This window comes from Thunnus albacares, chromosome 19, assembly GCF_914725855.1.
Source record: "Thunnus albacares chromosome 19, fThuAlb1.1, whole genome shotgun sequence".
Taxonomy (NCBI): Eukaryota; Metazoa; Chordata; class Actinopteri; order Scombriformes; family Scombridae; genus Thunnus; species Thunnus albacares.
The window spans coordinates 12,086,002-12,143,608 of record NC_058124.1 but is presented as its reverse complement, the minus strand read 5'-3'; the positions used below and the strand labels follow the sequence as shown (position 1 = coordinate 12,143,608).

At 39.9% G+C, this 57,607-nt stretch overlaps 3 protein-coding genes across 4 annotated transcripts; all 3 read left to right on the top strand.

Annotated features, from left to right (window-relative positions):
- Positions 1-1,056: 1,056 nt before the first annotated feature.
- Positions 1,057-52,578, top strand: rapgef5a (Rap guanine nucleotide exchange factor (GEF) 5a). 2 transcript variants are annotated; one of them, XM_044335717.1, is made up of 26 exons: positions 1,057-1,444; positions 11,390-11,440; positions 15,459-15,565; positions 16,115-16,236; positions 17,335-17,512; positions 22,317-22,398; positions 22,481-22,529; positions 22,661-22,734; positions 25,676-25,858; positions 32,631-32,776; positions 33,896-33,996; positions 38,097-38,175; positions 38,276-38,420; positions 40,183-40,274; positions 40,392-40,422; positions 40,786-40,864; positions 41,195-41,344; positions 41,508-41,605; positions 45,887-46,009; positions 46,478-46,656; positions 46,765-46,855; positions 46,943-46,993; positions 47,158-47,245; positions 47,368-47,432; positions 48,609-48,663; positions 48,979-52,578. In XM_044335717.1, the coding sequence occupies exons 1-26, from the start codon at positions 1,301-1,303 to the stop codon at positions 49,095-49,097; spliced, it is 2,682 nt and encodes an 893-aa protein (XP_044191652.1). In that variant the 5' UTR covers positions 1,057-1,300; the 3' UTR covers positions 49,098-52,578. The 2 variants fall into 2 exon arrangements, with proteins under 2 accessions (XP_044191652.1, XP_044191653.1); XM_044335718.1 differs by lacking the exon at positions 25,676-25,858.
- Positions 52,579-52,637: 59 nt separating this feature from the next.
- On the top strand, positions 52,638-53,553 carry LOC122969752 (echinoidin-like). The gene has a single exon (XM_044335719.1). The coding sequence runs from the start codon at positions 52,828-52,830 to the stop codon at positions 53,314-53,316; it is 489 nt and encodes a 162-aa protein (XP_044191654.1). The 5' UTR covers positions 52,638-52,827; the 3' UTR covers positions 53,317-53,553.
- A 2,523-nt stretch (positions 53,554-56,076) lies between these two features.
- LOC122970305 (lactose-binding lectin l-2-like) lies at positions 56,077-56,623 on the top strand. Its single transcript, XM_044336435.1, has one exon. It carries the CDS (start codon positions 56,135-56,137, stop codon positions 56,621-56,623), a length of 489 nt encoding a protein of 162 aa, XP_044192370.1. The 5' UTR covers positions 56,077-56,134.
- The last annotated feature ends 984 nt before the right edge of the window (positions 56,624-57,607 follow it).

Here is a 57,607-nt window from a genome sequence, read left to right as displayed (position 1 = left end):
ACAAGATATGTAGCTGCATAATGATTCAGATTCAGATTGTCCAGTAAATTTACATAAAATGGAAATTCGTCTTTGGCACTGGCACATAAGACAATGCACATCATACACAGCAATGCACAATAATTATACATTAAAGGTGGGATAAAATCTTAAAGTGACTACATGGCAAGTGGCAATAATAAACGTGATTATAGAAATCAATAGTGTGACACATAATTACAACTAAAGATGAACTTTTCAGTGGTCTCTACTGGACAAATGATGTAACTGTGCCGTTTAAATGTTTAAACCGTCTCAAACATATCTTTGCCATTTTAGTGCTGTAAAGTCTTGTTCCTTATCTGCTGAGCTATAAAATACACTGATAACCTACTTATCAAGTATTAAGACTCCAGTTAATACATGAAAGGCACACACTTTCACCAGCATGTTATGCGTATACTGACTCTAACAAAGAGGAAAGAGTTTAAAAGTACTGTCTGATGATTACTATTATAGCATTATGAAATGGATTATGAAAATTTATAGAATGAGGAACCACTGTCGGTGTCTCATCTCCAACAACCCACAGCCAGAGCCCTGCAGGGTCTCATGTTTCAGCTCACCTGTCTTCTTTTCAGGTTAAACTGGAATGTAAGGCTCCAAGCTCCAAAGTATTCACATGCTATCAGGACAAAATACAGCTCGAAAACCTGAAAAATTGCCTCCTGAAAGTACCCCACTCACCCACACCTACTCATAAATAGGATCTGTGGCTGCTCTTTGTTTACCTATGGAAATTTGAGCCAGGTAATGTGATGACGTATCCCCACCTCACCTCCCCCAAAGACTTCTGTTGTTCTTCCTATTAAACTTACAACTTGTGAGACACCTAATTATACATCACAGTGACGCGGACACGTCAAATGCGCCAGTAATGGTGAAAATGTGATGTTTTCTAAATGTACCTCGCGCTTTTCCTTTTCCTTTTGTCAGCCTGGTCAGAGAATGATAGGTGGAAGTGATGCAATGTTTCTATGCACCTGTGACACCCCCCCTCCAAACACACACACACACACACACATCCACATCAACCTGATAATACAGAGTAGGACGCGCGAGCCATTGGGTGGAGCAGCAGCGTCGCGTGCTGCGGAATACATTCTAACATTCAGCAGGTCGTTAACGTTGCGCGCGCGGCTAGGTTGCAGATGCAGGTGGGGGGAAATGGCGAACGGGCGCGGGCGGCGGTGGTGCGCCTTGTGAGGATACAGTAGTGGCAGGCGGCAGCTCGAGGACAGACGGGAGAAGGAGAGGAACCATGGAGGACTCGGAGCCCGCAGAGGACGGCTTGCTCGCGGGCTTGCGGTGGAACCGGAGCGCACGGGACCAGGCTCAGCTCAAGCACAAAATCCGGGATCTGCCGGGGCTACTGAAGCACGGGCTGCACCTGCGGAAGAAGAGCGTGAGTATTTCAAACCGACCGCTGGCTGACTGTCCGTCCTTCCGTGTTTGATGTTTGGTGAACGTTAGCAACGGCTGGCGCAGGTTTTTTTTTTTTTTTAATCTTTTCAACCAGCCGTTTTCTCGACACCGTTTTAGTATGAGGCTGTTTCGTAACACTGTCACGACTCAGGTGTTTTCATTTTTGTTACAAGCATTACTGTCGCAGAGGCACCGTGTGTGTGTGTGGGTGTGAGTGCGTTACATCCATAATAACCAGAATTGCTGTTGGACACCATACCTTCACACTCCAGTAGTCAAGGCAACACCACCACCACCACCACACACACACACACACACACACACACACATTGACACACACAAACACACACCTCACATAGCCTATATACACAATATTCTTATAAACTGCAGTGTGCAGCTGCACACAGATTAATTTAGCAGGTCTGCAACTATCAATTATTTTTTGATTATTGGTTAATGTTTCAGATTTTTCTAGATTAAATGATTATTCACCATACAATGTTAAAAAAAATGTGAAAAATGCCCATCACAAGTTGTGACAGCCCCACTGTAATGTATTCAAATGACTTGTCCAACCAACCATCCACAACTCAGACATGCAGTTTAAAATGATATAAAAACCGAGAAAAGCAGCAAATCCTCAAATTGGAGAAGCTGCAATTATGAAATGAACAGATAATCGATTATCAGAATCATTGCATATTGCTTCTCAGTTGATCAACTAATTGATTAATCAACTGATTGTTTTAGCTCTGATCTTTAGTAAATAAACTAATATTTCTATATCTTATTATTATATCAGTTTTCCATATTTTAATGGGGCAAATTTGTAGGCCTATATCAACCATCGGCAAGAGAAGAGAGAACTCCTGCACACTGTCCTTTTACGTGCAATAAACTTAATTAGAGATACAACGTTTCGGTCCTTAGACCTTCATTAGGTAAAGCTGAGGAACAACATATAGCCATCACGTCTTCAGGTGAGACCAGTTAGGGATGATGAGCTGTCAGACAATCAGTCCCAAAATCTGTATGCAGCCATCAGAAATCTATCTCATGGGTACTCTGTCTCTTCAACTAAGCAGTAAATGTGTGTGACTCCGGGTGCCCTGTTGTGGAAGGAGCACACCTGACAAGTCAAATAGCTGCTCCAAGTGTCAGCTCCGCTCATCTTCATCATCGGTAGCAGCCAGAAGAAAATGTGTCCCTGTTTCCCTCTTTGGGAATCAGAGACAGAGCGGCAGGACTTCCAGTCCCACTGGCGCCAAAATGTGCTAAAAATACACAACATTTGTAGTGTAACGGCTCCTTAGACCAAGGAGATGAACAGTTTGTCATGTTGTATCTTGTTATTTTTAAGTGATGTTTAAATGACCTACAGTTTGAAGACACTTTGTGTTCCTGCCACCTGTCTGATTAATATGATTCAATTCTCGGGTAACAAATCAACTCCAGCAAATCCTATAATAAATATCCGAACAGAATATGCAAAAACCTAAATAATAAACATGATTATAATGAAACCAGAGAGCATGGGTGAATGAAGGGATTACTTGCCTATTGAAAATTACAGATGTGTCAAAATGATGTAGCACCGATCACATCAGCAGCTGGATTAAACAGACAGTGTTTCAATCATTTAACTGTAGTATGTACTGCATCATCTCTGTGTTTTTGTTCATTGAAGGGAAGGAAACAAGGGAAGACTGAGTAGATGAAGAAATATGTTGATTTCCCCCCCTACCCTCCACCCCACCCCCCCCTCCTCCCATCTCATCTCTTCATCTAGCTCAGTGCCTGTGTGCTTGTGTGCATGTGTGGGTGAGTGTGATGAGGCGTAGGTAAGTAGTGTAAAGGTATGGCTGTTCTGGCAGACTGGTTCTCTCTAGACACTGGCAGTTTCCTACGCTTCACCTGGCACACACACTAACACAGACACACACACTTGTATATTAATATAAAAATACTCCAAAAAGAGGTTAGCGAGGAGCTGCCATGGATTGTTTTCGCATTACTTTGCAAAATAGCACTAAAATATTACACAACTCTTTTCTTTTTTGTTGATCCATGGAGCATCTTGAACAATTGTTTGTTTTTGTTCTAATATTTGTTGCCCTACAAAGAAAAAAAAAACTCCTGACTTAAGCAGTTTCTCACATTACCTCATGTGCGTCTTTGATGTTTGCAGACAGCTTATGAAATGAATTGAAACTATTGTATTGCAAAGAGCCATCTGTCGCCTTTGGTTTCAGCCTGCAGCAACCTCACCTTGGAGAATCCCGTCTTAAATTAATCTCTGTTGTGACTTGCTCCAGTATTCAATTATTAGTCTTTTTATTGGCTACAATATGACAGGAGCAGAAAGATTTGCTCTAAGGAACACTTTACCTAGTTTTTAACTTTCACTACACTCGCCAGGGTGAAGCTGAGATTACTAAACCCATCAGGGAAAGTCTGGCTAGTTTCCCTCCTTCTCCCCAAGAGAGTCGACTTCAGCTCAGTCATATGTCAGATTTGAGATCTACCAATCAGCCAGCCAAAATTGTGCAGATACTATTATGAATTACTTCATATTTTATGACATGTTGTCAAAGTAAAACATACTTGTTTGGTGGGGAAATGTAGGGCAAGATAGATTCCCCTGGAGCCAACTGGTAGACCTGATTGATAGTGTTTTGTGCTGTTGCCCAACAATTCCCACAGGATCCCACTAACTCCTCTGAAACTGGTTTCACTTTTGAGTTTTGGTTGGATTCTAATGCTAACGCCAACAGAGGGAGACCAATGTGTGTATCACAATGTGGCACATGAAACATTGTTTAGTGATAAATGAGAGACAACTTCCAATGAGAACCAAGATAAATTCACTAAGACTTTTTGTAACCTATTTCTGTTTGTCAATGGCCAGCAGTGTCTTAATATATACTTTGTAAATTGCTACGATTCAGGTTCAAATGCGATATTTGCTTTTGCACATGAATACAAGGACAAGGAGTTTCTTCAGGCTAGAGCAGCAATGATTAGTTGATTAATCGATAAGTTGATGGACAGGAAATTAATCGCCAAGTATTTTTATGATCAAATAATATGTTTTATGCATCTTTTAAAAACAAATATGCCATAAATTTGCTGGTTTTTGCTTCTCAAATGTGATTATTTAATGATTTTCTCTGTCACACATGATAGTATCTGAATATCTTTGTGTTTTGGACAAAATAAGTCATTCAAAGAAGCAGCCATTGACTCTGGGAAATTATAGTGTGTATTGATGAAGATAATCATTAGTTGCAGCTCTGCTTAAGTCAATCAATAAACACAAACCAATAAAAGAGAAACAAAGAACATGAAAAACACAAGGAACATCTAAGGAGGTGGATGAAGTTAACATGCTGGCAGCAATGGCATATTTTTGAAAGAGAACCTACACAGTTGTGCATTTACAGTTTAATCATATTATATGGGGTCACAGTTTCTGCTTCTTCCTTCTACTTTGTATTGATATCTGGCAGACTGCTTATTTCACTATTGCCATTAGGACATTTGAATGTGTATAATGAAAATGTTGCCACAGTTGTGACCAAATCCACCAAAATGTAAAACCCTTATTATGGGTAAAAACTTCAACACAAACCCAGACCTACTTACAGAACATATGTTACCCATTAATACTGTATATCGATGTAGAATATGCTGCTCTATATCATTTAGACTGTGAAATGAGGTTAAGAAGCATGACACACTAATAATGTAAGCTATCAGACTTTACAATCACTGTGTCAGAGGAAAGTTTATGATATTCCTCAGAAGATGGTGTAATATCTGTATTATACATGCATCAGCTTGTGATGTGTTTTTATGTCTGCCAGCTATATTTCACACCCATAACTGCATTATACATTAATATAGGAATGATGAAAGGGTATGTGAGGGGTGGAGAGAGACTCAAACACACTTTACACTTGTATACTTTATAGACACACACACACTTTATCACGAGAAACCCCGTACTTTACAATAACAACTTACATATTCATATGATTACTTAGAATATAATTGCTTCGCCAAAGAAAAATGTGCACACTAATAAAAGCGTATACTGTATGCAGAATGAACAATGCCTAATAAAACATGCAGACAGCAAAAGAAAAAACAAGTACCAGGAAAATGAGCAGTCATATAAATGTCATTATTCTTAAGACCACCATTATGTTAGCTTGGTATCTAATATAAGGCCATTTGTTGTTTTTCAAAATAGTAAATGTTGAGACATTGTCTTTAAAAGTTTGAATGTTGTGTTTTCAGATATTTAGGGATTTAGGCTAAATCAATTCACGAAATCAATTCACAAACAAAATCAACGAGAATCTGATACTTTTTCACTGAATATGGCATTTACCATGCATAAATGATGATTATTAGACTTTTACACCGATTGTCTAAGAGGTACCTTAACTGTAAGACTTCAAATATTGGGACACATCGATTTTCAAAGACAACATAATCATAAACTCAGGTCACATAAAGTCCAAAAATATTCTTGTTCAGGGCTGTGACTATCATTTTCAGATAGATGTATAGATACAGATTAGTATTTCCTGAAGCCCAACAGTCCAAACTCCAAGATATTTATCATAGAAGACCAAAACCCAGCAAATACATTTGAGAAATTTGGTCCAGAGAATTTTTAGCATTGTGAGTCTCACTAGTAGCATGGCTCTAGGGACGGCAATTTCAGTGAATCTACCACTTGTGTACAGACTATATTTCAACATCTATTGGATGGATTGCCATGAAATTTTGTACCGACATTCATGGTCCCCAGAGGACGAAGCATACTGACTGATGACCCCCTTGCCTCTAATGCCACTATGCATTTTGACAATTTGGTTTGTCTTGACAACTATTGGCTGACATAAAGATGTTGCAGGTCCCCATAGGATAAATTTGAAAGACTGGTGCCATCATCAGATGAATTTATTCAACACTTTTGCTTATGACAAATACCTGCAAGATTACGCAGATGACGTTCCCATCAGCCTCAGCTGTACTTTGTGTTTAGCACTGATTAGCAACAGTTAGCATACTAACAGGCTAAAGTAAGATGGTGCCTGCTAAACATCAGCATGTTAGAAGTGTCACTGTGAGCACTTTAGCATGCTGATGTTAGCATTTAGCTCAAAGCCTCACTGTGCTTAAGTGCAATCTCACACTAAAGCTAGCATGGTTGCAAACTGTTAGTCTAGCTTTAAAAAATACTTAAACTGCTGATCAAATCGTTGACTAATTGTTTCAGCTCTGTTTGTCGTTTTGAACAAATAGGCCTATAGCCAAAGGTCACGTGTGGCAGCAGATAGTCATGGGCTGGCAGGTGGGTTTGTTCACAGCTGTACTTGGTGTGCGCGCATGTGTGAGTGCATTTGTGTATGTCCATTGAGCTGTAGCTGCTTTGATGTCTCCATTTTGACTTCCTTGTATGACGAATCTGTCGAGGAGTCGACAGGAGCTTAGTGTGAATGTGTGTGTGTGAGGGGGCTTGCCAAGCTTACCGTGCTACAGCTCTTCACTGTGCTCAGCAATCTAATCTGAGAGTAATCCATTTCTTGCAGATAATGACCCGCTCTCTCCTGCTCGCTCGCTCTCTCTCTCTCTCTGTATACACACTTTGAAGTCATCACACAGATAAGCGTGTCAGCATGTGCTCTCTCTTTATAGCCCTCATTCCTCTTCTCTTCTCTTCTCTTCTCTTCTCTTCTCTTCTCTTCTCTTCTCTTCTCTTCTCTTCTCTTCTCTTCTCTTCTCTTCTCTTCTCTTCTCTTCTCTTCTCTTGTGTCACTCTTGTTTGGCCTTCGGTGTACCGACAGCAGTGAACTGTACACCGTGTGATGGAGGAGTGCAAAGAAGAAGAAACCGAAGCACAGACAAAGACACTCACAGGAACACGGCCAGCAGACATTTCTCTCGTCGTGTGATACAGTATGAATGAAACCCCTCTAGCGCTGGTGCGTCTGAGTGTGTTTGTGAGAAGAGATGATGGCGGAGAAACAGAGACCTTTCGAGAGATCTGTGTTCACCAGACAGGGAGACAAAGAGATGGAGAGATAAGATACAGCATCCGAGACAAAAGGGAGAAAGAAAGAGCAAGACAGAGCTCTGTCTCTCTTTTGTCGAGAGTCAGAAACAATTTATTTAGTCTATGTGCTTGGCTGGCTGGTGTGCTCTACTTAACCCTCAGTCCAAACACTGCATGTCTTCACACTTAAATACAGAAAAAAAGCTCTCATCTTTACTGATATCTAGCAGGATGTCAACACTTTTTTGAAAACATTTTCCAGTGTGGATAAATCTGAAACATTTCATTATAAAGGGGAAAATTATGCTTTTGTACTGTTTGTCACCTCTAACTTTCTCTATGATCACTGGTTTTAAATGTCAATACGTCTACAACTAACGATTCTTTTGGATTCATCTGTCAATTATTTTCTCTTTAAATGTTTTGGTCTTAAGAATGTCAAAAGATTGTAAAGAAATTCCAGAAAAACAAAAAAAAAAACCCAAGAAAAGCAGGAAAATCTCAGAATTGAGAAAGCTGTGAGCTGTACACCGTGTAGTGGAGGAGTGTGTGTTTGTGCATAGAAAAGGAAACGTTAAATCCATTAAGAAAGTGGTTTCTGTTGATCGACTGATTCATTGACTGATGGTCTCAGCTATACCGTTGCTGATCACACAGCACAGATGTATTTATGTGTAATTTGTCCAACAACGTTGATCATAAAATGGTGATTTGATGTATGTCTCAATGCAGCAGAGTAAGAATTACTGTTCGCCTGGTTGTCATATAGCTTTTAGGAGCTGTGATCAATCACTATTTTTGGTTGTTCAGTTGTCTGACAACAGAAAGAGAGAAATATGTAAATGGAAACAGCTAAATTGTGAGTTCAGTTGTATTAAACCACAGTATAAATGATCACAGACAGCAGGAAGGGAGAATTTAACCATCTGATATCAGTAACCACTCTGTCTTAACAATTCCTGAGCAGATGTTTGCTGTGATACATAGTTTTGCTGTTTGCTGACTGAAGTAGAAGTAAGAAGAAGAGTTTCAGCATTTAACTTATTAATTATGCGTTTCCGTATGGACAGATATCTCAAGGAAAACAACCTGAAAATGCTAATGTGGAGGCACATCGTTTTCACTCAAGGTGTTTTTCAGATTTAGCCAACTTAAGGCTGGAACTGCATGTGTGCAAACTTGCACAGAGGTTACACGTGTTTCTTATGTAATTGTTTGGATTTTGAGGATTGTTTACAGTTCCCAGTAACACCCCTCTTTATGTAGACCTGCAGAGACATTTAGGTGTATCTTCAGAGAACTACAATTCAAGCCTTAGTGTGAGCACAGTCTTAATCGAGATTAAGTCAGCTGTAGTACAGTCACTGGCTTTGGATAAGGTGTGTATTTAATTGTGTATGCTCGCTCACTTGCTTGTGTGTATGCATGTGTGTGTGTGTGCGACATCCCCGACAGTATCATCGCTCTAATGAGGATCACACACACTGCTTCACATCTCTCTAATCATCCCTCTATTTCATTTTCCCGCAACTCAAAGCCACAGCAGTACATTTCTCTCCGTCTCTGTCTTTATCTCGCGCACTCTCTTTTTCACAATCACAATTAAAATGATCTCTGCGTCTCTCACGTCTCATCCCTCTCCTTCTCCATCTGTCATGCTCATATCCCCCCCCGTCATATATTCATAGACTGTTGTGAATTGTTCAGTTTCCTTTTTCTCCTCTTTTCATTCAAACTCATTTGTATTTGTTCATCTACATTCATCCTCTACAGTTGCTGAGGTGCTTTTCGTTTGTTCCCTCATTTGATCTCTCTATTCGTCTTCACCTGGTGGTTTGTTATCGTCAGCCAGTGAGAGGCGAAGAGCAGCGGCACCGGCTCAGTTTTCTCTGAAGGTTTCCAGTGGGAATCAAACCTACAACTCTTACAGTGATCCTGCTTTACAGACTGAGCTCACAGACCAGTTGCACTCCTATTGCAGAAGGTTCTCATGTGTCTGTTTTTAATGAACACTGGCAACATGATCGTCATCCTAATACAACTGTACAGTTTGTATTTTACTCTGGTGTTTTCACAGCAGTTAACAGTATCTGATATTTACTCACCCATATCCGCTGATAATGATGCTGGATTGCTCCCAGTCCAAATCAGATGAAAAACTGTTGCAAAAGATATTCACTCACTTGGACTTTTTCATGTTAGAACATTCTAACAAAAAACAAACATTTAAGACATTTTGAAATGTCACAGTAGGAGAAGCACAGGTGTAAATAATACAACTAATGATGTCTTAGTTACATTTACAGTAGCTGCTTCATTTTCAAGTTTTCTGCTATTGTGCGTCCCGGCTCACTGTCACACTGTCATAGCTTACTGAAGTACTTTAATACAACAAAGCCATCGTTAATGTTATTAGTGACACCTGTGCTTTTATTATAAGTCAAATTAGACCAATCAGCTGTTAGACCATCTGGTGCATTTGACCTAAAATCACTTGTCACACCTTGATTACACACAGGTGATCTCCATTGAGCTTCTAATGCAACTTCTAAAAACAATTGGCCTACTAGTCATAATTTAGGTGTGTCAGTGTAAAGGGGTAAGTTATTCTGTGCTCTATATTTGTACTTTCATTAAGATTAATTTTTCACTTCAAGATCAAAGAGTCTTTGATCGGCATCAAAAATTAATGTTTAAACCACAGTGACTCTGTTATAAAAAAAAAAAAAAAAAACACTGAATACTTTTATAGGCACTGTAAAGGTTTCCTTGTGTGAGTTGGAAAAGAACAGATACATCTTAATCTGATCTTAAAGTAAGGTAATTAAGTGTTTTTTCAAGATGAATGTTGGAATATTGAATACTAGACATACATTTTTTTTCAAAGCTGGTATGACATAGTTACTATACAATAATGCAATGTGTGATTCAGTACTCAATATTAGGCCCTAATACAGGACAAATAGTTGCAAACAAATATGCAAATAGTCAAAAAAAAATTAACACAGTGTTGTCATTCCTCATTATGTTTACATTTGAGTTGATATTTTATTGCTTGTGTTTAAAAAAACACACCTGTTATGAATTATTATCTTCAAAAATTGTTGCTGGAGTTTGAAAATGCGGCTTCGAAATATTTGGAGCAAGCTTATAAGTCAGCAGCAGAGCAATCGAGATGAGTCGTTACTAAATGACATCGGAATGTATTACACTGCAGTGAAATACAAAAACATTTCTGCTGTTACTATCATTTCTTATCTGTTTTATGATGAGTGTGTCACCACAGTGTCAACATGGTGTCAACTAGCTCCTCTGGCACCATAATAAACCATAAAGATTAAGTGTTGATTTCGTGATAGGGGAAGAAGAGGTACAGATTTGCCCAGGGGAAAGGCTCTAACATGGCATGATGGTACTGTAGAAACCATGAAGAGATTTACTACGGCGTCGCTGTAATATTATGATATGATATTTCTTGTATTGGCTTAGTAGTAACACGTGCCTGAGTGAATATGTGTCAGGTTTCACTGATAAACCAGTTAGGCCAGATAATCCTTATAAAAACCTTATAAAGTATACACTTTATGTGTAAAATAAATGGCCACATTCTTTGAGTTTGATAAAAGAATGTTGCATTTATAGGTGTCACTTTACAATAAACCACTAATTATCACCTGAAAGTGTGTATTAGCAATAGTTGTTACTGCTGTTGGTTTAAACAGAACCTCACTAATGTTTTTGGAATGGAAAAACTGGTCTTTCTCATCTCAGAGGCTTGTTTGTTCAGTGTATTTACTATGTGCATGTGTCATTGTGTGTTGGCTCTGATGGCTTGTGTGTATTTTGTTTCAACAGCAATCACCAGACACTATCCCTGGCCCGAGCACTGGACCTACAGTACACAAGGTAAGGAAACACGCACACGCACACACACACACACACACACACACAGATGATGTCCTCTCTTAAGTTTTGCTACGAGGTAAAAATTTGTTTGCTAAGTCCCAATATAGGTGACATCAGTGGTGATATTACCTTGGGATTTTTCCAAGCTAGTTTCACCAACTGCACGCACACACGCATGCACGCACGCATGCATGGGTAACACTTTCTATGGCGCCCATGTCTATGATGCATTATAAACATACTTATAATGCATTATAATCTGCTTATAGCACTGTATAATTATAGTAAGCGGCACTCATAAATATTCATAATGATTTATAAAAATAATCAAAACACATTATGAAGCATTCTATAATGACTTCAACTTCAATTTTATAATGACTTTTAAGGTTGCACACACGCATGCACACACACACACTCAGAGAGAGTCTTAATTTGTCATGCATCACTATAATGCTGTTTGGTAAAGTCTGTACTGTGGAAAAGGCCTTAGGGTTTAAATATCTCACCAGTACAGTTTCTTTCAACATTGAAAACATCAGCTAAAAAAATAACAAGGTTAAAAAATGAGGGAAATCAACATCTAAAGCTCAGATTCTGCTTACATGTGCACCTGTGCCAAAAAATGTATCTGCTTGGTAGTTTGTCCCTCAGAATTATTATATTTCACTAGATTTTCTTCTATACCTTGCCTCAGTGGAAATGCAGTACTGTATGACGCTCGTAAAAACTAAAGTCTTTGCTCACAGGCACTTAAGAAAACGCTTGCAAAAATGGGGGCTTAAACGTGATCTTTGCTAAGCCAGTCTAAATCCCCCAGCCTCAGTTTTGCTACAAGACTCTAGTCTTGAAAATATTCACTGAGTATTATTGATTTAACCTGGATGCTGATGCTGGACCAATCAATAAACTATGGAGATTAGTTTGGATGATCGTGACAACGAGTAGTTCTTCGTTTTGAATTTTAAGTCAGAACTGGCTGGCCACCATTCGACTCTTGAACTTTGTGATCAATTACTTCAACATTACATATGATTCTTCAACAGCTGATATGTCACCTCATATTTATTCAAAAACCAATTCAGGCAACTGAAGCAACTTTGTAGGATATCTTGAAAATCTGAACGAAAACATGTTTCAGCAAAGGTGTTGTAAATTATTTGTCATTGTTTTTCACACCTTGATACAATTGCCTGTCAAGTAATTTTGTTATATTAGCAACACCCATAACTGAAGAACATGGCTATCAAGGATCAGCAGACCACAGTGTGTGAAGTGAAATTCAAGGGCTGGCTGTGTGAGCCTGATTAAATCCAGCCTCTTTGTTTGAAGGGCATTGATGACATCACCTTGCTGCCCCTAATATAATGATCAGTGATTCTGCTTTGCAGCCAGAAACCTTTGGGCCCTTTTGTACAAAGTTGAAATCAAAATTGGGTGTCGGTCACATATTGAAGTGCATAATGACTGTGTTCACATAGACTGCAAGGTTTTGATTAGAACAATAACTAACGAGTACCTTAATCTACCTTTAAGGTTTTTCATGTAGTGTTGATCTCTAGAACAAACTTTCTTTGGGGCCTAACAAATGTGTTTAATGCTTCTCTTTCATCATAACACATTTGCAAAGAGTTTTTGAATATTTTTACATGTTTACTTTAATGTTTCTATTGACTAGCTGTCTTCCTACCTGCCTTTTACTGACACATAGCTGTTTTTTGTTGCATTATGCTACCAACTGCTGAAAAATGGAAAAGTGGAAAACCGTCAGCAAGAATGTGTATTTCTCCCATGTGCATGTGCATCTTTGTGTATGTGCACAAATTACAAACAAAACAGGGACCCACTTTTGGAAACATTGCTTCATAGCACCACTGTAATGGTCAAAAAATCCACAGGATACCTTTTTAACAGGAGACGCACAATGCACAGGCAAGCAACCTGGAAAGACGCAGGAGGAGCCAGCCACCCCACAGTGCCCAGAACCTCCAAGTGCTGCAAAAGACTAACCTCAGCATCAAGTCCGAGAGGAAGAGGATCAAATGGCCAGCAGCTAACAAGGCATCTCTGTGGAACCAGCTAGATAATGATGTAGATCAGATTCTGGAGGTGATTGCAGGGGGAGATGTTGACAGGAAACTTCAAGCTATGACAGCAAGCTGTGAACCTCGCCTCGGAAGGATTTGGGGAAGAGCAAGGGAAAGGTGTCAGAGGACATTATTCAAAGAATCAAAGGATGGCAAAGATTCACAACATCAGACAGGAGCTGAAGACCCTAAGGCGCTAGCATAAGCAAGCAGGGGAAGAGGAACGCACAGGCCTAGCTCGGCTGATATGCGTCCTGATCATGGTGCTATGTTGATTGGAGAGGCATCGGAGATGCCGTTGTGAAAGAGCCTGTAAGTGGGCTGTGTTCATAGCCAACCCTTACAAATTCACCAAACAGCTTTTAGGATGAAAATGCAGTGGCATGCTGGTATGCTTGCAGGAGGACATAGACCAAAGCTGGAATTCAGGTCAGGACTGGGAGGAAGTGGAGAGCAGAGGAAGCTGTTTTGCAGGCAAAGTTGCAGCTCTGTCACAAGAGGCTGGTGGGAGTGGTGGACTGCGATCTTTTCCAACCCCCCACATTGACATTACCAAAGGGAAGGAAATTGACACCTAGTCCAGGAGGAGGTGAGAGTAGCGGTGGAGGAGGAAAGGACCTGCAGTAGCGATAAGCCAACAAGGAGCATGGACCAGATAGGACAATGCCATGGAGTGGAAAGTGACCTGGGCTGAGCTGTGGCAGGCTGAGCACAACCGGATCAAGTTCCTTGTCCAGGCGGTCTATGATGTGCATCCCAAACTGTCAAACCTCCTCAATCACTTTCTAAGCTGCTGCACAAAGGCACTGGGAGAGGGGCAGTACATATGGAGGCATGACCAGGTCTTGAAGACCATTGCAGAATCCATCAGCGCTGGCTCACCCCTCAAAACAAGCCATTGCCTTTTTCAGAGCTGGGGAGTAGCCAGGACCTTCTGTGAGAACAACCTGGAAGAGGCATTTGAAAGGAAGATCACCAAGTATAACAGTCTGGTCAGAGAATGTCTGCAAGGTGGCTGGAGAGCAAGATGCTTGCCAATAAAGGTTGGGTGCAGGTGCTTTGCAGCCCAATGTCTATCCAGAGCCCTTAGCTTGCTGGGCGTTGAGGGAGAGAGTAGGAGAAGAGCTATCCATAGTACCACCGATGCGGCAGAGAGACCCTCAAGGTGGCTATGATCAAGAGAGGACAGCCAATTGGGGCAGAGTAGTTAGTTTGCCATCTGGGCACAAGCTGGGGTCTGATCAGCCTAGGCTGGGTCGCCTGGAGGAAGTTGTATGATGTTGAAAGACCTGAAACACCCCATGATTCCAGGAACATGATGATGTGTCCAGAAGTGTCAGTAGATATATATTTGCACTTAATGTTGCAACACAAGGGAGAGTTTAACTAACACATGCTCTGCCTTTCTACTATAAAAGTCAAAGTGACTTAAGTCTTTTGCTAAATTTGCACTCATAGCAGAGACAGGATAAAACTTGAGTTTGAATTGACACTGGAGGAAGTCTCCCAAGTCGTAACATAATGCGAATGGAGCCTCATCAGTCATTAAGTGGGCTCTGCTTTGAAGCATGTAAAAGGGAATATGAATGGAACAGCACAAGCAATACATATAAACAGCTTAACTGAAATACTGTCTTATTTACAATGGTGTCAATAGCAGGATTATTGCAGAGCATGTAGACACAGTCAATGTTTCATTCCTGAGGGGGAAAGAAATTGAGCTGTCCTTGTGAGCCGGTCAATGACAGAGTAGCCAGACCAGCTCTCTGTAGTCTAATGTTCATGTCCAAAACTATTTTTTAGATAAGACTTTTGTCATTTATGAATTGTTTAGCATTCATATTTTAGAAAAACAGTGCAAATGTTTAAAGAATTCATAGTAATTTATTTGTTTTTGTGTATGTGTGTGTGTCTGTCTGTGTATGTATCAGTCTTGCTCCCAGAGTTTTCCATGTGCTGGCCGGGCTGTGAGGAATGCCTTCCTCTCTCATGGACCATACCCAGCTAAAGACAAGATACACCTGGCCAGAATCATACGGTACACTTATCTTTGTGTGTGTGTGTGTGTGTGTGTGTGTGTGTGTGTGTGTGTTTGTGTGTGTGTGTCCGTGAGTATGAGTGTGTGTATCTGTCTGTAGGGCTGAATCGATGTGTCCGGTGAAGCATGTACACTGGCTCACCAACCACAGTTGAGGTCTTTTCTGGTTGGACATTTTATAGCAGACTACAAGATGGTACGGGAATACATGCAGTCCTGTGCAATATATTGTATATTTAGAACATACAGATGCATGCAAAAAACATGTGAACATCTGGACGCAAATATAAATAGATACTCTTAATCATCCTTGCGCACACACACGTACACCAGGAGTTTATCTGGGGGGGGGAGCAGATGGAAAGTATTCAGTGTTTCAGAGGAAAAGGCTTACAGAGAACTAATGAATAATCAATAGATATTGATTAAATAAAAAAAGACAAGCTTTGTGCCGGGGGAAGAGGAGTGTGTATGTGCATCATAACACTATGCGGCTTTGTTTGTGTGCTGAAAATGTATGTGTGTGTGCGTGTGTGTGTCTTTTAACAGACGCAGCTATGTGGGCGTGGAGCTGGTGCAGTGGCTGTGTGAGCAGTGTGTGTACGTGCGCTGTCGGACTACTGCTGTGCGTGTCTGGCAGGTGCTGCTGGAGCTGGGAGTCCTGCTGTCTGGTAAAAACACAATCGCACATACACACACTCATGCTCACACTAACATGCCCGGAGGTCGGAGGCGCTTCGAATTTATAGTCACCTTCCAGCAACATCAGCAACAATCTACACATCTCTAAAGTGACAAATGATGACCCGGTTCACCAGGTGATTTCCAACAAAACAGAGAGATTAATTCACTGCCTCATTCACCTGCTAAGCACATGAACCTGCTTTTAATTGAGATCTTGTCTAGCACAGATAGTGACATTACCTTTCTGAGATTAACTTTTCATAAAGGACAATGCCACTGAAACTGGGCTTCAGTACACTGTGTATCTAAGCCCCCCTCTAATAATCTCAGTAATTATTCTGCCTTAAACATATTCCCTCATGAATCACCAGAGACAATTTACCAGAGACCAGAGGCTAACATTTTACCACACACTAAATCTTATGAGAAATTAGTAATTTTAATATCACCACACTGATAGTTCCTGGGTGTGATACATATTTCTGTATTCAATGGAGCAGACATAAGGAAAATAAAATGGAAATGCCATCATGTTATTCATATTCCTTTTTAACCCATGTTGTGTTGAAACCACACTCAGTATGCTACGAATGACTCATGTTTGTGAAGACAGTATAATATTAAAAGACGATTAATGTTTCTTTAAAGAATAAACAACCATGATCCTCTTGAGGCGGCCTGCTTTTGGACATTTGCTCAGTTCAGTGGTCTGACTAATCCGCCATAACTGACACAAAGAGTTTATATAGGTTTTATTGTGGGCACCATGTCTTTACTCTTTCTTTAGGAGGAAGAAGTGTTTGCAATAAACAAAAAATAATTATTTTACGTAATTTCTTTTGATCAATGTTTTTTTCCATCAATGTTTATATTATAGCGGTATAATAATTATAATACTCAAAGAATAAAATGAAACGCATTTAAATACAGCTATTAAACAATAATGTGGTTGCTGTTTTACAGTCCTAAAGCTGTGAAGTCAAATGATGTGGAGAAAGTAAATGATGTGTGATGGAGGAGAGGAAGCTGCCATTCACATTTCTTTTTGGTGTGTTTCTGCATTTGTGTGTCTGTCCTTTCCCCAGTGGACCAGCGGGTGGTGTTTTCGGACTCAAATTCTTACTACCAGTTCAGCTTTGAGGAGTGTGACTCCGCCTCCTGTGAGTTTCGCTCCAATGAGGGGGAGTGGCCAGAAGCTGTCAGACTTCTCTTACAACTTGCCCCATATGTCCAGTTCCGCTCAGGAGGTGGAGCCAACAGCCCGTAAGTGTCCACTAAAATCTGACCGCACAAGTTACACTGCAATGGATGGATATATGGATATGGATAGATAGTAGTCGCTGTCAGTTTTTCACAAAAATCAAGTTTGAACAAATGAGAAGTAACACATAATTAGTTTTAATTAAGTTGAATGCAACCCATGTAGCCTAATCCTAAACTATGTTGTAAAATTGTCACAGTACGGTTCATTTGCAGAGCATATGCTGCCTCACCTGATTTACTAGCTAACGGGTAATATCAGGTTTGTTGTCAGGCCATTTTATATTTGAAAGGCAGCAAACTTCCTCACCTTGATGTTGAATCCGAAATACTTCCACACATTACATCTCAGATGGTTTGGTGACATAATTAGGACTGAAACATGTCTCTCCATGCTGCATATAGGCGAACATGCCTAGGGGGTAGATCGGAAAGTTGCATGGCTGTTTCTTTAATGTTTCTTTTATACTTGTATGTACAACTTGTTTAACATATACAACTTGTATAACTTGTACAACATATTTTTTACAATGCCCTGCACTAGACTACAAAGCTCTTGTGTTTAGACACTGTGAATTTTGAATCCAGTAACATCAAATAGAGATTTAAATTTTAATATTTTGCCAATTTCAAATGTCAGTTCAAATTTCAAATTAATGTGTCAGCCCTATTGGCTGGATGTGAATGGATAATATTTGTCACATTTATCTGTTGTGATGGCAAGTCAGTTGTTTCCATTGTTGTCACAGGATCTCTGTCGTTATCACAAACATGTGAAACTGTTAAAGAATGAAGATCATAGTTGATGGTGAATGTGAGCTAGTTGTGATGTGCTGGATAATCTCCATTGACCTGAAGTGGAAGCTCATTGCTCTGGTAAAATATCGAAATTTGAAGTGACAGTGTTCCCTTTTAGACTCATGATTGAGGTCATTTGTCTGTCTGGTGATTTACCGCAAAAAGTGACAAGTGACTTTGTTTGATGTGGTGGATGTGTTGTGTACTCATGCAAGTGCATCATTTGTCTTGCAGCATAATATACACTTACACATACACACACTCTCCTATATCTTCCTCAAATCCCAAGGAGAAACCTAATCTCCATTCAGTGTTTTAAATCCTCAATCTGCTTATGTGAGACACAGGCACACACACACCTCCACATCCATAGAAGAAATGCACTGATACACAAAAACCTACACATGATGTGATCACACACACACACACACACACACACGCATACACATACACACGCACAGTGGTGTCAGCCAGAGTTCCCTGCTTTTCTGCTCCTGTGTGTGGAATTCCTGCTGAGGCTGCTACTGAACTCAATCTGTCACTCAGAGAAAGAAAGAGAGTGAGATGGGTGGGAGAGGGAGGGGGGTAATAAAAAAGTATATATGGAGAGCAAAGGAACAAGAGCACACAACTTATTCATCTGTGTGTCAACTTCAAAGGGTGTATTTACAGACACCAGGGAGAGAGCAGACAGCGAGGGGAATTGAATGTCATACTTACTAATATGAATCTCATGTATCATACTGTACTTATTTCTGCGTTCTCCATCAGATACCTTATATAGATTATAGTGGGTGACATGCGCACTTAGTAGCACTCAACCAAAGTGTTTCCAGAGGTTGGCGATGTGCTTCAGCAGAGCAATGGGTGTCGGGTCGGTGGGGATGGTGGATTATGGACATTTTAGTATGTTTAAAATTGATTTTAATGAGGATTTTTTTTCTCCCGGTTGTACCAACAGTTGAGTGATGCTAAAGTATTCAGCTCTGAAAAGACCAGAATTTACATGACAAATAGGTCTGCATATATTTATCATCCAGTGTTTTTCATGTATTCTCACTTATACAGCATGAATGGATGTAAATATACCTGTTATCATAACTGTTCGTATAGTTGTAGGTTATACGTATAAAACTTTATTAGGCCAAATATGGCCTAATAGTTTTATTTTCTTGAAACTACACTCGGAAAAGTGCAGTTCATTTTTGCGGATTTGACATAGATAAGATTATGCATTCAACATTTTAACTCTGTCTGTCACTTTGACCCCGCTGCTGTCTGTGAATGTCGCACTGTTTCTCTGCTCTCTCTCGCCATCTCACTCCCTCCCTTCCTCTTTGTCTCTCTCCCTGTCTCTCTCTTGTAGCTGTGAAAAAAAAATAGTTGAAGCTGTGAACGAAAGCACCTGGATGTAACTGCTTCTGAGACTTGATAATGCGTTGGGTGATACACTAATCCTCTGATTAATGTTGATTCTCTTTGGAATTGTAAAAAGGAGCTAGAATTACCAGCAGGCTAATAAAATGCAGTAATTTAAACAAAATCCTGGCAGAGTGCACAGTCTGAGGGCATGAGCCTGCCTTAGCATATAAATGTGTGTTAAACCACCTGTGAAAGCCCTTTTCAGTGATGCTCAAGGGTTCTCAATTGCCTTGGGTCAGTGGACTAACTTTCGAATTGCGTCTAGTTCTCTTTGAAATTGCAAAAAGGACATAGAATTTCCAGTAGGCTACTAAAATGCAATAATTTAAATTATATTAAATGATTCAACCATTGTGTACTAAATTGTTCTTATCTGTTGTCGTTAAAACGTTTCTAATTGGAGAAATAAAGCGTTCTTGAAGGTGCTGCAGCAAGATTATAAATGCAACCAAGTGTAATTGATGCTTATGCTCCTCAGAAATGTTGGCGCCCTATCGCTTCCTGCAGTTTAATCTAATGAGGCAAGCATTACATTGATACTGATAACTTGCTACTTGATAAAGCAAAATTAGCTGATTGTTATACTCCCTTCTAGGGATATCTACTTTAGTGAAGACAAAGAACAACATACCAATAAATAAATAGGTTATAGTGGGTAGACTAAATTATATAGGCTGATATATAGTTCACAAAAACTGGTGAGCTTTTGATTAGGATCTGTTTGTGTATGCATCACTTGGTAAATTACAAAATATCACAGAACATATCTACTTCCTGCGGCATTCACCTTTTAGGCGTTGCAAGCACCAGTCATGTTGATCCTCTATCAATACTACTCTGTGTTGCTTAATGATTGGTGACACACCTCCCACTGTTCCTTTTTTCCAGCTTCGGTACATTCAGGCTCATGGTGAGTCACCAAATTACCAAATAAACACTGACTAAAAAGACTTAATGACCCTGATGGGAATAAATTTAGCATGATGGCTTAGAATAGGTTTTGTACATCTTGTCGTCAACTAATGGAACTCAGTATTTGTTGAGAAACAAAAAAAAAGGAAAACTCTCAGATTAAGTCACTGTGACAATAATTTTCCCTTGTTTTTCCAGCTCTGCCAGAGGTTTGAGTATCAGTTATCTTTTTTTTTTAAGTGACAAGTCATTTTGATCATAAACACTGAAAGGAAAGCAAATCTAGTGATTGTTTTTATTGCTATAGTTAAGAGACTGACAGAAAAAATATGGTATTTTCACAATCCTTTAAGGCATCCGTTGGTTTACCTGCCTGTCTCTCTGTCTGTGTCAGAGCCAATAGCTGAAGTGTCAAGCTGAGGGCTACATGTTATCACCATCTTTCCCGCTTGTGCATTTATCATTCCCTTATCAGATTACAGTACACACACACACACACACACACATGCGCGGTCTCATCCTTTTTCCTCCACAACTATTACTAGTGCCACTGGGATCTGTTGATAAAATCCAAATTGTATGCAAATTGGTCTGGGTATGTGCGTTGTGTAAGGGGGTGAGTCAGTGTGTGGTAGACCAGTCCAAACAGTGGTTTTCTAAGAGAACATATTAGGTGAGGGGGTGCAGGCTGCCACTGTTGAAGACAAACTCTACAACCTTGCATTATTGCTGTGGGAATAATGCAGAGTTTACCCCAAAACAACCACCTGTTTATACAGCACACACACATGCGTGTGGATGCACACAAAAGAAGTCATACACAAACATAGTCACAGATGCACTCAGACTTGGAAAAAAAAACCCTTGACAAGAATAACACATTTATATACATTTTGAACACATGTACACACAGCCGCCGCATTGCTGCACACACGCACTCTCTCTCTCACACACACACACACACGCACACACACAGCCTCGCTAACATCAATAGGAGGGTGTGTCTGGAAGCTATTTTAAATGAAACCACATGAAAGAGAGAAGGGGGGGTAGAGAGAGAGATGCTCCATACAAAGACGTGTAAGCAGTGAAGAACTAGAAAGACGGATGGGAGGGAAAATAAAACAGGCACATACTGTACTGTACCACTCTGCTGGATATAAAATATTCACAAGAAAATATATTTGTCTGCTGTATGTTTACTATGTTTACTATGTTTAGGGCTGATTATTTTTTTCAATTAAACAGTCAACCCTGTAGATGCCCATCACAACTTCCCAAAACCCTTTCAAATTGCTTGTTTTGTCTGATCAACATTCCAAAACCCCCCAAAAATATTTAAAATGGTTTAATCAGAAAAAACTGGCCCATCCTCACATTTGAGGATCTAGCTAGAGTGTATTTCATTTAGTAAAGGGTTAAAAATTGAAAATAGTCTATCCACTTATATCATTCCAAGTATCATTTTATCTTTAAAAAATAAAGGTTCATGGGTTTCAACCTCCAGCTAAGAAGTAAATGCATTTGTAAGCTGTAGTTCCTCTCTCAGTATACCAGGGGGCAGTGTAGAGGACCACAGCTCTGCAGAGAACTTTTTTCTCTGGTGAGTGATCAGAATAATGCACTTATCACTTGAAAGTAAAGCTTTGTTTGTTTATGTGTGTGTGCCCTGAAGGTCAGAGGAGGACTCTGAAGGCAACAGGGACATTTGCAGTGAGATTCTCCAGATGAAAGCTCTCGAGAGGCTCACTTCTACGGTCAGTGTGCGCATATATGTCTGCTTGTTGAGTATCATCTTATGAGATGTTTTTTGTGACACATTTCACTTTCCTCCAACAGGTACAAAGTGAGTTGGCAGCTGCTCTCGCCCGAAAGACTCGCAAAGCTTGTAAGTATTTATTTAGTCCGACTGTGTTTGTTTTCCTGAGACGTTTTTGTTAATATTTTTCCATCTGCATTATGAGAACATGGAGTGACAAAGACTATGTTATGTGATGAGTCTTTTGTGATCGGTTGCAGTATCAGAGCAGGACTCTGAGACGACGGAGACGAGCCACCAGGAGCCTCGCACACCCAGCGAGGAGAGCAGCCCGGTAATACCCACATAGACAGACACACTCATACTCATACTAAATAATATGCCAAAGAACAAGGGGAGAGAAAGACAGGAATGACATGCCAGATGTGAACCAGGGACGTTGTAGTTCTTGGTTGGCACCTTTACCTCTAGGCTATCGGGGAGCTTAAACATATTAAGTGTCTTTGCCCACAATTTCAATCAGTAATTTCATTACCACTACCTGCCAATTGAGTCCAATCTAATAATTATAATTCCCAATTTGGACAGTGTACACTTGGCTTAAAATAGGCCTACATCAAATTTAGAAAAGTCAATCTAATCCAAGATAGAAATATACCTGATAAGTGAGTATGTCTGCATTAATAAAAAATAGCTTGTATTGAATACAGCATATATGGTATGATATCTGTGGCAAGAGTAGAATTAGTCTGAAACTGTTAAGACAGGAAGATTTAGACAACCTCTCTTGTATGCAGCATAAACCAAATACAAAAAGGTCAAATGCCACTTTCAACCAGCAGCGACATTTTAGAGTAGTGCACATATGAAATGTTGCTGAAATGCGTGCAAAGTGGTCGTAGTTTCAGTCTCTGCTGTTAGCATATGCATTTGGAAGAAGTATAGCTGTTTTGATAGGGCTTTTTTTGACAGCTGTTGTACCCAGAGTGCTATAAACAAAGGACTGGAAATGGACCAGGTTTAATATGACCAATACTGGCCAATTAAAATATAACTTGATCAGCGCCAACACAGATTGGACTGGGAGATCCATAATAAGAGATACCAATCTTTCTAACTACCTTTCCTCCCCCTTTCAAAGGTCATTGAGTGTAAGCATCTGTGTGTGTGTGTGTGTGTGTGTGTGTGTGTTTCTCCATGAGGTGGCTAAATGTAGAAAACGGGGTCAGAGTAGAGGGAGGCCTGTTTGCTTCCTGGTCCCATCTCTGTACAGTGGAAACATCTTTTTCTCCATCAATTATTTATAGTCTGATTAGACCAGAGATATGAGGATAGAGAAGAACAGAAAAAAGAGAATCTTTTAAACACAGTTATACATACAATACTATAGATCAGTGGTTCACATGTCTCTGGCTTTTGACTGCTTAATACAAAGAAATGCCCTCTCGCATCTTCTCGTCACATGTTGCTTATGTATAAGAGTGCAACTAAAGAGTATATTTTTCTTTTCCCTCTCTTACAGTATTTAGAAAAAAGCAAATATTAGAAAAAAAGCATAATTTTGTTTTTTCTCTCTTTTTTTAGAAGCTTTTTTTTGGACATTTCAGCCTTGATTGTACAGTTGATAATCAAATCACATGGGGAACATTGTGGTTTTATGGTATGCATCCCCACCTCTTGGCCAGCCACTGGTACACTCCAAATTTAGTTTTACTTGTTTCCGACCACAGTCAACATTTTGTGACCTCTTTTTGGGGGTCTTAACCCCCGGTCTGGGAACTACTAGTAATATGAGTATTAGTTTAGTTTAGTTTAGTTTAGTTTATTTGGTATGATGAGAAGGAGGTCATTAAATCATACACATAACTGCAATGTACATGAAGGATTTCCTTCACGTACAGAGCAGACAACTTTTTAGGGTGTCAAGAAACAATGCTGTCCTCTTGCTAATTCAACTCCAAAGCAGCTTAAGTGGACTGGAGTCTAATTTAGTTTCGGTTACCCTTCAGCCGATTGAACACTGAATGTTTTAGCTCGTCATGGATTACAAACACAAGAGGGATCAAAGAAGAATTAAGGATACCATGGGAGAGAAGAGGAGATAGACGGAGACGGACACATAATAAAAACAGACACAGACCACAGACAGGTTTATCTCGGTGTGTTCTGTGTCTAGGACAGGAAGTTGAGAACAGGTCTACAGGAAGCAGCAAGGGACAGGGGACTGTGACTCTGATATAATGTCTGTGTGTGTACGTGGCTATTCTAACAGATAAGAGTTGTCATTGGGGGGGTGCTTTCCTAGTAAACAAAATTAAGCGTGGGAGTATGCCATCATGTTGTGTGTGTGTGTGTGTGTGCGTGTGTGCGCATGTATGTGTGTGTGTTACTCTCTGCTTGAGCTTGGCACCGTGGGATAGTTGAGCTCACAGGAAGGGTTACCCAACTCTCAGCCAAACGAAATACCTCTCTCTCTCAATTCCAAGGAAAATAAACAGACCAGGCTACCCGCTGCCAGTGGTGATAACCATCATACTAGCAGCACCCTAGGGAGCACACACATACACACATACACACACACAGTCATGTTTTCTGTCGTCAGGTCTATCTGAGGACAGAGCCATTCGTTTCTCCAGTATCCTGCAGCACTTTTGATTAAGTATATGTCTCTGTCTCTTACTTCTACTTGTCTCTCTTTATTTTTTTTTAGACAACACTGTGAGGTATTCACACTTTTATACACTACTTAAACTGGGCTACCACGGTGGTTACCACATTTTAAACTCCCGACTATAAAGGGGTGGAGACAGACAGACACCTCACACACCCCCAACACACACTCTTCCCACACAGACACACACTCCCGCCCACTTATACAACTAATCACACACACTCACTCTTTCTCCACCAGATCCTCTGACACAGAGCAGTCAGACAGAGACAAAGAGAGAAGTGCAACAGATAAAGGGAATTACAGACTGTAATAGATAGAAAGAATAAGAGAGTTTGTGAATCATGAGGAGGAATTAGAGAGAGAACAAGATAGACAGAGACACCCAGGATTACCGTTTCTTCTCATTCTCCTCACATGGACATAAAGGGGCAACTGAAAACTTGTTATCGCATGTTTCTGGATTATGCCCAAACTGCTTTGGTTCTCACCGGACAAAAACACTGAACTTACTTGACCTCCATCCCACAAACACACCTTGACTGTTTCCACCATGTCTTGGGACTGCGGTTTGAGATATGTGTTCATGCCTCCCGTGTTGCAGCTGGGCGGGGTGTGCGCGTTGCGGGACAGCGGTGGCAGTGGCAGTGGAGGAGGGATGGGGACCGTGTGCGGCCGCGAGGAGCTGACCAGTCGGCTCGGACTGGAGGCCGTGCAGCGTCTGGCCAAGGACGGCTGTCGGCTGCTGCAGAACCACAACTACCGGCTGCCTGATAGAAACCAGGCGGTGAGTGATTGTTAATTTTTAATGTCACTGATATCAAACATTACATTATCAGTAGTGATAAGACTGATGATGTTCTGTGAACTTGTTGATTGCCCACTATGTAATCCACAGTATGAGTTGCAGCTGTATGGTTAGAATGAGTAGAGAGTAATTGATGTCATCGTGCGGTAAATGTCGTCATTGCTGTCGTCGTTTTTAAGCACGCACACACTTCAGGTCTGAGTTACTCATGGATTCAGGTCAGGGAGCCTCATCAGGACCATCATGATTTGTGTTGTCAATCTAAAGGACAGACAGACGTGTACACACATTTACAGCAAGCCTGCTCATTTTTGTACATCATCTGCCTACATGAGGACACATCTGGGCACCGACATGCACCCACAAACACACACGCACGCTAACGTTGCCACTGTTGATGCACATATAGAGTTTCGCTTCATTCAGATCACCTTAGATTAAACAACCACCAGTCCTCTAGCTCGTCTAGTGTGGGTGTTAATAATGGCTTAGTGCAATGTGATCTCATACTCTTATTATAGTCTGTCAAGTAGCCAATATACTGTGTGTGTGACTGCACTTGTGTATGTGTGTTCACTTATCTGTGTGAGTTTTCAGGCTGGGGCTTATAATCATGTGTGGGAGCTTGTGTGTATGTGTGTGTGTGTGTTCATGCACTGCTGGCGCTGTGGCAGGCTGAGTCAGTGTGTGCGCATAATGAGCAGGGTGTTAGTGAAGCGTTGTACTGTATAATCCCGCTCTACAGTACACCTGAGGGCAGGAAGCGAAGCGAATGCAGTCTTCTTTCACCCTACATCGTGATGTGTGTGTTTGTGAAATCTACCGCATATCACATCAGCTCGGCGAGTTTGACCGAAGCCCGGCCTTGGGGATTTTTCAAAGTGCATATGAATTCATTTTCATTCCTTACATGCAAAAGTGAAAAGATACTGTATTTTAGAAAAGCATTACTCCTGTAGGAAACTATAGAGAAACATGAATGTATTGTTGTTTAATCAGGGATATAGTAGAGAGAGGCCCTGCACACTTCATACTAAACCCTTTGATATGTAAAACAGTTTACCAACATATGGATGACTTGAATCTTAAAGTGTAACTTCAAGTCCTCTCAAACTGGTTGGTAAACAGAATTTGTAAAACTCTATTGTACCATCATCAAATGATGTTACGGATTTGCAGGATATGAAATTATGTGCAAGAAATCATGTATTTTGAAACCATAAAGCTTTAAATAATGGTTGGTATGACATTATTGTGGAGTGAAGAAGCAATGTTTTCTTTAACTTACAAGCTACTTGAAGATGGATTTGAGGGAAACTCTGGGAACAATGTTGATAAATGAATATTAAAAGATTAATAATGAAATGACCTTGTAGTTCAAAGATTCTTCAGTCTGCACATACATACCCACTATAAATATCATGTAAATATAAGACCTTGTGATTATCATGAGATAAGTTTGCTGTTTCTTACAGTAGGTTTGACAAATTAGGAACAAACATCAAAGCAAGCAGTGATGATTCTTGTAATGTTCTGAATAAAAGCAGCATCAACAACTCATGCAGGAGTGTTCAGTTTGTCTTCAAATTATAATTTCATATATTATAAGTTCAAAGCTTTTGTCAGGATCCCAAAATCCTCTTAAAAAGAAGAGAGGATGACATACGTCCTCATATTAGAACACAAATACAAAAATATATGTAAAACAGTGACATTCACACTTATTGTAGCGTGATATTATTAGAGGTAGAAGAGACAAAACATAACATGTTCATCTATCATCATTTCTAAGAGTGTTTTTCAGAAAAGAAAGATTTGTACATTAGGCTTGACAATCATCTCAGCCGGCTCATTGTCCAGCTCAGACTACAAGACGTGGCAGCACCCAAAACCAAGCACCCAGCTCGATTCACCACAAAGACCACTCTCCTTTTACTGGGTTGTCACGGTGATTTTTTTTATTTTATTTTATTCTAGTTTCCTTTTTTTTCCCATGACAGACAAGCTCTGACAAACTGGTGTGGGCTGTTTCCATAGTGATACAATTCATGTGTCAGTACAGTGAATTGCGTGCATTTCTGCCTTCTTTTCACTTGAATTTATACTCTTTCACATTTGATTCAGCTATCAGAGTTTGCTGCAGTTGGTAACAGAGGTCACCCTGCACAAGGAATTATACAAGGTCACAGCACCCATGAGACACACATACAAACAGGCTCTTTTTGGATGGCTTATGTTACTTTCTAATAGTTAAGGAATGTGTTATTTAACAATTACACAACTTGTGTGTGTGTGTGTGCGCGCGTGTGTGTGTATGTGTGGGCGGGCATGTGTGTGTGTGGTAGCATGTATGTGTGCTGCTGAGCTAAAAGCATTGTGTTTTCATATTCTTATCCATTATTTCCAGGAATCAGGCCCAGAGCTATCACAACACAGATATGGCTTGGTCACTATCAGCGCAGACACCAATATACACGCACGCACACACACACACACACACACACACACACACACACACACACACACACACTGGTAGGAACAGGAAGGGATCAGAAAGGGCTTCCTTTAGGCTTTCCATGAGGCCCACCTTTCCTCTGTACAATACATCATATTGTGTGTGTGTGTGTGTGTGTGTGTGTGTATGAGGGAGAAAGAAAAGAGAAGACAGACTGAGTGAGAGAGAAACAGAGTGAGCAAAAGAGCTTTAAGACGCCGAACGTGTTTTGCATCATCTCTTTCTTGTCTCTTGTGCCCAAAAACACTTTGTGTGTGTTTGCGTGCGTGCGTGTATGCGTGTGAGAGAGACAGCTGTGTACTCAGTTAATGACCCTGCAAGCGGCACAGCAAGTGCATGTCCTCTAGTCGCTATTTTCTCTTCCCAAATCCAAATCCGTCGAGCATAACGTCTGCCCCTTCAAAGGCAGAGAAAGGGAGAGACCTGGCTTGAGCTTGCTGAAGAGAGGAAAAAGAAAATGTGTTTCAGAAACAGAGAGAGGGAGACAGTGAGGAGGGAAGGGTGGAGAAGAGCTAGAAGTACAGATGGTTGAATTGAAGGAAGGGATTGGGAGGAATGGAAGGAAAGAGACCGACACACCTGCTAGCTGAGAACAAGTGACTGTCCTGAGAACAAACCTCAGAATCAGTGTAGGTTTGCTGTTACTAAACTGCAATGAGAAATGTTTACATATTTGAATTATATACACATATATACACATAGACATGGGTGTGTGTGTGATTTAAGAATAGAAACTATCATGCAAATTGATCATCAATTCTTAAAAGATTCTCTTTTTTCCTCAAACATGTGTAAATGGACTTTTTGGAAACCTTTTGTGCCTCTACCCGTTCAAAAGTTTGCATAAAATGCGTTTGTGAGTTGGATTCAAATGTCTCTTTTCACAGTCACTGCTTCTTGTGCTTCTCACTTTTTCCCACACTCCATCTCACTAGTTTTCATGATCCCTCATGTTTCTTTCTTTCCATCTTGGTTTCTTTCCTTTAATCTTTCCTCCTTTTCTTGTTCTCTCTCTTTCTCTATTGCATAACTTTCTGACCCCTCCTCAACACTGCGTTCCAAGTCCCTACTTTGTATATTTTTACTTTTTGTGGCTTACATTCTTTCTCAGGCTAAATTAATGTTGTTGGGAATTGCTGTTTGCACTTAATTCTTTAGAGATTATTTGAGTGTGAATTCTTGTGTATGCCCATATGAATAAGGTGAATGTTGTAAGTTTTACTTTTGTTTTTGTGTGTTTTCTGGCAGCCTTTTGATCTTGTGTGTGTGTGTTAGTGTATAACGCTGCCTTCCCCCACTTTTGGCTCAGTGTTGTTTTTCTTGGCATCTGTGTAAAGAGTGTGAGTGTGTTATCGGAAAGATCAACAGTTTGCTACTGTATCAGGAACACAGCGCAACGTTTTCTTCTCTTTTGTTTTTATAGTGGTTATAATTGGTTACATAATCTCTCTCTTTTTATTTTTTTCACAGTATATCTGGGACACTGAGGGAGTTAATGGTGAAAAGAGACAGGAAATTTCAGCAGAGATAAACAGGGGAGGCTTGTGATAAAGCCTCCTGGTTCGTATTGAACCCTGCATGAAGTGGTCCAAGCATGTCCTTAGACCACCACAACTTGTTATCTTGACATCACATCTGTACCGTTGGGTGCGGTGTGGGTGCCAGCCCAAAATGTAATTAATGGCATGCAGTGTTAGATCTCTTAACATCACTGCCTTATTTATCTGCTATATGCATCTTTGTGTTGCTACACCCTGTGGACATTTAATTACAGAATGTTACTTGGGTTCTTTGGGAATACACGTTGTCCACAGCTGGATTCACTTTGAAGACCTGGAAACATGACAGTGAATTCATACAACTCAGTATCTGAGAAGTTTCTGTGTGCAACGTGAAAATCAGTCCGACTGGAGTCCAGAGTTTGTCTTGTGTGCTGTTTCATATCCACGGTTCAGACAAAGGCTGGGTGATAGTACTGTGTTATCTTCTTTATAGTTTAATCATATTGAAATCATATGGTATTGTTAAGTAGCCTAGTTAATTTAATGATGGCTAAATGGTATAACTGAGAAGTAAATTAAAAAGAAAAACAAAAATGACAGTATAGATTACGGCAATATTCAAATTGTAAGCTTCATTTATCTCATAAAATGCTCAGATTGAGTCCTAAACAAGACATGGTGCTGCTGTAAAGTGTGAACACCTCCAGTTTTGTTTGTTCGAGTGCTCAGCCAAGATAGAAGCGTGTGGTGGGCGAGTGCTTTTTTCTGTTTAACCACTGAACTACAGTACCTGAACGCCCCTACAGTGAGTCGTTTTGTCAAAATCAATAAAAAAATATTCTGTGTTGCAATTTCAATTGTTATATCATTATTATCATGTAGCTCTACCTGAACAGTGAACATGGAACATTTTGTAAATACCATAAGATTTTAGTAGATGTAGAATTTGGAGTTTAATAGGAATGAATAAGCCCAAATAATCTAACAAAATAAATAGATAAATCGCATTGTGATTAATCAAATGAATGTTTAAGAAGAAAATGTGACAGACAGACAGACAGACAGACACACACACACACACACACACACACACACACACACACACACACACACACACACACACACACACACACACACACATCAATACACCTGAGGGGGAGGATCTGGTGACCTTCAGTTCACTGAACATCTGTATCATCCTAGAGTAGAATAATATGAGTCATCAGGACATATCTACACACACATGCGTGCACGCACACACACACACACACACACACAAAAAGAGCACTTTGGGCATTATGTTTTGTCTGACCCAAGTCAGATCCCACCTACTGTCTCTCATGATCAAACAGCTCCTTTCATCTGACGATCACAGAGATAGAGTGTGTGTGTGTGTGTGTGTGTGTGTGTGTGTGTGTATGCTTGTAAATGTCTGCCTTTCTATTGACTTGTTTTAATGTGTTACAGAGGTATCTGTGACTGCATTAGCATTGCTCTGTGTTCAGGTTCCACGATGTCTAAATTAAAATCAAGGTTGTAAATGTTTTGATCACAGTTATTGATCACTGTTGGCACTTTGTTTGAACTTTAGACCTTAGAACTTTTACCTTAAAGTCGATATAACTTAACACAACTGTGTGCAGTCCTACGTGGTGTGTGTGTGTGTCTGTGTGTATCAAAATAAGAAAGAGTGCAATAGATGGATAACCCTGCATAGAGAGATCTTTGTATCAGTTGCGATTGCTACTCGATCCCTCTGGCTGTGACAGAGACTGCAGCAAGCAGCTGGAGGAGAGACTTGCTTCTTTTTTTCCCTTCTGCTCCTGTCCTCTTCCTTTGATCTACCCCTCTCCTCTTCTCTCCCCAGGCTGTTTCTTAATGTGCTCCTTTGTCCATCTGGAACTCCCTTCCCTTTGCACTGTCACTGCAAGTGTGTGTGTATGTGTGTGTGTTTTGTGCTCACAGATCAAGTTGCTGTTCATTTTTGGAGCAGGAGATCATTAAGTGTCAGCCCGCATTCCTAATTGTCCCCATTGTTTTTAATTACACAATGCCAAGACAGGAAATGCAATACCTCTCTCTTTTAGTGAGAACAGAATATATGTGTGCACATGTGTGGATTGGTGTGTGAATGCTGGATTTGGATTGGTGTTAGAGAAACATTTTAATCGAAAATCAAAGAGTCCGGACATTAGAGCCTTACCAATACTGGATTTTTGGGGCCAGTAACAAAAAATCAGACAGTAATGTATTGGACAATATTCATTATTATTTTTTTAGCCTTTTTGGACCTTTTAAACTTGTTCGAGTTGTGATAAAGATATTAAGCAAGACACTTCACAGTTGAAAAACAAAGTCAGTGTCCTATGGTGGAAAAACTACGGAATGGTGACGCAGTTTTTAAATGGACAACATTGGACGATATGTACGCAGATACGATATATCTGTAATAAGCTAAAACACACACATGCACTTGAAATGTAAAATTATATAAATGGGTCACAGTGTGCACAGTCCTGACACACAGTGATAATACAAATAATGAAGCAGAAATGAATACAGTCACATGAGATGCATTACATTCACTTTATTGCTCATTGTGGCTGAAATTGTCTACTGTTCAAAAAATAGTCTTCACTCCCTTAAACTTTCCTCTAACAGCTCGTCCTCCTTTCACCTGGTGAGATGTTGTCACTGTTTTTTACATCTTTTTTTTTCTCCCTTTCTCTCTCAGGAGGCGTTGGGGAGGGTTTGCCTGAAGGAGAGAGGACGGGACGTGTTGGTGTTGCAAAGAGTGACATCATCAGTGACGTCGCCGTCAGAACGGCCCTCACCCACATCTTCAGGGGGCGGGTCCAGAGAGGAGGACTGCGACAAGAGGTCAGTCCCACCTCCTACATAATCATAGCCCTCAAAATCAACAGTGGCAACAAAAACATAATCATAGTACTCCTCCCTCTCCTGTCAAGTCTATCCTGCTTTTTCTCCTGTAGTTCGGAGTCTCAGGTTGCAACCACAGACTCTTGCATGTAAAATATCAGTAGTGCTGGCAACACTGTGTGTGTGTGTGTGTGTGTGTGTGTGTGTGTGTGTGTGTGTGTGTGTGTGTGTGTGTGTGTGTGTGTGTGTGTGTGTGTGTGTGTGTGTGTGTGTGTGTGTGTGTGTGTGTGTGCGTGCGTGCGTGCGTGCGTGCGTGTGTGTGTAAGATAATGTATGCTTTAGCTTCTGGCACAGAGCAGGAAGAGGATAATGACTTTTTTGTTTTCAGCTGAAAGGGAAACAACCATGAAACCAAGACTGGTTTACTTTCCTTCTATAAATCAGTGTATGCATGTACGATGGTGTATGTGTGTACCAGAGAGTATGTGTATGTATGTGTGTATTTCCTCAAAGTTGAATTCTTTGTGCCATATGTGTCTGTTTTTCTGTTTTTAAGTTGTTGTGTCTCAAGACCTAAGGCACAATGCAGGGAGTGTCAGTGACAGGCAGGTTAAGTGGGTGTGTGTATGTGTGTGTTTTTGTGTATAGAGTGCTCAGCATATTCAGTAGTAATCAGTTCCCTCCCAGTCCTACTGTTGGTGCTGTCAGAGAGAAGGTTTTCATCTCTGGAGCTCTTAGCTGACAGTGGCAGACAGCAAGGCAGTTTACCCCACAGGAGAGCACCCTTCCTGGGTATACAACGCTTAGATGAGGGCTGATCCTCCGGAAGTGTTTAGATATGAAGATGACCACCGAGCGAGCTAGGCTTGCCGAGGCAGAGGAGGACATAGATGATGATGATGAGGACGACGACGATGAGGATGATAATCACGACGAAGGCAGTAGCAGTTCAGAAATCTGTACATTTGACGTTCCTCATTTTCGTTACATTGATGATGACGATGTAGAGGAGAATCATAGGGAAGAGAGGAAAAGAGAGAGGGAGGGAGGATGGAGGGAGGGAAATGATCGTTCTTGGTGCTCTAGTGAGGAAGATTGTTGCGGCCCTTCGTCTTACAGGTATGTGGTGGTGTCGGGAACGCCGCTCAAAATCTTGGAGCATCTGCTAAGCGACCTGCGGTTGGATGACCAAAGAGGGGCACCAGAGAGCAGGGAGAGCGGTAAGTTTGGAGACGCACACACCACACATGTACTTTAAACACACACATTTCACACACACTGCGCACACAGACACATCTGAGAAGGCATTTATACACAAGAATTGGATGTGTCTGCATTATAAAGATAGAAAAGTGGTGGAAAAGTAGACAGCAGCTGAGATGTTTGTCTTTTGTTTGGTGGTATATTTAAAACTAAACACCAGACCTCCCCCTCCTTCCAAGGAATTTCATTTTCACTGCCACACAACAAGTTACAACACAGCCCAACCTGGACTTTTTTGTCTCTTTTATTTTCCCCGAAGTGGGTTCAAGCCCGGGAGGTATGCACTTCCCCTTGATTATACTGTCAGTGTGCGTGCGTGTGTGTGGCTGCATGAGTCAGCTCTCACACCACATCCAGGTGCATGTGTGCATTCATTCAGCCATGTCACTGCCTGTAAATACGAGGAACATTCAAAAGGTTAAATGCTCTAATGAGTCTGTAAAAAGATTCCCCTGGGGTATTGAAGACATTACTGCCACAAACAATTTCAGTTTATTAACTGTCATATCTCAGTTTTACAGTAGCTGGATCCTTACAATCCAGCTACTGTTTTTTTTGACAGTGCAGCACTTACAGTAGCAATAAACTGGTTTACTGTAGGAATCAGTTTATTGTTTAGTCTGTAAAATGTTAAAAGTAGTAAAAGAAGAGTGAAAATAGACAAAGTGACATGTTTAAATATTGTGTTTTGTCTGACAAGTAGTCCAAATCCCAAACGTATTCAAATTAGAATCGACAGAGAAAAGCAAATCCTCACATTTCAGAAGCCTGAACCAATGGGTATTTGGCATTTTTCTGCTTGATAAAGGACTTGGTATTGATTGATTTTCCGTTGATTGACTAATCAATGAATCAGCTAATCATTTCAACCAGTGTTTGTGGATGTGAGTTGGCTTAATTTGTAACGTTGACTACAGTACAGCCCCTTTCATCTTAAAATCTTGTTGATGTAAGTTAATCATTCCCGCACAGATAAAAAGAAGAATGTATCTAAGTATATTGTATTTGTATGTATTGTCATAGTCAATAGATCTTGACGAAACAGTTGCACCTGGCAGTTAGTAGGTATAAACATTCAATAACAAATAATCCCTTCGCAAGAAGTAGCTAGTAAGTGTGGTGCAACCGGTTTTAATTTAGTCTAACCCTCCACTAAGAAAACACTTTTTTATAGTTTGAACAGCTGATGCATCCAGCTCCAGGTCTAGTGAAATAAGACTTTAATCACACAACTCATTACACAAGACATCTGGGTCCCAACCTGTATTTTATACAACCCTTCTCTTGCTTGTTTGCACCCTTTCCAAACAAGGCGTCTTTATATATCAACTCCTCAGCACCACCAGTTCCCAGCAGTCCACAGGGAGCCATCTCACTGAATTGCAGGAAGCAAACGAAGAAAGAGAGAGAGATGAATGTAGGAGAGAGAGGGAGAGAGAGCGAGAGAGAGAGAGAGGGAGAACTGAGATGGTCTTTGTGGAGGAAGACCGCCTGATATTTATTCACTGAAAGGAGAAAAGACACTTTTTTTTTTTTTTTTTTTAAGGATCGGGTTGATTTTTTTTTTTTTTTTTTTCTTTTTTTGGAGGAACAGAGAGAGAAGCAGAAGCAGAGATGCGGATCAAGAGTGTATGTGCATGTTTGTCTGTCTTTGTCTCTGTATCTGTGTGCGTGTGTCTATCTTTTGGTCTATGTGCGCTGAATAAGCATGAGGGTGTGCGTGTGCGTGTGCATGTGTGTGTGTGTGTGTGTGTAGGCCCTCTGGGGTGGTGCTGAGCATCAGTGTGCTGTTTTAGTGGGCTTAGCTCTGCAGCATGTTGAACAGGCTCGAACACGCTTCTTTAGCGAGACAGCGATTACCCCAACCGTCCCTCCCCACGTACACATAAACACACACACACACACACACAACGAAAAAACACAGCAGCAGATTACTGCGATTAGTTCAGCACACACACATTTTCTTTTTTTTTTTTTCTTTTTCTCTCACAAGAGATAAAGTCCCCAAGGTCAGAGCTGAATGAGTTATTCATCAGGGTGGTGTGTGTGTGTTTGGGTGCGTGTGTTTTCCTGTGTCTATGAGTGTATGTGTTTGACTTTGTGTGTGCCAGCAGGCAAACGCAGAGGGCATATGTTGAAGATGAAAATGGATATTTATCATCACAGAGAGCTAAGAGAGGGCGAGCGTAGGAGGAGAGTAGTAGCGGGGGAAATGTAACTGCCCAGAAGGAGAAAATGAAAAACGGGGGTGTAGGGAAGGGGGGCGGACGAGGATGGTTTGGGATGGAGAGCAAGAGAGGGAAATGGAAAGCAGGAAAAAGACTAATAGCTGGTCAAGAAGAAGCGCTACATCTACAGATTGAAGAGAAAAATACTCAGATTTCTTGAGAAAAGTTGTGTTTTCATTTCTAAAGAGAAGACAGTTGATCAAATATTAATGTCGCGGCCTCTGCTCAGTCTTCTATAATTGATTTCTTTGCTCTTTGCCCGACAGAACCATATTTGGGTCACACATTTCCCGAGGAAAGAGTTGTGACACACACACACACACACACACACACACACACGCGCACACACACTCACACACGCGCACACACACACACACACACACCCTCTCCCTCACCCCACCAACACTGGCTCATTACCCCTCTGCCATGAGGGCTGTTTATATTCGGTTCTTACCCATTGAACACCTGCTGAGTCTCTCACACACACACACTCACACTCACACACTCTTACTGTTTTACATGCACATTAGCTCGCTTTACTTTAATGAATTTCTTTAGATTATGAAGTTGTTAAAAAATATGAGACAAAAGAATGGCTCCCTTTATTGATGTAAATGTTATTTTGTTTGTTTATGTTCTTGGTTTCAAGTAAGTATTTCTCTATAACACAAAATATCTTTTTGCTGAAATAACAGCAACAATCAAAGTTAAAGGTAATCTGCTTCATCAGGACTGTGTGGGTGTAGTGGAAAAGATTTGATTGACAGTAGCTGGCACCATAAGCAAATAACCTTTTAACCTCTTCAAGCCCAAACGTATGATGTCAAGCCAAACTTTTTTGGATCCACCGAACTTTACTTTGAGTTACAGTGGAACATTTCCATAGTATGTCCATAATATACCTGGTTGAATTTAGGGGAAACGTATATAAAATGATGCACAAGACAAGTAGAATAGAATTTTTGAATGGTCCAGCCATAAAAAAACCTATGTGTTGAATATTTTAGTGGAAACATCATATAACTGCAATGAAGTGTTGGATTAAGCTGATATAGAATATATGAGATACTGTTAGAAAGGGTGGAAAAGAGTGATACAGTATTTCCACCCTTAACCCTGCAAAAAAATGACTTTTTGGGCCCTTGGAGGCAGCGGAAACAAGCTGTGAACACAACGCTAACATGTCATCACTTTTTAAGTTGATATTGTAAACAGTTTTCCATTTAAACATCCAGCAAACATAGAGCAACATTAGCATTAATTTGGAGTTGTGTTTCTGGTCACTCTCCTTTTAGCTCTGTTTTTGCTCTCCACCAGCTCCTGAGGGAAATGCTTAGCTCTTTAGCTATGCTCTCTCTTAAAAACGACGCTACGGATGCAGTGAAAGTGAACTAATCAAAGCCAAGACAAGACTTTTTATAGGTGAAGTGAACTGCACAGTTGGTTCATTATTCTTTTTCAATTCATCACTACAAACGACCGCTTTCACATTACTAATAGTCATTTGATCAATTTTTTATATAAATTATTGATTGTGGCCACTTTAAAGCTACTTAAGGGCAAATAAAAGGGGGAAATGAGGTTGACCTTGAAGGTTCAGTCTTGAAGTTGAGGTGTTTATAGGTGTATATGCAGTGCTTTGATGTGGGTGACACAAGAGTGGATACCAGTATATGAAGACATCGGAAATCAGAGGTGAAGGGAGAAAATAAGAGACTTTCATATGACTCTCTACATCTTAATTCTGCAATAAAGAAGAGAACCTCACTTGGTCCTATTTGCGAGTGAAGGCATAGTAAGTGACTCATGATGTGTTTCCTGTGTTTCAGAAATGCTGCTGGATGACTTCCTGTTGACCTACCTGGTGTTCATGTCCACCCATGACCTTTGTCAGGCTCTGCTGGGACAATATCCTTACTGGCAAACACACATAATCACACACACACATCCTTTCAACCTCCACACTATCTCTCCCAGCCTTCTTTGCTTTCTCCTTGACTGCTCTCACCTATAGCAGCGCCCGCTGCAGGGGCCAGGAGGAGGGCAAGGACGCCCTCTTCAGGAAGCGTAAGGTACTGCAGCTGGTCTCCCACTGGAGCAGGCTTTACAAGGACTTCCTCAAAGAGGAGGAGCACGTCAGGAGCTTCATGAAGGTGCGGCACTACTCAACCTGCGAGTCACCCTGTGCCTCTGTCTTTTGTATTTCAATTATGTAATTAGTTTGATCCTCTGCTGTGCTCTCACATGTGCCACTGAACAACATCAGAAGTCTCATTCATCTTCATTTGTCTTCATCTGCCTTGTTCTAAAATGGGGTTGTCCTTCCCCGGTGCTGCGCAATAGGACATCAAACGTTTGGTGTGTGAGACAGAGCTGAAAAGTGTGTGAGTGTGTGTGTGTATTCTCGGAGCTTTTTGTCAGCAGCACCTACTGTTACACTGAACTGGGTTTCAGCTTTCTTCCACCAGGGAACTGTTTGTTTTGATGATGTTTTGTTTCATCCTACTGACAAAGGAGAAATTGAATAGCTAGACCAAAAATACAGGCACTTTAATAGTGTATTATGTTATGAAAGATTGTATACAATCATAATATGTGGTTCTGTTATTTTAGAGAATAATTCAACATAACCAGGAAAATTATTCATGTCATCAACTGTATCTAATCAAAAGCATCCACCTCCGATTGTATGTACAAATCGTCTGCACAGGATAACAGCATCAAAAAACACACATACAGATTCTTGTGTGTGTCACATTTGTCACCGCAGTGGTGCTTGTATACACTGTGTTCCCACTATCTTTTCACGTGGTCGGTTTAATCTGATCCGAACGCCTGTGACAACCATGACACTAAAAGAGAAACAGGCAAACACCTACATGCCCAACACGATCACACATGTACATAACCGCGCTCAGTCGCAACAAGCGCACACACTCACCACTCACTTGTCCCTCCATAACCTGATGGCTCCATTGCTCTGTGCCGGGTTGCCATGGAAACCAAAGTGCGAGGGTTGGCATGGGTATAATCTCATATGGAGTGCGTAACCCAGGTGATAGTTGCCTAGTAACAGAGGAATAAGAGGGGAATGGAGATGGGGGGCTACGGTGGGTCAATGACAGCGATAAGCAGGTGTGTGTAAGTGTGCGCGTGTGTGTGTGTGTGTGTTAGTGTTGTTACATGTTAGTGCATGTTGTCAGTGTTACTGCCTCCTCAGCTTTCATGCTACTTACTAATGCTCTGCCATGCACACAGAGACACTACCGAGTGTGCCTAGTCATGCATTTAAGTACAAGGCACAGAATTCGTCTAATGTTTTTTTAATGTATTCTACCTGTGTTGTTGTATCATTTACACTCAATGGTGCTCAGTAAATGAGCTGCACAGTAATGTCATGTAATGTTGGTTCACTTGTACGTTATGCCTTTTCTATGCCTCTTGTTTTTCTCATACCTACCTTAAGGACTGATGAGATGAATAAAAAAGGCTGTTTTTTATCAGTGAAAAACAACTGATAAATATATTAATATATTTATTTTAATATGTCAAGTTTATGCACTTCCCCACAGCTGTGTAAATAGTTGTAACAGCTCATCAGACAGCTGTTTAATGTGAAGCCAATGAAGCATGATAGGTAGAAACGGAGCCTGGAGGATATATGTTACATTGATTTCTGTGAGTGTATATCTGTGTGTGTGTGTGTGTGTGTAATGTTGCTGACACTGTGAACTTAGCCACCAACTCTGGTCATGTGCCATTAAAGTGAAGTGAAATAAGCAAAGATGAAGTCTAAGAAGACCAAAGACTGAGGCATTCAACAACAAATGTTATACCGTCAGTCAAAAAGCATCTAACATGAGATCATTGCTGTGTTGTCATGGATGCTAATTATCATTTTGGTCTCAATGTTAGACTCTCTACAGGTGTGTGTTAGAAGATCTGTATGAGTTCCCTACTCTGGAGAAAGACCTGAAGGAGTTTCAGAAGCTTCTACGTCGCAGACAGTGAGTGTATCTGTGTCTCTGCACAAGGACAGTGCTCTCTGTATTAAATGTGATGGTGTGCTAACGTCTCAGTCTGCCAGGCATCCCTCCTCACTGCTGCGTGTTTCTGTCTTACAGCACAGTGGATGACTGCCCTCCAAACCAAAAGGTAACACAGAAATGATCTATGATACCATCTGTAAAATCTATTAAATCTACAGTTTTTAAAGGTATAAATACATAAATAAATACATAAAAACATTAAATAAAATAGATATGGCAATGCCATTTTTTTCAGCTGATGTTTAGTACTGATGCTAGTTCTTATATTAGTCATTCTTTCCAGTAGTATACCACAGTTTTTTACATTGTGAAATAAAGCATTGAAGCCCATGGTGTACAAGGGGCTACACCTCGACAAATTGAAACAATTAGATCTGATAGAGCCGTATAGATACTTATACAGATGCAACAGTGCAGTTTAACTATGATACTAAAAATCTCTATGTCTGTTCTGTTCTCTCTCTGTCAGAGTAAACAAATGTATCAGCAGTTGAGTTTGAAGGAAAACTGTTTGCAACTCCGAAGTCCGCAGTCTGAGACTAGAGAGGGTGAGTAACACACACACGCATACACAAACACACACACTACCCCACACTGCCCAGGACTGTATACAATTATGCATAATGACAGTCTGGGAGTTTAAATTTCAATGTGCACATGCAAATTACTTAAATACAGACTGTTCAGTTTTTTTGTCTGCTTCTGTACTTGACCAAAATTAACTGAAGTCTCTCACTGAACATACTTGAGTGCGTCAACATTCATTTACAGAAATTTGCTGTTTATTTCACTGTTTTTGCTGTATCCATTTAGTATGTCACATAAACATATTCACAATATATTCACTGCTTTCTGAACATTTTTCATGTGTCTCCCAGTTATTTGTTGCGTGTACGTGAGCGCCGACTCCTACCTGAGTGTCCACACACACCCCTCGCTGGAGGCTCATGAGCTGCTAAGGATTGTGGGTCTGAAGATGGACAGAGCAGAGGAAGACATGATCCTTGCTGTAGTCTCGCACACTGGAGGTACACACACACACACGCACAAATACACAAATGCAAGTGTAATACATAGTAAACAAACTATCATAAGCAACAAATCCTTGTTGAAAATGCTCATTTTTTCTATCTATCTCCTTTTTTCTCTCTCTCTCTCTCTCTCCTTCTCTGTATATCTTTGTCTCTGTAGAGCGGAGGGTGCTACAGCCCAGTGATTGTGTGTATTCAGAGTCTCTGACCCCACAGGGGAAGCTTGTAGCCTGTCGCAGGGACCTCACAGAGATCTTGGTATGTAAATGCACTGTTCTGTTTGTGCTTCTGTCCTTCTGTAAAATTCAATCTTTTCATGTGTCTCATAAGCACAGATGAAGGCTAAAGATGCAGCTTGCAGGTTTAAAGCAAATCACAACCCTATCAAAAATGATTATTTGCATCCTCTGATATTGTTGGTAGCTTCTGTATCATCTTCTGGCTAAATGAGGCATGAAAATGAATATTCGAATTCCCTGACTGACATACTTTCGCAGTGTTACGATGAGTCATGCATTAAAAGCAAGCCGGAGACAGTCAGGCCAGGTGATTGTTGAAGTCTGACTCAATAGGAGAGGAAAGGTGCGAGCCACAACCGTGACGGCAGGATTGGAGAGTGCTGTATCAGGGCAAAGTGGTGTTCTGTAATGGCATGTTTTTCAGAGTGGAGCTTCAGTTGTGAATCCTTAAATAATTTTTGCAATATTGGGCATTTTATAAACTGCAAATTTTGGTTTCCTGCTGCATAGGTATGTTTTAGCAGCCTGTCATTAACCATTAATACCAGTATATCCTCTACGTTAGACGAATTTAAAAATCTACTGTCCATAGTGGGCTGGAAGACGTGATATTGAGACTTAGGTGTTACAGTATTTGGAGACATATTGTCTTGAGTTAACGTCAATTGTCAGGCTCACAAATGCAGAGTTGTAGTTAATACAGTATGGTGACCTGTAACCAGAGTTGGAGAGAACAATTGTATTGTAGGAATCACCACTCCCCTCTCAGCTTTCAGGTCTGCTTGAATGTAGACTGATAACTGAATGACCTTTCTCTCAGATTTGAAACACAGGACTTTTCTCAGGAGAGGGCTGAGACTCCATTACCACTACTGATGCCTATTAAAGACTGAAAGTTGAATCCAAGCAGATAAAGACCATTTTTTGCAAAGTATGCAACAAGAAATCAACCGGGCCGGATGGCTTGCCTGACTTCCTGCTAAAAACAGTCCTAAAACAGTCACACTGTTGTAGCTCTCTGTAAAAAGTCCATAATAATTCCTGTGCCTAAAATACCATGTCCATCTGCCAACAATGACCTTAGACCTGTAGCTTTAACATCTGTAGCAATGAAATCTTTTGAGAGAGTCATAGTAAACATGCTTAAGACAGATGTGGTTTCATGTGGGGACCCACTTCAGTTTCCATACTGGCAGGGGCGGAGTACAGAGGATGCTGTCATCATTGTGATGCACTTAATTAGTAAGCATTTGGAGAACCCCAAGGCATATGCGCGTGTTTTATTTGCGGATTTCAGTTCAGCTTTTAATACACTCCAATCACACCTGCTTTTCCAGAAGTTAAATGACATGCAAATAAATCCTTTTATTATCAAATGGTTTTATTCTTTCTTAACAAACAGGTCCCAACAGCCAAAGGTCAATGGCTCCCTCTCTGAGGTCGTAGACTGTAGTACAGGGGTACCACAAGGCTATGTGAGCTTATCCATTCTCTTCACACTTTATACAGATGAATGCAGAAACAGACAGCCAAATAATTACATTGTCAAATTCTCAGATGATACAATTATATTAAGCCTGCTGTGTTGTGATGACTGCCCCTTAGTGTACCAGGTCTGGTGTGATGGCCACTATCTCATTCTTAACGTTCGGACTCAAACTTAGCTTTATGGCACTTGCGCACTGGCATTGTTCTCTCCGGACTAGATCCTTGCTTGTGTTGTATCAACTCTCAGATGCACCTCACTTTGGATAAAAGTCTCTGCTAAATGAATTGTATGTTAATAAAGAAATGATATTTGACCCCAGGGAGGTAAGAGTGCATGACCCTGTGATCATTGGTGACAGTGAAATTGAGCAGGTGTGCTCCTATAAGTATTTGGGCATACAGATGGACATTGAATTAAAATGGAGTGTACACATTGAGAATCTGTGTGCTAGGCTGGCTCAGAGACTTCACTTTCTCCGCAGACTTAAATTGTTTTTTTCATTCTATGATGCTGTGTTGGGAAGCATCATTAGATATGATATGGCATCATGGCACAGCACCCTTACAGTCCAGTTAAAATCAAGAATTGATAACATGTTGAAAAAATGAAAGTGATAGGGAAGAAAGAACACCAGTCCCTTCACACTAACTTAATTATTTGTCTCATTCAAGACCTACAAATCATACGCTGACACCCCTGACCTAAATCCAACAGGAAGTCCACAATTCACCCATGAAAGTATGACTTTGTGCCAATTTTGAACCTTGAATAAACGCTATCTCCTCCTAGGGTGTTAATGGTATTGGCTTCAAACTTTAATACATGACTTATCACACTGTGCTGAATAAAGGTTATCAAAAACTTTGTAATAACTTGAACGGTGTAGATTTTGTAAGCCTCGAAAGTTGGAGTGCCACATCACACCTTACAATGTAAACCAATGGAGAGGCAATCTCTGGGCACGGACTTGGTGCCAAACTGGGGCATCTGACATCTAAACTATAAGTCAGACCACTTTCAAACCTGTATCAATAGATTTGCGACGAAAATTCCTACTAAAATATGATTTTAAATGTAAGATTTGGCCATAGTCATGAGATTAATGAGGATATTTCACAAGAGGAGTAATCTGAAATCCTTCTCTCCAGCTGAGAGGGAGAAGGAGGGAAGAAAGTGGGCGGATGGGTGTCATGGTTAAATGCAGCTCATTTTTGAAGGATACAGCAGGAAAGGTCTATATACTTACAGTACATTATATACAAACTTTGTATGAAGTTTGGTGTTATCATTTATTTTACAATAATTATGAGTCTTATATGTATAATTCAGTAGTGGAGATGACCTATGAGGGGAAGGGAAAAAATGGAGTGAGAGTGACAGTTAAGTGATAAAGTGCTGCAGAAAAATAAAATTGAAACTAAAATTTGTAGCTCTGTACTGCAGTTTTTCCTTTATTAAGGCCCGAGCACCTAGCAGTTCGCTCACACTCCCCATTCAAATATATGAGTATTTTACTGTGTCCAGCTGCAGTTACTTATTATTGTCTCTTCACATCTGACAGCAGTATTCAATGCTTACTTTTTTGTCAAGGAGTACATGTGTTCCTAAATGTAAAAAATTAGGAGCACACAGAAATTTAGGAGCACACTGAAAAATGTTCAAGTAACTGTTTATTAAAGACAACAATTTATCACATATTTTATATTTAAATGCTTTGTGTGTGTGTGTATGTAAATCAAAATGTATGTTCTCCTTATGGGTGCTTGATTATGGCAAAAAGCGTAATCACAATTATTTTTGCTCAATATTGGCATCACGGTTTTTTAACACTATTACTTTTTGACTATCATTTTTGGCGATTGCCGATATATGCACATATTTTTTCCCACTTTGCTGAGGAAACTATTACACATGCAACCATAGATTGTACTAAGTATGATCAAAAAAGACAATATATGATGGAAGAACTCAGGAAGACTAGAGTTCCAGAGCTCAGCATTAAAACTTTAATGAACCTGCCAAGTGGGTGGAGTAGCAGTTTTGGGTTTTTTTGAGTTTATTAGACAGACAGGATTGATGTGTAGGATTTAATATTTGGTCTACAGTCCGAAGCGGAGGGTGGCGGTAATGTGCCTAATATGTTATAATTTAGCTATCGTTGAAGCGTGTGGCTGTGGCGTGGCGTTGAGTATTGATGTTTCGCCATGACAGAGGAAATTGCTATAACTTTAGTGCACATTCTCCAGTCTGCCCCAAACTTTGCATGTTTGATAAGAGTCCCGGCCTGGACACGTCCACATGACAATATTCCATGAGTGATGCAAACTGGCTGAATAGCGCCCCCTACAAAATTGCAGCAAAGGAGCCCCAGCAGTAGGCAAAACAGTGGACAAAGGAAGTGATGTTTATCTCCTTCTTGCACTGTCTGAAAACAGCCCGGGTCTGAAGACATCTACATGCCCGTGATAGAAGCCCTTTGACTGCACTGCGGCCCGACGTGCGCAAGGGCGCGAAGGCCCGTTCAACGCTGCTTGCAGCTTTAATTTGGCTCTGTATCGTTTCTTTTGAATGTTTAAAATGTTGTACTATGTTTGAATCCCCCACCATTGCTCTGTAGTTTATTATTAAGTTGAGATATTGTTGCTTTGGTAAGCTTACTAAGAGATAGCCTTATTACCGCAGATAGAAGTACCTGTGTGTATATGCAGTATGTACTGTATATATTATCCTTCTGTGCACTAACTTTCTTTTCTGTGTGTGTGTGTGTGTGTGTGTGTGTGTGTGTGCGTGTGTGCGTGTGCGCGTGCGCAGCCTCCCTTAACAGACAGTGCTGAGCTAAGCAAGAGGCCAGTGCGACTTTTAGGAATCAACACCTGGGACGTGGCAGCTGCTCTCACACACTTGGACTGGAGCCTCTTCAAATCCATCCATGAGGTAAACACACACAAATTTACACACACAGCATGTGGATGTAATTTATTATAAATTCATGACAGACATTGCTGGAACATAAGCATTAAAGATGCAAATGCTCCACAAGATTTGCTGGATCATGAGTACAGAACGTCTTCTGCAGCTAAGCGGCTGTCAGGAGGAGCCGAGTATTTAGAAATTTAGACAATGTTTTGTGCTTGATTCTCACATTTCACTAAAAATGTTGATCAGCGTTGTTCAGAATGTTAAGAGTGATGAAACAATTGAGTCAGTTGATTTATCAATTTGTCGATCAACACAGATAATTGACAAATTTAATTCTGTCATTTTATAGACTAAATGATTAATCAAATAATTAACATAATGGAGAGATAAATAGATAATGAAAATATTTATAAAGTAGCTAAGATCTTAGAGGGAGTATATATTTTGGGGTGTATTTTTCTGAAATGTCTGATCCACATGCAGCAGGAGCTGGTGTACTACACCCTCAGCCGTGCTCCTGGTACCGCCCACACAGCGGCGCTCTCAGTCCTCCTCCAGCGCTGTAACGAGGTGCAGCAGTGGGTCATGTCCGAGGTGCTCATGTGTGTATCGCTCAACAAGAGAGTGCAGCTGCTCAAGAAGTTTATCAAGATTGCAGCTCAGTAAGAAAACACACACACACACACACATCCTCAGAAATATACACATATAAAATTTCGAGATTTTTCTGCATTGTGATTAAAATGTTGCACATTTTTGTGTGACTGTAGTTGCAAAGCTCAAAGGAATTTGAACTCTGCATTTGCCATCATCATGGGTCTCAACACAGCAGCTGTGAGTCGACTCAACCAAACCTGGGAGGTAAGTGTGTCTGTTATTGCTTTTATTGTATTTATACACATGCTTTTTATTTTGAATCTAATTCTGACCAAACCACCTTCCTTTCAGAAATGTCCGGGGAAGTTCAAGAAGCTCTTTTCAGAGTTGGAGCTCATCACGGTGAGGCCTACTGAAGAGAGAGATACATGATATTATGTTCCTCTTCTGATTTGATAGTAATCCAGTTTTAAATATAAAATGTATAAAGCGTTTGCATGTTGACTAAATTGTTGTCAGTACCTCAGCTCCTCTTTTCTCATCCTTTATATTCTGTCTTTCTCCAGGATCCATCTCTTAACCACAAAGCCTACAGAGAAGCCTTCAAGAGAATGAAACCTCCCAAGATCCCTTTCATGCCTCTTCTCCTGAAAGGTATCCTTTCTAACTCCCCACACAGACACGCACACACACACACACACACACACACACACACACACACACATATTTAATTGTTCTTAATGTATTACACCTGAACGCCTGTCCTCTGCTCTTAGATATTACCTTTATCCATGAGGGAAACAAGACCTTTCATGACAACCTGGTCAACTTTGAGAAGCTGGTGAGTGGAGTCAGTCTTACAGTGTCTTAGTAGCCATTTTGGTAATTTTACCCCTCTGCCCCTCTCATTTTTAATTTAAGATGATGAAGACATAGTAATTATCATATCAAAATCAGACTTGTTATATTTTGAACGTTATAGTGAGTGTGTTGTGTACTGTATGTGTATCGGTGTAACTGTGAAATAATACATCAGACTGTAAGAATTTTAGTCTTCGTTAACCCACCAGAGTAAAGGGACATTAAAGGATAGGTTCACATTTTTTTTCAAGTCCGTCTTAAAACAACAGTCAGGTGCCCCTATAAACACTGAAATAGGTTTTGCTCGCTGTAATCATTCCTGTTCATACAGACCATCAAGAGATCCCTTCCTAATGTAAGTGATGGGGACAAAATCCACAGCCCTCTCTCTGTGCAAAAATGTATTTAAAAATTTAGAGAAGCCTCAGCCACCTGACATCAAATAAAGTGGATATCTTCCACAGTTAGTCTTTTTAGTAAAAATGTCCCTCTTTGTGTCTCGATGGACAGTGTTTTCCTGTTCAGCTGTGGTGGAAGGACAGTAACAAAAAGAGGACATTTAGCACTAAAAATACTGTAACTTTGAAAGATATTGACTTGATTTGACTAATTTGGGTAGCTTAAGCGTCACATTAACTTCAAATAAACTTTGAAATACATTTTTTGACAGAAGGAAGGCAGCAAGAAATACACATGTCAAGGTTAATTTGGGCACATGACTGTTTTCTTTAAGACAGACTTGAAAAATTATGACACTGTCTTATAATGATTTTTATTGACCCCTGCTGGAGACCAAGGAATAGCAGGAACCTGGCACAGCTTACAGCCACCTCACAGCTTGGCAAAGTGATCAGACACTCCTGGATGATGCCAGTGGAAAAATTAACAAAGCAGGATGAGATGCTGATCAGCATTAACCATTGAAGACGCATTTCACATTTGTGAAGATGGAGTAAATCTGTCAGGAGTAGAAAACACTGACTGATGATGGAGGAAAGAAAATAATAGCTTCAGTACATCTGCATTGTCTCATTTCAAATCAGAGAACAAAGTTATTAGGCGTTCTTTATTCTTCAAGTTTTAAATATTTAAATGTACCTTTTAATATATAACATTTTGACTGTTGAATGTGACATGTCTTCTCCTAAACCAACAGCATATGATCGCAGACACGGTTCGAATGATTCGCCACTGCCAAAGTGACCAACCAGGTGAGTCTGAGTAAATTTAGTTGGCGCAAATGATCCTTCTTGTGAGAAACTGTTGATGTTGTATGGAATATTGATGTTTGGATCAATTCATTGTGAGGACTCTACTGCCATCTGCAGTTGAGTTAGTGTACTGCACCTGTACCTGAGTTTGTCATCTCTCCCACTCAGTTTCTCTTACAGTTTCTAAGCAACCATTTCCAGACTTTTTCTCTCTTTATATGGCCATAATACAGTCTGTGCTTGTACCGAATGTGTGTTCTTGAGTCAATCAGAAAACTGTGTGACTAACTTAAGTGTTTCGTGTTTGTCTCTCAGGCAACGAGGTGATCGGGGTCGACAGTGCGGACGTGAGGGCGAGCGTTCACTACCTGCACATTATCGACAATCAGCAGACGCTTTTCGAATTGTCACACAAACTGGAGCCACGCGCCTGAACAGGCACACACACAGGCGTGCCCTCATACACACAGACACAAAGACACTGGACACAATGCAATGGGAAACGCTAGCACTGAGTGTGTGTGCTGTGTAGGACGAAAAATGTCACGCACACACACTCACACATACACACTGCAACAAAATCTCACTACCAGCAGTGGTGCCAAGCGGAAAATAAGGTGCCATGTTTTCTGACAAAACCCACATAAACACGGAGCTCAACTCAGCCTCCGCCACAGCAGTTCACATGTGTTCTCTAAAGGCTTTATGACATTAAACGTGTGCTTATAAAGGATTTATAAACTCTGTACAGACTCTGTGAACTGAAAGGAAGAGATTCAGCACAGCAAGGCAGAGATTTGCCAAACTGAGAAAGAGAGAAGAGGAGGATGTAATTAGTTTGTACAGTATCTATTGGACTGAATATACCCTTGTTTTTGTTCTTGTGATGAGCTTTTGGTTATTTATGAGCCTGTTCAGCAGGTGGAATGTTTCCTTTATTTCTGTCAAAGTCTCGTCGCCCCACTGGAGGTCAACAAGGACTTGATAGCCTCTTCATCATTTCAATTACAAACACAAAAACATCTATAGAGGAGTTAGAGGTGTTTATAACCTGACGGCCATAATCTGCCCCATCAATGGTCTCATTTTATTTCATCTACATATCTGCCTCGTGACGCATGTATATCCAAGATACATGCCATAGTTATTTAGGTGTATAATGTAAAGCTTGTTTTGGTTATCGTGTGGTAGCATATTATATAACGCAAGCAGCAACCGGTGCAACATTTCAACATGCCTATGACACCTTTTTACCTTTTGTCACTGGAGCTCTGTCTTTTAAATAAAAATGTACAGCCCCAGCGAGTGAAAAAAGGTGCAACATTAACAGTGTTTTGGACCTGGCATGTGAAGGAAGAAGTGTGAGAGGTTTTTACTGACTGACGATTAAAACACTCGAGCTGTCCTGAATGTGCCAGAGTTCAATAATGAATAGTGACTGGTTATCAGTTCTCCTTGTTTTCCCTGTTTTCATGTTAGTCCTGGTTGACTTTTAGCCAAACACTCATCATGCACTCCTCTCACTGAACTGTGATGTTTTTGTGTGATAAGATATAATTTTACATTGTATATAATATGGACCTATACATTTTTTCAGTGCCAAATGTTACATTGAGTCCTGCAGCATAGATGTACTGTAGAGCTCTTGGTTTATTTAGGAATCAGTGTGTTTTTTTTATTTTTAATAACATAATTTGATTTCCTTCAAAGAGCCCTGGGATGATATCTGGTCCTTGATCATGTAATGCAGATCTGACTCCTCTCAGAGGTGCTTTCTGACATTCTTATGACTGACTTCAAGGTGTGTGCGTGTGCGTGTGCGTGTGCGTGTGCGTGTGTGTGTGCATGTGCGTGTGTGTGTGTGTGTGTGAGAGAGAGAGAGAGAGAGAGAGAGAGAGAGAGAGAGAGAGATGGCATCCCACTCACCTCGGGTTGCTATGGAAACAGTCCCATCATAGAGGGTTATTTTTTTCTTTATTTTTCAACCCTTGAAGTATATTGTGTTAACAAAGATAGCACTGCACAACAGAACTTTGTTAAATAGCTTTATTCAACAAAATCATGTTCATGAGGAGATTTTGACATTGACACTGACTGAAAAGATGAGAAGTGGTCTTATGTGCACAAAGATTTCACTGTCAACAACACAGGGTTTGGACAGAATAATTGAAGCACTATTGCAAGACTGTCTGGCAGGAGTTATATAGTTTAAGTTGACATATTACAAATAGAAAGACTTGGTTAATTACAGTTATCACTAGAACATTGATTCTGATCATTTGAGCTGTCCCACTACATGTTTGCAAGGAAAACCTATCCTTTCTGTATCTGATCAATTTTCAAATATGGATAAAATCTTTCTGTTTGCTATTCAAATCACTGAGGATCCTTCAGTTTGTCTTTTTGATAATAAAATGATCACTCTGACTGTTAACATCAGGGAAGAAGTGCAGCATGGGATGAAGGGAATCACTCAAAAATTATATACGAGTGATTATGCATACAAATTAAGACGAGACAACCAGAACCAGCAGCATTTTTCACATCTGGCAGATGTTATTAGTGTTTGTATTACTTTGTCCTCGCCCTGTGTTTGTTTATGCACAACAATTCACTTCAATGGTACATTTCTGCTGAGTAGATGGTGAGATTCCTAAATGGTATGTAGCGATGCATGTCTGGCATTGTTTGAAAAGTTATAAAGCATGGGTGGGGTTAAAGTGCAATACAGTAGAAATGTTTTTGCCACAAGTGTTCATCATTGTTGTCGTCATCATTTCAACGCTAAGCCTTTCAGAGCACAGAGCTGCAAAGATTTTAGTGCCAAAAGCATCTTTGGTTCATTACAAGACAAAATCCAAAGATGATCTGAAGGTGAAGACACACTTTTAAATAGAACTTAAGTGTTGTGTGAGCAGCTTGGTCCTTATCTGTGAATTAACACTTCCTGTGGATTCTCTGACACTGAATGTGGAGCCAGTCCTGCTGAGACTGTTACAGTAACCCAGGTGGATTTTCCAGCTAATTCAAAAGGTTATTCATATTTACTAATTTTAGATAAACCATCCAAGATTATGAGAGTAACATTTATGAATTCTGGGAGTGGATTTCTTTTTGAAGATGCTTTTTGTGAAACCAAGTCAGTGATTTTACGACTGCTAGTGCAGATAAATTAGAGTCATGGTCTGTTCATATTCAGTGCCATAGAAAGATGTTGTGGAAGTCATTTTTACTATTAACCTGTACACGACGCACACATGCACACACCTCTGCTTGATGTGTTTAAAGAGCAGAACAATTGTGCTATTATTTATTGTAATATATAGTTTATTTATGTATTTCTGGGGTGACGACATGTCAGTTTATGTGCCATGTTCAGAGGTTCAACAATGTGGAAGTGCATAATTCAGGAAGATGTAATGCTGGAATGTAAAAGTACTTGTCGTTATGTGTTGTGGCCACTTGAGGGCAGCAGGAGAGCAAGTTAGTGTGATGATGCTCATCTCTCTCCTCTGGTGTCAAGTGCTGTAATGGAGAGGAAACCAACATGAGGGTGTATTTAGTGTTTTTATTGGTCCATGTCATGACTGTTTAAAGTTATGTTTTCTTCAAAGCACTGTTGTTTAAAACCTGTTTGCATGATAAAACAGAAAACACAAAGTTCACAATGCAAGAGAGGACATGTTGAAGGCTTTGTACTAATGTAATATTGTTAATGTGTAAATATATGCCCATGTTTGGTATGTTGTTAGTATTTATCTGTTGTAAATGAGAAAAAAAGTCAACCACAAAGCAATACGTCTCCCCTCGTGTCCCTTCAACCTTCTGACAGCTGAAGCCACATGTCTTTTCTAAAGCTGCGTTTTACTATGTCAAAATTTTACCGAAAATGAATAAATTATAGGTTTTATGTGACATCTCCTGCTGAGCTGGTGATCTTTTGTTTCAGTTATGTTCAGACATTGTGTGGTAGTGTACAACTGAAAGTGTTTGCCAAGTGCATTTAATAGTGTGCCAGCAGTGCAGACAGCCTCTCTGAAGCATATAAAAGAAAGCAGCCTTTCACCTGTCTCTGCAAGATTCTTGATAACATTTAACAGTGCAGATCAGCTCCAACTAACGGATCAACCTCTCATCCTGCTCCTGTGACAGAGAGACACCATCATGCTCTTGTTCCTCTTTTTGTTTGGTCTGGCTCTGGGTGCCGAGTCTCCTTCAGGTGACCATCAATTGAAGCTACAGCATGGTAACTGTCCCATGTTCTGGTTTGGCTTCAACCACTGCTGCTACAAGTACGTCACCACACGTATGACCTGGGCTCATGTAGAGCTCTACTGTGTGTCAGAGAGGGCCAACCTGGTGTCTATCCATAGCCTGGAAGAACAGGAGTTTGTCAAATCCCTGATCAAGAACTTTGACGCTGCTCAGGGAAAAACCTGGATCGGACTCAATGACATCCCCAAAGAAGGCAGATGGATGTGGTCTGATGCATGTGCAGTGGACTTTGTCTTTTGGGATGCAGAAGAGCCAAACAACCATGGAGAATATGAAAACTGTGTTCACAACAAACATGATAGTAATGTGAAATGGATAGATTGCACATGTTCTGACACTTATCCCTCTGTTTGTGCATCTTGCATAGTCTTTCCTTAGGAACTGAGATGGTTGCTGAAAAACAAAAAATGCGAGTTTTCAATTTTTATACAGACAACATCTCTGATTTCCTTTATTTTCATGAATATTGAACATTCACACATGTAACTCCAGTGATTGATCAAAAGGAATATTCGCACAACTTTTTCCCCATTTGACTCTACAAAAATGTATTACTGATAGAATTGCAAAAACAATAATTAACGATAATGGCATGAAGACATTTCAATCCACAAATTTTTCCTCTTACATTTTACTACGTCAAAATTTATTTTTAGAATAAATGTAATGAAAATGAATGTTTTTTGTCAATCATTTTGAAGGGGGATAAAAGCTGCAATTTGTATTAAAAGTATACATTTTTGTTATAAACAATTACAACAATTAACTCCAACTTTCCTAAAATAATAATAATCTGTTTTTTTAGATGACATTAATTGCATAACTAATAATGTTTTGAGAAGAAATAAGTTCACATTTTGCTATGAAGGTTGTGTCTTACAGTAGTTTTTTCATGGGGTCCCCAGGGACCCCAGTCGGTAGCCCTTAAATATGTTGGTAGGATGAAGGTTAATGCACAATATTTGTAAAGATCTGGGACAATTTTTATTAGGCCTACCAAAGAAGCTTGGACTCAGGTAGATAAAAGCAACAAGTCCTTTTCTTAGCAAGAAAATGTGTACTATATACCCATAAAAACTTTCTACTTGAATTTATTCCAAATGTAAAACTCAGTGCCACAATAAAAAGATAAAAGGATTTTATCTGATATTATAATAATGTTGTTGGGCATGTTTTTTAATGCAATAAAAATATAATCATGTGTTCTTATCTTCCACCCATTTTCCTTCATCCGTTTCCTTGATATAACTGACTGATACTGTAATAATGTTGTTGAGCATTGTTATGATGCAATAAAGATATAATTATAGAGAAAAACAAACAAGAGAGTTCTCCTGAAAATTCCAAAGTTCAACAACTGTAAGTCAATAATTAGCAGTTATTGCTTCTCTTTGGTTTCCTTGTTTTCATTTCCTGGATGATTTTTAACCAAACACTCCTCATGCACGTGTTGTTTATTAGACTATGATATTTTTGTTCCAATTGATAATAATAATTTCTATATTGTACTTTATATATTATGGACCTATACATTTTTCAGATGGCACATGTCTTTTCTAAAGCAGCATTTTACTACGTCAAAATTTATTTTTAGAATTAATGTAATAAAAGTGAATGTTTTACCCCGAATACTCTATCTTATGTAGATGATAGGCTACTGATATATATCCAAAAGAAGGCAACAAAAGAGATTGAAAAAAATGTCTCAACATTTATATGGCAAGGAAAAAAAACAGATTTCCAAATGCAATAACCTAGGCTGTCATAGTAGACTCATCTATAAGTGGGTTCACTGCTATCTAAATTAAAGACAAGATCCTCTTGAGTCATGTTGATCAGTGACAACCCAACACTTGAGAACTCTGTTGAGGTCCAGCAGGATATGAATAACGTCACGGATATAAATGGTACTTTTTCATGTATAACTCTACTCATGAATAATATGGATTGCATAATTATTATGTTATGTGTTTATCACAAGTTCAAAATTCTACTTTTGGAATTCCTCAAAAAGATGTTTTTGCTCATTTTCAAGCTCACCACCTCAAATTATCACAGGATGTGGCCCTTCTTGGACAAATAGAGAAGTTCATAATTAACTTCACACTGAACAAAGGTTTTATTTCATATTTTTGTAATAGGTAACAGAGCAGTAAATAATATAATACTGAAAAATTTGTGAAGGGAAAAGGACCTTTGGGAAGAATGTATTTAGGCCTCCTATTCCCTTCTTTCTAATAAACAAAACAGATCTTATAGATCCCCTTTGTTTATTAAACGTAAATTGACAGGTGGAACTTTTACTTTTGAAATTAAATTAAAAATAGCTGAGTTCTGGTCGCGGAACCAAAGAGAATAGTAACATTTTAATGCAGAATATTTGTAAAGATCTGGGACAGTTTTTATTAGGGCCAACAAACCTTGGACTCAGGTAGATATAAGTGGAATGAACTCCTTTTTTTTAGCAAGAAAATGTGTACTACTGTATATGACTGTATAATATATAATAATATCAGATATAATAAATATAATAATCTAATCTACTTGAAGTTGTTCTAATAGAAAAGCTCAGTGCCACAATAAAGGGATTAAATGGTTTTGACTGATACTGTAATACTGTTGTTGAGCATGTTTTTGATGCAAAAAATATATATTTATATAGAAAAACAAACAGCAGAGCTTTCCTGAAAGTGCCAAAGTTCAACAACTGTAAATCAATAGTGATCAATAATAAAGTAGTTTTTGCATCTCTTTGATTTCCTTGTTTTCATTTTAGAGTCCTGGTTGATTATTAGTCAAACATTCGTCATGCACGTTTCTCATTAGACTATCATGTTTTGTTCCAGTTGATAATAATAATTTTATATTGTACTTAAAATAATCTGGATCTATACATTTATCTATCAGTGACAAATGTTACATTGAGTCATGCATCTACAGATGTACTGTAGCTCTGATGAAGACCCACTTTTAAACAAAACTTCAATATGTTTAGATACTGTGTGGGTGAGTAAAACTGCTTGTGCTTTTGACCAATGATATCACACCAACAGTGCAGACAGCCTCTCTGAAGCATATAAAAGAAAGCAGCCTTTCACCAGTCTCTGCAAGATTCTTGATAACATTTAACAGTGCAGATCAGCTCCAACTAACGGATCAACCTCTCATCCTGCTCCTGTGACAGAGAGACACCATCATGCTCTTGTTCCTCTTTTTGTTTGGTCTGGCTCTGGGTGCCGAGTCTCCTTCAGGTGACCATCAATTGAAGCTACAGCGTGGTAACTGTCCCATGTTCTGGTACAGCTTCAACGACCGCTGCTACAAGTATGTCTCCACACGTATGACCTGGGCTGATGCAGAGCTCTATTGTGTGTCACAGAAGGCCAACCTGGTGTCTATCCACAGTCTGGGAGAACACAATTTTGTCAAATCCCTGATCAAGAACTTTGACGTTGCTTGGAGAAAAGTCTGGATCGGACTCAATGACATCCCCAAAGAAGGCAGATGGATGTGGTCTGATGGATCTGCAGTCGACTTTGTCTTTTGGAATTCAGGAGAGCCAAACAACCATAGAGGAAATGAAGACTGTGTTCAGACCAATGGTGATACTGATCTGAAATGGAATGATGTCCCATGTTCTCTCACCTTTCCGTATGTTTGTGCTTCTCGCATAGACTGTCTTTAGCAACTGGTATGACCTGGGCTGATGCAGAGCTCCACTGTGTGTCAGAGAGGCCAACCTGCTGTCTATCCACAGTCTGGAACTCAACATATATACAATTTTACTTGTGTGTACCGAAGTTATTTCTCTAACTCTTACTTTCACCATTGTTGGATGTTCACATAGTCAACTCCAGTGGTTCAATAAAAAAATCTGTGTGTTTGAAAAATTTCAGTGTGCATTTCAGTTTCTTTTTTGTCTCAGTTTGACTATACAAAATGTTTTATATTATATAATTACATCCAAAGGCATTTACTTTTGACAATTATGACATAAAGACATTTCAATCCACAGATTTTTCCTTGCAGGTTTCTGTAGATTTAAATGATTGTTTTAGTTAAAGTGCTTTTACATGTCTGTTCTAGATTTTCATACTCTTTGCTTGTTGATTAAATGAAGGAACATCACATGAATTTTATATTCTGATTCATCAATAATAGGGAGTTTTGTTACCTTTAAGCAGCCTCCTCCAGAGGACAGTAATTCTCTTTTTAACTGCAACACAAAGTATCTTCCCAACTCTCCATAGACCTTATTAATACAGATTATCATTTACCTTTTGGGGTATATTTAAGAAATGTGTAGCTTTTCCAGTATATATGTGTATATTTTAAACTGTCACTCTTCACATGCACACAACATAACTGTTTTGCCTAACCTACCTAAAACATTTAATCTACAAGTAAATCGAGAGTTTTACATTTACTAACATGAGCAAACATATCTGTGGAGGTCTGCTTATACAGCTCCTCAATGGCAATTATAATGAGTCATTTTAATTCATTATGACACTGAGATATTTAAAGCAATATTGAATCTCTAAATTTTCTCCATTTCATACAAACATTATTTTACAAATATCAGCTTTTCTACAACCGAAAACAAAAACTTGAGTTATATAACTGTTGACCATCAATGTCCATTTCTCACAGAAGTCACATGTTTTAT

Coding starts and splice junctions, on each gene's coding strand:
- LOC122969752 (XM_044335719.1), top strand. CDS start 52,828: ATGCTCTTGTTCCTCTTTTTGTTTGGTCTGGCTCTGGGTGCCGAGTCT.
- LOC122970305 (XM_044336435.1), top strand. CDS start 56,135: ATGCTCTTGTTCCTCTTTTTGTTTGGTCTGGCTCTGGGTGCCGAGTCT.
- rapgef5a (XM_044335717.1), top strand. CDS start 1,301: ATGGAGGACTCGGAGCCCGCAGAGGACGGCTTGCTCGCGGGCTTGCGG. Junction 17,513..22,316: donor GGAGGTGGAGCCAACAGCCC/GTAAGTGTCCAC, acceptor TGTGCCCTGAAG/GTCAGAGGAGGACTCTGAAG. Junction 40,423..40,785: donor ACTGCCCTCCAAACCAAAAG/GTAACACAGAAA, acceptor TCTCTCTGTCAG/AGTAAACAAATGTATCAGCA.